Source organism: Podarcis bocagei (assembly GCF_964188305.1).
Source record: "Podarcis bocagei genome assembly, chromosome: 13".
Lineage (NCBI taxonomy): Eukaryota > Metazoa > Chordata > Lepidosauria > Squamata > Lacertidae > Podarcis > Podarcis bocagei.
Window position 1 is genome coordinate 13940607 of NC_138138.1, and position 69288 is coordinate 14009894.

The following is a 69288-nucleotide window of genomic DNA, read 5'->3' on the forward strand; positions in this document are numbered from 1 at the left end:
GAATCCCCGCGACGGGGTGAGCTCCCGCTGCTCAGTCCCTGCTCCTGCCAACCTAGCAGTTCGAAAGCACGTCAAAGTGCAAGTAGATAAATAGGTACCATTCTGGCGGGAAGGTAAACAGCGTTTCCGTGCGCTGCTCTGGTTTGCCAGAAGCAGCTTAGTCATGCTGGCCACATGACCCGGAAGCTGTACGCCGGCTCCCTTGGCCAATAAAGCGAGATGAGCACCGGAACCCCAGAGTCGGTCACGACTGGACCTAATGGTCAGGGGTCCCTTTACCTTTAAACATGTTGGGCAGTGTGTATGGAGGTCCTGGATTGCCCAGACGACAAGCGCTCTCAGCCTCGCTGATACTGTCCAAAGGAAAGCAGAGCAAGACTTTTGGTATCAACTTGGCTGCAGGAGTTGCCAGAAGGAGGCACACAAGGAGCCATCCAACTTTCTTAGGGACTTCAGGTTTGTACAGGCTTCACTCCTTAGCTTTTTCTTCTCCCAAGGATATCTCGCAAGGCAGTGGAGGTTTAGGATCACTTTTTCCCTTCTCTTATATGGGCTACCTTCCCAGGTTGACAAGCCACATCTGCTCCTCACTTCCCTGTACAGTACTTGCAGAAACTGCCTTGTGGACCGCTATCGATCTCGTCTGCTCAATCTGCTGGAGCCTGTCTTCGCATGCAAGGGAAGGGTGTGTGTATGTTTTGTTAGAACATACAGATAATTACAATAAAAAACATCATTGTGTCAGCCCTTTCCTCACAAACAGTCACTTCCCAACAGCACTGTTGGAATAAGAAAGTCTTCATTAGCCAGTGGAAGGACAAGAAGGAAAGAGGAAGTCTAAGTTCTGTATGGAGGGAGTTTCAAAGTCTAGGAGCAGTCATCAAAAAACAACAACCAGTTTCCAATATCCCTATTCCCTGTTCTGTCTTCTGACTGACCAAGAGCACCTTTGTCTTGTCCAGATTAAGTTTCCGTTTGTTCACCTTCCTCTGGTCCACTACTGTTGACAGATTCTGCTCCAGAACTGAGACAAGCTTCCTTGGATTTAGGTGGAAAGGAGAAACAGAGCTGGGTGTCTTCATCATACTGACGATACCAAGCCCCAAAACTCTCTCCCAGGAAGGAATGTAGACAACTGTAATATAGTCTGGCTGTTAGTGTTGGGCTTTCAGGGTCCTTGATGTAATTCAGTCGAATTTCCAGGATGTGTTCCAGGATGGGATCAACAGTTGGTCAATGTTGTTGGTTTTTGGAACTGCAACTGCAAAGAGAAAAGGTCAGATACTCTATGAGCTCCCCAAAAGATTTGGGGTTCATTTGACACCCAAAGAAATCAGCAATTGCAAATGTGCACTTTAAGATTTCAGTGAAATTTTATAAAGCCATTTGAAAGTAATGTATCTGCGGAATCTTTTTTAGAGCTGATTAATCACCTTTCCTGTAGCTAGTTAACTAAGACTGGGTTACTGTTTGCATGTAAACTCCACAATAGCATCACTCCTCTGATTTAAACAACAACAACAGCCTTAGTATGCACACGAAAGCTTATACCCAGAACCAACTTGGTCTCTAAGGTGCTACTGGACAATTTTTTAATTTTTTAATTGATTTCGAAAGCCTTAGTGGTGAGTGTTGTCCAGATAAAGATGTTGGGAACTGTAGTCCAATAGCATGTGGAGATATCTGTTGGCTACCTCTGGTTCATACAATGCTGGAGGAGGGCATGCCTGGCTGGCTGCAATTCTAAATAGGAACACTCTCGTTAGAGAGAGCACAACGTTCTGTTGCAAGACCTGTTTGCCTTTTTGCAAGTTATACAGTCGTACTTTGGATCTCAAACGCCTTGGTTCCCGAACAAATTGGCTCCCGAACGATTGAAACCCAGAAGTGAGTGTTCTGGTTTTCAGAAGATTTTCAGAAGCTGAACGTCTGACGTGGCTTCCAGTTGGCTGCAGGAACTTCCTGCAGCCAATGGGAAGCTGTGCTTTGGTTTCCGAATGTTTTGGAAGTCGAACGGACTTCTGGAACGGTTTCCGTTTGACTTCCAAGGTACGACTGTATTTTGGAGCTGTTTCAATTCCAGTTTTCACTGCTGTACTTGGTCTCTTTTGTTGTGGTTGTTAAGATCCTAATGACTGCAGCTCCCTCCAGTGGCTTCCGTAGATTACTGCCCTGTACTGATTCTGGGGCAATTTTCTAAAAGGGCCTTTGCGTGTGTGCTTCAGTGTTCTTCAGACATAGACAGATGGGGAAATGTGTGCAGGGAGACTGCAATAAAGTTTGCTGCTTTCACCTCTGAGTGCCCGAGGCTGCATTTGCACAACACTGGTCTCATCCAAAAAGTAATAGCTCTTTGCAGATTGATCGTGCATTACCCCGCAGTGTGGCCATTTGTAAACAGGTGAAAACAGATCTAGTTGGTCCCAGCAGTGGGCGTGTATCTACACTTGCCACATGGGCGTAGGCAGGGGGGCAGCTACCCCCTCTAAATCTAAATGGCCAATTGTGTCTGTTCTGTTCTGCCCCTAAAATAAATCCTGGCTATGCCCATGACCTGCCCAATGACATTTTGGGTGGGTGCATTGCAATAGCATAATCAATGCTTCCTGCTTCATTTACCTGAGGCACGTGCAAAGGGGAGAAAACATGGATTACCGAAGCAAGGGGAAGGTTTTCCAATGTATATCAAGTAAGCTCACCCACCCTTGTGGGCAGCAGGCTCTAGAATCAAGCTATACAGATTCTAAGTTGAGAATCAGCACTAACAATTCTGGACGGAGGAAAATGACATTTTTGGTGTGTGCTACAAATGGGCTGGGACGTGGGTGGCACTGTGGGTTAAACCACAGAGCCTAGGACTTGCTGATCAGAAGGTCGGCGGTTCGAATCCCCGCGACGGGGTGAGCTTCCGTTGTTCGGTCCCTGCTCCTGCCATCCTAGCAGTTCGAAAGCACGTCAGAGTGCAAGTAGATAAATAGGTGTTGCTCCGGTGGGAAGGTAAATGGTGTTTCCGTGCGCTGCTTTGGTTCTCCAGAAGCGGCTTCGTCATGCTGGCCACATGACCCAGAAGCTGTACGCCGGCTCCCTCGGCCAATAAAGTGAGATGAGCACCGCAACCCCAGAGTCGGCCACGACTGGACCTAACGGTCAGGGGTCCCTTTAATTTTACTTTACAAATGGGATTGTGTGTGTACAGCGCCTGGTAATGATGAAGCTGCAAAGCTCATTCTGGCAGCTCCCACATGTTCCCTTGCTGGTCTCCATCTGCCCCCCCCCCTCCTGATTTACCAGATCTGCATCAGTTGCCGGTCCCTGAGGATGAGAAGTGAGAAGCTTTGCATGAGAGCTGGCTGTACTCACCTGTGTCGTCGTATCAACCGAGTCCAGAGAGACCTGGAAACTCCTGTTTCTGTCTTGGCTTTCTGAGAAGGAAAGGGCCACAGAACAGCCAAAATGAATGATTGGCCTTAACAGAGAGCCTGTTTTCTCCATTGCAAAGCCTTCCTTGAGGGCATACCTTCCCGACCGCAGTTCTTTTCATTGCAGCCGAGTATTAAGACTCCTGTGCGCTTCAAAGAACAACAAAGGGAAGGGAGGGCTGTTGCTGAGAGCAGCAATGGGACGGGGGGGGGGGGAATCTACATACAAACCAAGAAAACACGTGTATTTTGTGTGTGTATATAAAACTAACTTTAAAAGCCTCTTGATTTTGTGTGTGTGTGTGTTTTGTGTATATCTTGATTGTGTGTCTGCGTGTACACACACACACACAGGTGTCCTGATTTGCTCCTGGTCTACACAGCCCTTGCAGCAGTGCCCTCCTCCTTGCTTTTTGCAAAGCAAGACCTTTGCTTTCCTGGAAGCCATCAAAACTCCTGGGCCGGCCCTGGTCAGCTCTGTGCACAGATTGGCCCTTGACCCTGCCACTCAGTTGCTCCGTAAAGTCACACACACAGAGAGAGAGAGTTTGTGGAATGGCTGTAGTCTGCCTGGATGCCAGGAACACTTCCATAATATGGCGGTGAGTGGGTGACAGACGTGTTCTGCACAGGTATAGATTCACGGCCTTGTTTTATCCCAGTGCAATATGTGGCACTGCTAAGAGGTCCCAAGCCTAAGTTTTGAAGAGCAATCCCTGGCCCACAACTACCTAATGTATGACATGAAGAGACCTTACCTTCATTGGCAGCTCCTTCATTCACAATGGTCAGACCTCCTGAGGGCTTCCACTCTTCCTCATCTTCCTCATACCAGGCCTCAGCATCATCGGAGAAGCTGCAGGAACAACAACCAAGACGTCATTACTAGGACCTGGAGGCAGACAGAAGGATGACAGCATTCAACATGTGCCAAGTACATTTTGCACCTAGCTATGGTTTTCCCAGTAGTGATGTATGGAAGTGAGAGCTGGACCATAAAGAAGGCTTATCGCCGAAGAATTGATGCTTTTGAATTATGGTGCTGGAGGAGACTCTTGAGAGTCCCATGGACTGCAAGAAGATCAAACCTCTCCATTCTTAAGGAAATCAGCCCTGAGTGCTCACTGGAAGGACAGATCCTGAAGCTGAGGCTCCAATACTTTGGCCACCTCATGAGAAGAGAAGACTCCCTGGAAAAGATCCTGATGTTGGGGAAGATGGAGGGCAGAAGGAGAAGGGGATGACAGAGGACGAGATGGTTGGACAGTGTTCTCAAAGTTACGAACATGAGTTTGACCGAACTGCGGGAGGCGGTGGAAGACAGGAGTGCCTGGCGTGCTCTGGTCCATGGGGTCACGAAGAATCGGACATAACTAAATGACTAAATAACAACAAAACCGGCCATTTGCAACCAGGTGAAGATGCCTGATGTCTCCACCACCTGGAGGTGCATGCCTGAGGATCCTCTCCACTGTTTTCACACACTAGCAACACATCCTGCGGAATTCTACCCATTATATTTTATCTGCACACTCAGAACGAATTTCGGCAACCAAAAGGCCATATTGAGAAATTGGACTTTCGAGCTATCTGGCCCCCAAATGGCAACTAGGCATTCTGTTTTGGTGACAGTAACTCTGGTTTAAGGAGCTATTTGGCACGTAACTTATATATCTGAGTTTCTAACAGTGCTCTTCCAGCGCAGGCTGCCCTCTCCCTTAGCTAGCTCTTTTGCTAGCTCTTATGGTTCATAAGGTGGGACGCAGGTGGCGCTGTGGGTTAAACCACAGAGCCTAGGACTTGCCGATCAGAAGGTTGGCAGTTCGAATCCCTGCAACAGGGTGAGCTCCCGTTGCTCGGTCCCTGCTCCTGCCCACCTAGCAGTTCGAAAGCACCCCTAAGTGCAAGTAGATAAATAGGTACAACTTTATAGCGGGAAGGTAAACGGCGTTTCCGTGCGCTGCGCTGGTGCCGGCTTGCCAGAGCAGCTTCGTCACACTGGCCACGTGACCCGGAAGTGTCTCCGAACAGCGCTGGCCCCCGGCCTCTTAAGTGAGATGGGCGCACAGCCCTAGAGTCGGACACGACTGGCCCGTACGGGCAGGAGTACCTTTACCTTTATGGTTCATAAGACTTATGCTTTCAGCTTGTGGGGAAGAATATGCACCATCTATTACTCAGTCATCTAAGGACCTTGCTGTATGGGCTACCTTTGAACAGGTTGCATACCAATATCTCAGGGTTGTGTGTTCAAGTTCAACATTGGGCAAAAAGACTCCTGTATATTGCAGGGGTTGGACTAGATGACCCTTGGGGTCCCTTCCAACTCTACAATTCTGTGATGGTGTTGTGTGGCTTGTTTGTTTTTGTCGGTGGTAGTATTATTTGTACGTCATTTATTTTCCTCTATTTCATTTTATACATCTATTCCTCTTCCTTTTGTTGTTTTGTTAAAAGTGCAAATAAAAATAAAATAATAATACGTAAAAAAAGGATTTTCACAAAAACCCCAGCTAAAATGCTCCTCTCACCCTTTGTCATCCGCTGCTAAGACATGGGGAAGAAAACATTCATTTTAGCAGGGGATTCCAATGCATAAAATCCCCTTCTAAAATGAAGGAAAGCACCTTTGTTTTAGCAGCACCTTGAGAGATGCTTTGAAGTCCACGGTTTCAAAGCATGTTGCAGCAGTTGGCACCGTGGCATCGGGCGACTGACCCTGCGAGTTCAAACTTGATCCAGCTCGTGGGACCAAACAGATCCCCTACTCATTGCTATAAAGGATCCCAGGAAATCAGGTTCGGCTCCCTGCCAAGAAGGTCCAGAAATTTAGGTTATTCTCCTCCAGGCTGCACCTTACCCATGCACTTCTTGCGCTTCTTACCTGGAACGAGACTTCCTCTGTCTGGCTCTGAGGAGGAATATCGCTAGGACGGTGCTGATCACTGCAAGGACAGCCAGCCCAACCCCAAAGCCAACATCGCTCTTCCGGATCGGTGTTTGGCAGCGATCGTCCATGTACCAAAAGGACTCCACATCATTGCACCTATGGGAGAGATGTGCAAGTGGTTTCAGGGGAGCGCATTCCCCCTTCCCAAGGCCTTGCCGGGTGTTAGAATTCCTGCTCCATGATTGCAGTCATGGGATTGTTGTCTTGCACATGACGGTATATGTTTTGACTCCACAGAGTGGAAAGTGACGGAGACAGGATGTTTGTGTTCCTGTGTTCCGTGAAGTGGGACTATTGTCCTTTGTTCTTTCTCTTTGCTGTCTGATGCTAGAGAGAGAGGGAGCCATGTTGCAGTGCTCCGTGTGTGTTAATATGTAAATAAAGTAATTAGCCAAAATGCTGAGTTGCTGAGGTCTGTCACGTGCATGATGTGCAAACTCTGCGGATCCCTAAGTGTGTCTGTTGGCATCGGTTGCTGTGATGTTTGGGCTGAAGAAAGCTTTTGAAGCTCCCAAACGAACGACCAGGAGGGAGAGAACATGCCAGTCAGACGTGTGTCTCTGCCAGGGTCCTACTCGAGTGTAGGACAAGTGTATAGGAGAGATGTGCAAGTGGTTTTAGGGGAGAGCATTCCCCCCTTCCCAGCCCACATCTGGATTTTCTTGCAGAGGGGAAGAAGAGGAACAGGGCTCTTTCAGACTGTCACAGTTTTCAGCTGGCACCAATTCAGGTTTGCAATGGGATGCCCGGATCCAGGGATATTTCTGCTATCTGCTCCTCTGTCCACTTACCTGCAGTAAGGGCCTCTTTCAGATATGCTACACAAGCCATTGTTGCAGTTCATGGTGCTTTTGGTGTCCTTGGTACAGTCGGAGATACAGCGCAGCGTGCCTGTGGAGTTATCGGGGTAATAGTAGTCTGCATATCTGGGATCGATGTTTTGTCTGCAAGCAGCTGGGAAGGAGAAAGAAGAAGAGACCACTGCCACAAAAACTGCCAAGACCTTCATGAAGCCCTTAAGGCTATCATGGCTTCTCGCTTTGTCAGGCAGAGCCCCAGATTCCCAGATGCAAGCCTTTCCCCTCTCCCCTTGAAGAAACCTAAAATCTTTCTCCACCTTTTCATTCATTGCAGCGGCCACCCATCCACCCACTAGAGCCCAGCAGGGCTGCACTGTGCCCCCCCCAATAAACCCAGCTCCACTTGCTCGCCCAGCTGCCTGCCCCTTCCCTCCCCTTGGCCAGGACTGTCTGGGACCAAAGTCACACTCAGGGAAGCGGAGGCAGCTCAGTGGGTACTGCCGATGGGGGGAAGGGGGTCCAGGGCAGCAGCGACTACGACAGTGGTTCCCCACCTTTCTTGGCCATGCCCCACCTAAGCACCTCTAAAAGCCCAATCGCCTTCTAAATCCGGCCCACGAATGGTCCAGGAATCAGTGTGTTTAAACATGAGTAGTAGTAGAATGTGTCCTTTTATTTAAAACGCATCTCTGGGTTATTTGTGGGGCCTGCCTGGTGTTTTCACATGAGTAGAATGTGTGCTTTTATTTAAAACGCATCTCTCGGTTGTTTGTGGGGCATAGGAATTCATTCATTATTTTTTTTCAAAATACAGTCCGGCCCCCCACAAGGTCTGAGGGACAGTGGACCAGCCCCCTGCTGGAAAAGTTTGCTGACCCCTGGTTTAACAGATCAGTGTGGATCTAGTGATGCTGATGCGGAATAGAATGTACCTGTTTTCATCTGAGGAACATTGGAGGGCATCTGCCAAACTATCCCACCATGAAAGAGAAGAATGGAGGCCTGGCAGTGCCAACTTGCTGACACCATGATGCAGCCGAAGAACAGGCAGGCAGGCAGCTCCCCTTGGGTTTAGAATGAGCAAGCATGCAGGACCAATTCCAGGCAGCTCACTGTTTTTGCTCTCGCTGGAGAGGCTGCGGGTGCATAAATAATCCCTTTGTCCCTCCCTAATTCTGGGACTCACCTTCAGCTGAAAAATTTGTGCTTGCGCTCAGAATAGGGTCAGGTGGAGCTGAAAAGCAAAATGCTGCGGAAAGAAAGAGATGGTTACATTGCATGATTTTACTTATTTCCTTTCTTATATATTTTTTCTGCACCTCTTCAAAATGCCCTGACAGTCTCTCTAAAGTCTCTCTAAAGAAGGTAATGTGGAGAGGTATATGCTGTAATGTAATCTTGAACATAGGTCAGGTGGGTGGGGAATAATAATAATAATAATAATAATAATAATAATAATAATAATAGTGGATTAGGTAGAGGTAAGGGGACCCCTGGCAGTTAAGTCCAGTCACAGACGACTCTGAGGGTTGCGGCGCTCATCTCGCTTTACTGGCCGAGGGAGCCAACTTCCGGGTCATGTGGCCAGCATGACTAAGCTGCTTCCGGCGAACCAAAGCAGCGCACAGAAATGCCGTTTACCTTCCCACCAGAGCAGTACCTATTTATCTACTTGCACTGGCCTGCTTTCAAACTGCTAGGTTGGCAGGAGCAGGGACCGAAAAACAGGAGCTCACCCCGTTACGAGGTTTCGAACTGCCGACCTTCTGATCAGCAAGCCCTAGGCTCTGTGGTTTAACCCACAGTGCCACCCGCGTCCCAATAATGGAATAGGACATCCCAGTTTCATCGGAGAAATGTTGGACGGTATGTGAAAGAAGCTCTTGTTAGAAATAGGTGGGTGGAGTTGGAGGAAATCAGGCAGACACATCTTGGCTCTCTGAAGCATTTGATGAAGTAGAAGTTAGTCCAGGCTTCTTCAACCTTGGCCCTCCAGATGTTTTTGGCCTACAACTCCCATGAGCCCTAGCTAGCAGGACCAGTGGTCAGGGATGGTGGGAATTGTAGTCTCAAAACATCTGGAGGGCCGAGGTTGAGGAAGCCTGAGTTAGTCCACTACAGCTTATAATGCCGTCATTAAATTATTCAAGGTGTCACAACCTTTTTTCTTGTTTTTGCTGCAAGAGATCAATCTGACTCCTTCTCTAGATATGGGCTTTTATTTAGTGCAGGGACTCCCAGCCATGGAACCTTCTGAGTACCCTTCTCTAGCCAGGAGGACACAATAATATTGAAATATCATCTCGAACTGGAAGACTGTTGCCCGGAGCTTACATGAGTTCCCCGTATTGCATTCCTCCTGAGTGGAGTTGACGGCAGTCAGCTGCTTCCGCACGACCTCGGTCAAATTCTGGACAGTTTTGTCAATGATGTTCACATCGTTGTTTATTACAGCTTTAATGATGACTTCGTGGTCCACGATAATGCTGCCTTTCCTAACACAGCGATGACAAAGGGCAATATCTCAACCACCATTTTGTTGTTAAAAAGAGCACGGCAGGGCATAGCTGTCAACTTACAGATTTGAAAATAAGGGAGCAGCAGCCTCGAAAATAAGGGATCAGCAGCCAAAATAAGGGATTTTGCTGTTGTAAAGAGTTACATACATTGGTAGGATTGACAGGTGCTGTCAATCTGGCATGAGGCGGTTACGGTTCCCGCCGTGGCCGCTGAAGCGCCGCCCTTCTGCGTCCCTCCCCATCCCCATCGCCTCCTCTTCCTCCTCCCTCAGGCCGCCTCCTCAGCTGCCACTACTGCTGCCGCCTCCGGGCTCGCGGGCGGCGTGGGCGAGAGTTTCTCCCCCCCCCTCTCGGGCAGGGAAGGGCCGATAGAACTCCTCGCACCAGGATGCCAGCGTGCACTCTCTCGCGCGGCGGAGGACCCCGGGCCGCTGCTTCCCTCCTGAGCCGGGCAAGCATGAAACCCGGGAAATTTAAGGGACATCATCAATAAGGGACAGCAGCGGGACACGGCGCTGGGATAAGGGAGTTTCCCACCAAATAAGGGACGGTTGACAGCTATGCGGCAGGGGCGCACGTTGACGAGGAGAAAGCCAATACGGGAAATTCACTTATGTCCTTATGAATGTGCAAGATCAGTGCTACGGGGGGGGGGGGGAGCCTAAATCTTGTTCTATCAGCATGGCTGTATGCACACCATATACATTTAAAGGACATGTTTTCCTCCAAAGAATTCTGAGAGCTGTAGTCTGTGAAGGGTGCTGGGAATTGCAGATCTCTGATAGATGCCCTCCAGTTCCCATGATTATTTGCAGAATGCAATGTGCTTTCAATGTATGGCGCACAAGCCGAATGCATAACAATGCACAGACAAGAACAATGGGATATCAGCTCCGCCCAATGCCTAATGGATAACAGCAACAACCGGGAAAAGATAAACATAACATTTTACAAGGACAGGAAGAAACACCACGGACAGAATAATTGCCACACACAGGAAGAACAAGGATATCGTTTGAGTGCCTCATTTGTAGTTTTATAAATCATTTAATGTGTCAGCATGAATGGAAGTTATTAATATTGCAGTTGTCGTATAAGGGATTGCTATTATGACCGGAATGTAATTGAAATTCATAAGATTTTGTAATGCAGAAATAAAGAAATAATCAAACCAGCAATTCTAGCACGCGGGGGGACGGGACCTTATCTAAATTATATAATTTGGTATTTGAACGATTGGTATTAGTAATTGTATTATAAATTGGTATTGTTATAATGAGGCTATTACAGTGGGACCTCGGGTTAAGTATTTAATTCGTTCCGGAGGTCCGTTCTTAACCTGAAACTGTTCTTAACCTGAAGCACCACTTTAGCTAACGGGGCCTCCCGCTGCTGCTGTGTCGCTGGAGCAAGATTTCTGTTCTCATCCTGAAGCAAAGTTCTTAACCCGAGGTACTATTTCTGGGTTAGCGGAGTCTGTAACCTGAAGTGTATGTAACCCAAGGTACCACTGTATTGGATTGTAATTGAAAACTAATAAAAAATATTAATGACAATGACAAGGACGACGACGACAACAACAACACACGAACTGTCTCTGTTTGTGGAAACATTCTTGATTTGGAATCTAGACTGGGCTACTCTTCAGTCAATAGATGAACGGTAGCCTTAGTCATCCAGATAACAGGAGTACAGACAGGAGCAGCCTAAGATCTCATAGGGAGAGATTTGGTGCCTGGGAATGATACGGAACAAGGGGGATTCTGGGAACAACAACCTCTTGGGTTTCCTTTGAGGAGAGAGGGACCTGGTAGGGTGGCAACAGGAAGCCAGGAGGACTCGTTCACTGGCTTCACCTTAGCCTAATCTGAAACATGAATAGGCCACTGGACAATATGGCATCTCAAAGTGGTCTCTGCTTCAGGTACCTACCGCAGTTTTAAGATCACCACACCTTGGTATCCAGAGACGCCCTGATAAACATTGTCCATCTAAATGGTGGAGAGGAAAAATACAGAATGTCTTAATAATCCAGGCTGGAGTCATTTAGACAGGGAAGGTAAACAGAATGAAAGAGAACTATATAACCAACAGAGCAAGGTGTTGAAGGACGAGCCAATGGTTCATTGTTACCTGCATCTTAAATTCCTCTTCCAAGTTCTTATACTCTTCTGACTCTTGGTTCTCGAGCTCTGGAACGAACTCCTTGTTGGTGATTTTCACTTGGACTTCAATTGTCACGGGCACACTTTCTAAAATGGAGGGAGATCAATCCTTAGGCGATTGGAACATGTCCCCTCTGAGGAACTGCTAAAATGCTGGAGGTGTTTTAGTTAAGGTGAAACCCCACCCCACTAAGAAGGACATGAATAAGAGAAAACCTCATAAAATGTATGATGTGGAGAAACAGAAGTTTTTCTTCCCATCTCCTAGCACTAGAACTTAACATGGGTTGCAATGGGGCAGGGCAAATGTCTAAATAGCAGATCTATGCTATTAGTAATACCGTATTTTTCGCCCTATAGGACGCACTTTTCCCCCTCCAAAAATGAAGGGGAAATCTGGGTGCGTCCTATGGGGTGAATGCAGGCTTTCGCTGAAGCCTGGAGAGCGAGAGGGGTCGGTGCGCACTGACCCCTCTCGCTCTCCAGGCTTCAGGAAGCTCTGCGCAACCCTCGGGAGACCGGCTCCGAGGGTTGCGCAGAGCTGCCTGCAGTCCCCGGCTCAGCACAGCTCTGCGCGGCCATCGGGAGCGGGGCGCTAAGTCCCGCCCCGCTCCGGATGGCAGCGCAGAGCTGCCTGCAGTCCCGGGATCAGCGCAGCTCTGCGCGGCCACTGGGAGCCGGGGGCGAAGCCCCGACCCGCTCCCGATGGCGGCGCAGAGCTGCCTGCAGTCCTGGGATCAGCGCAGCTCTGCGCGGCCACCGGGAGCGGGGCGCTAAGTCCCGCCCTGCTCCGGATGGCGGCGCAGAGCTGCCTGCAGTCCCGGGATCAGCGCACTTCTCCCCATCGCCAGCCCCACAAGCTCGGGGGACAGCGGGGAGGCAGAGAGTGCCTTCCCACTGTTCCCCGACCTGGTTCTTCCAGCCCCGCACCTGGGGGGGAAATAAAATTTTGTTTCTTTATTTCCCCCCCAAAAAAACTAGGTGCGTCCTATGGGCCGGAGCATCCTATGGGGCGCAAAATACGGAAGTTATGGCTATTAGTTATACTTTAATTGACCCTCCTCGTTCAGATTTGGCTGATCCTCAGTCTAGGACAGGCATAGGCAAACTCCAGCCCTCCAGATGTTTGGGACTACAATTCCCATCATCCCTAGCTAACAGGACCAATGGTCAGGGATGATGGGAATTGTAGTCTCAAAACATCTGGAGGCCAGAGTTTGCCTATGCCTGGTCTAGGAACATCTGCCTCTTCCAGCAAAAAGTCTGTACTTGCAGAAGCCTTGCTCGGTTTTATAGGCATTGGTTCTGATTATGCTGGAGGGATTGCCCCCACCCCACAGCTGATATTTACCCCCCCAAAGATGCCATAAGCATGACCTACAGGGGCAAAGAGCAGCTGGGGTGTGAATCTACTGTGGGGCTCCAATCCAGATTTAGAGTGGAATCCAGATCAAAGGTGTGGGAAATTCTGCTTTCCTTTGAAATAAAAATGGTCAGCATAAGCCTTTTTTAAAAAAGCGTGTTTAACACAACATGGCGTTTTGCCCAAAGTTCAAAGGCTCCCTTGAGATTCCTGATAGCTGTTGCTAATGGCTGTATTCCAAGAGCAAATTAGAAGAGGAGAAATCGCATCCTTGCCAAGACTGTATATGATTTTCTCTATTTATAACTTTGTCCATGGGATTTATTGTGCTCTGAGTGCTCTTTTAAGAGCTCAAAAGTGCCATATAAATGTCTAATCTCATTTATATCATACTGAGGTCCAGCGCCGAGGGCCTTCTGGTGGTTCCCTCGCTGCGAAAAGCCAAGTTGCAGGGAACCAGGCAGAGGGCCTTCTTGGTAGTGGCACCTGCCGTGTGGAACGCCCTCCCACCAGATGTCAAAGAGAACAACAACTACCAGACTTTTAGAAGACATCTGAAGGCAACCCTGTTTAGGGAAGCTTTTAATGTTTAATAGACTATTGTATTTTAATATTCTGTTGGAAGCTGCCCAGAGTGTCTGGGGAAACCCAGCCAGATGGGCGGGGTATAAATAAATTATTATTATTATTATTATTATTATTATTATTATTATTATTATTATTATTATTATTATCATTATCATCATCATAACCATCATCATCATTATCATTATCATTATCGTCATAATTATATATACAAAGGTGTTGAGAACTGTCAGAAAATCCCTCACAGAGCTACAATTTCCAGCACCCGGAACAAACTACAATTCCCTGGATTCTTTGCGGGGAAGCTATGGCCGCTGTGGTGGTTAAGAGTGCTTTAAACATACGACTTAAAGCCCCCAACTGTGGCCCCCACCCCAAATGTTTTTGCTTTACCCCTCCAATCCCCCTGGATGTCTTTTAAAGAGAAGATAGCTGCATAACTTAATTTAATAATTAATTTAATAATTTAATAATAAGTGGTAGTTCTTGTTAATACATCATTTTGTACGTTTTGCGGTATTTTATGCATTGTGCCTTGCCGTTACTTTTATGGCTTGTAGTTTAATCATTCTTCATTGCAGTGGATAAGTCTGAACGGTTTATTATTTGCCAGTATTTAATTTTACTGCTTACTGTTATAGATTCTAAAGGATTATTGAATATCACTTTATTTGATATAGGTTGTTTATTTTTAAGTTATTGTGACTTTTTTGTATTGGATCAGACTGTTATTATTATTGATGTTTGATAATACCCTAGTCTTTCCCATCTTATATTCGGCGAAAAAGGGATAGGAGTGTACTTGGTCTGCTCTGCAGGAATAGGAGTCAGGTTGCTCTCGTTTCTACTTACCCACTTCAAAAGGCATGTCTTCAACTGGGAACTCACATTTCGGTCCATAGAAATTGCTAAGGCACAAACATTTGATTCCATCATGTGTTCCCCCATTTTCACACGTTTCTGGAAGAGAGAAGGTTTCCCCCACAAAATGTGGTTAGCAGCAATCTAATGTACAGGTATATAGAGAAAAACACAGAGGGAAAGTGAAATTCTTCTTGACACTCAAGTAACGTTTCACAATTCCTCAGAGCTGAAAATTTTATCTCAGCCGAGGATGCCATGAAACACTTGCTACTCTTTTAAGGTGCCACAGGTTGAAGAAGAGTGGAGCGGGAAGGTAAGGTAAAGGTAAAGGGACCCCTGACCATTAGGTCCAGTCGCAGATGACTCTGGGGTTGCGGCGCTCATCTTGCTCTATAGGCCGAGGGAGCCGGCGTTTGTCCGCAGACAGCTTCCGGGTCATGTGGCCAGCATGATTAAGCCGCTTCTGGCGAACCAGAGCAGTGCACGGAAACGCCGTTTACCTTCCCACCGGAGCGGTACCTATTTATCTACTTGCACTTTGACGTGCTTTCGAACTGCTAGGTTGGCAGGAGCAGGGACTGAGGAACGGGAGCTCACCCCGTTGATGGGATTTGAACCGCCGACCTTCTGATCAGCAAGTCCTAGGCTCTGTGGTTTAACCCACAACGTATTAAGTTCATCTGAAAGGTTTTAGAAGTGCCCTGTCTAATCCAGCTTTGGGCCATGTTGGCAGGCATGGCACCAAGGCCCTCATTCCTGTTAATTTTGGAAGTTGGTGAGCGTTGTTGCAGGGAAATCAACACTGACCTTCCCTTGTCCGCATTGTCCACATTGAATGTCCCTTGTCCACATTGAATGCGTACAACCCCTTTGCAGCCAGTTGCCAAAAATCACTCTCTAAAATGTTCAAACCACTATGGCCAAACTCCAATTTGATGCCATTATCCGCTGAAGTGGCAAACTTCCTTTGCCTTCTGTGGTAAAAGGTAAAAAGGTAAAGGACCCCTGGACGGTTAAGTCCAGTCAAAGGTGACTATGGGGTTGCGGCGCTCATCTCGCTTTCAGGCCGAGGGAGCCACCGTTCGTCCACAGACAGCTTTCCGGGTCATGTGGCCAGCAGGACTAAACTGCTTCTGGCGCAACGGGACACCGTGATGGAAGCCAGAATGCATGGAAACGCCGTTTACCTTCCCACCACAGTGGTACCTATTTATCTACTTGCACTGGCGTGCTTTCGAACTGCTAGGTTGGCAGGAACTGGGACAGAGCAACGGGAGCTCATTCCGTTGTGGGGATTCGAACCGCTGACCTCCTGATCGGCAAGCCCAAGAGGCTCAGTGGCTTAGACCACAGAAAGGCAAGATAGAGAAGGAGATGCAATCCAATGAAAATGGACTGCCATGGGAAGGGGAACTGAGGTAACCAGTGTTTTTTTTTTTCCTTTAAAAAATGTTTAGGGGTACTCTCATTTTGACTCAAGGAAATCACGATTTTATAGTTCAAATTGGGGAAAAATAAATACAGTAAATGGACAAAAGTACAAAGATTCATAAAATGTTTAGGGGTATGCGTACCCCTGTGTATCCCCAGAAAAAAAAAGCACTGGAAGTAACTGGTTAGAAAGCTGGTCTTCATCGCATTCTTGTCAGGTTGCTCTCGGTTCTACTTACCCACTTCAAAAGGCATGTCTGGAACTGGGAGCTCACACTTCGGCCCATAGAAATTGCTAAGGCACAAACATTTGTTGCCATCATGTGTTCCCCCATTTTCACATGTTTCTGGAAGAGAGAAGGTTTCCCCCACAAAATGTGGTTAGCAGCAATCTAATGTACAGGTATATAGAGAAAAACACAGAGGGAAAGTGAAATTCTTCTTGACACTCAAGTAACGTTTCACAATTCCTCAGAGCTGAAAATTTTATCTCAGCCGAGGATGCCATGAAACACTTGCTACTCTTTTAAGGTGCCACAGGTTGAAGAAGAGTGGAGCGGGAAGGTAAGGTAAAGGTAAAGGGACCCCTGACCATTAGGTCCAGTCGCAGATGACTCTGGGGTTGCGGCGCTCATCTTGCTCTATAGGCCGAGGGAGCCGGCGTTTGTCCGCAGACAGCTTCCGGGTCATGTGGCCAGCATGATTAAGCCGCTTCTGGCGAACCAGAGCAGTGCACGGAAACGCCGTTTACCTTCCCACCGGAGCGGTACCTATTTATCTACTTGCACTTTGACGTGCTTTCGAACTGCTAGGTTGGCAGGAGCAGGGACTGAGGAACGGGAGCTCACCCCGTTGATGGGATTTGAACCGCCGACCTTCTGATCAGCAAGTCCTAGGCTCTGTGGTTTAACCCACAACGTATTAAGTTCATCTGAAAGGTTTTAGAAGTGCCCTGTCTAATCCAGCTTTGGGCCATGTTGGCAGGCATGGCACCAAGGCCCTCATTCCTGTTAATTTTGGAAGTTGGTGAGCGTTGTTGCAGGGAAATCAACACTGACCTTCCCTTGTCCGCATTGTCCACATTGAATGTCCCTTGTCCACATTGAATGCGTACAACCCCTTTGCAGCCAGTTGCCAAAAATCACTCTCTAAAATGTTCAAACCACTATGGCCAAACTCCAATTTGATGCCATTATCCGCTGAAGTGGCAAACTTCCTTTGCCTTCTGTGGTAAAAGGTAAAAAGGTAAAGGACCCCTGGACGGTTAAGTCCAGTCAAAGGTGACTATGGGGTTGCGGCGCTCATCTCGCTTTCAGGCCGAGGGAGCCACCGTTCGTCCACAGACAGCTTTCCGGGTCATGTGGCCAGCAGGACTAAACTGCTTCTGGCGCAACGGGACACCGTGATGGAAGCCAGAATGCATGGAAACGCCGTTTACCTTCCCACCACAGTGGTACCTATTTATCTACTTGCACTGGCGTGCTTTCGAACTGCTAGGTTGGCAGGAACTGGAACAGAGCAACGGGAGCTCATTCCGTTGTGGGGATTCGAACCGCTGACCTCCTGATCGGCAAGCCCAAGAGGCTCAGTGGCTTAGACCACAGAAAGGCAAGATAGAGAAGGAGATGCAATCCAATGAAAATGGACTGCCATGGGAAGGGGAACTGAGGTAACCAGTGTTTTTTTTTTTCCTTTAAAAAATGTTTAGGGGTACTCTCATTTTGACTCAAGGAAATCACGATTTTATAGTTCAAATTGGGGAAAAATAAATACAGTAAATGGACAAAAGTACAAAGATTCATAAAATGTTTAGGGGTATGAGTACCCCTGTGTATCCCCAGAAAAAAAAAGCACTGGAAGTAACTGGTTAGAAAGCTGGTCTTCATCGCATTCTTGTGCCACAAGGCATCTTCCTGAGCCAAGACGTACCTGTAGGAAGTATCAACACTTCACTGGAAACCTCGCAGAAGCTTCCCAGAGAAAAGGAAGGCTTCTCTGAAGAACCAGGAGAACCACAAATCTGATAATGACTAAAACTCAGGGAACTCGGAAACTCCAGAAACCACCAGGTTAAAGTCAAAGGTTCCCCGTGCAGATGAAATGGAAGGGCTACAGAACTCTGAAACCTGAATCTGGGGTTAGGCCTTACATGAAAAAAATGCCTCAAGGATAAGGAAGCAGCTAAATTTCATATTTGCTTCCAGTTTCCCACACAGCTATAAAGAAGCCATTGAAAACAGATTCAGCAAAATAAAACCAAATAATCACCTGTAATGGTCTGTCTAGTAGTGGTGGTGGATGAAGTTGTAACTGGTGGCGTGGTGGAGCTGGCAGTGGTAAGCGATGTGGTGGTGGTTGTGGGCGTGGTGGTAGTCGTGGCCGGCGAGGTGGTGGTGGTGGTAGTGGGCGTGCTGGTAGTTGTGACCTGTGAGGTGGTGGTTGTGGTGGTAGTTGTGGCTGGCGAGGCGGTGGTGGTGGTTGTGGGAGAGGTTGTAGTTGTGGCTGGAGAGGTGGTGGTGGTGGTTGTGGGTGTGGTGGTAGTTGTGGGCGGCGATGTTGTTGTTGTGGGAGTGGTGGTAGTCGCGGCTAGCGAGGTGGTGGTAGTGGGAGTGGTGGTAGTTGTGGCCGGCGAGGCAGTGGTGGTGGTTGTGGAAATGGTGGTAGTCGTGACCGATGAGGTGGTGGTTGTGGGAGTGGTGGTAGTTGTGGACTGCGAGGCGGTGGTGCTGGTTGTGGGTGTGGTGGTAGATGTGGCTGGTGAGGCGGTGGAGGTGGGTGTGGGTGTGGTGGTAGTAGTGGCAGGTGAGGTGGTTGTTGTGGGGGTGGTTGTAGTCGTGGCTGGCACGGTGGTGGTTGTGGGTGTGGTGGTAGTCGTGGCCGGTGAGGTGGTGGTTGTGAGAGTGGTGGTAGTCGTGGCCGGGGAGGCGGTGGTGGTTGTGGGTGTGGTGGTAGTTGTGGGCGGCGATGTTGTTGTTGTGGGAGTGGTGGTAGTCGTGGCCGGCGAGGTGGTGGTTGTGGGAGTGTTGGTAATTGTGGACTGCGAGGCGGTGGTGCTGGTTGTGGGTGTGGTGGTAGATGTGGCTGGTGAGGCGGTGGAGGTGGGTGTGGTGGTAGTAGTGGCAGGCGAGGAGGTTGTTGTGGGAGTGGTTGTAGTCGTGGCTGGCACGGCGGTGGTTGTGGGTGTGGTGGTAGTCGTGGCCAGTGAGGTGGTGGTTGTGAGAGTGGTGGTCGTTGTGGCCGGGGAGGTGGTGGTGGTTGTGGGAGTGGTGGTAGTTGTGGCTGGCGAGGTGGTGGTGATGCTTGAGGGTGTGGTGGTAGTTGTGGCCAGCGAGGTGGTTGTTGTGGGAGTGGCGGTAGTCGTGACAGGCGTGTCAGTGGTGGTGGTGGTTGTGGGAGTGGCGGTAGTCGTGACAGGAGAGTCAGTGCTGGTCGTTGTGGGACTGACGGTAGTCGTGACAGGCGAGTCAGTGCTGGTGGTTGTGGGAGTGGTGGTAGTCGTGACAGGTGAGTCGGTGCTGGTGGTTGTGGGAGTGGCAGTAGTCGTGACAGGCGAGTTGGGGCTGGTGGTTGTGGGAGTGGCGGTAGTCGTGACAGGCGAGTCAGTGCTGGTGGTTGTGGGAGTGGCGGTAGTAGTGACTGGAGAGTCAGTGGTGCCGGTTGTGGGAGTGGCAGTAGTCGTGACAGGCGAGTCAGTGCTGGTGGTTGTGGGAGTGGCGGTAGTCGTGACAGGCGAGTCAGTGCTGGTGGTTGTGGGAGTGGCGGTAGTAGTGACAGGCGAGTCAGTGCTGGTGGTTGTGGGAGTGGCGGTAGTCGTGATAGGCGAGTCAGTGCTGGTTGTTGTGGGAGTGGCGGTAGTCGTGACAGGCGAGTCAGTGCTGGTGGTTGTGGGAGTGGCGGTAGTCGTGATAGGCGAGTCAGTGCTGGTTGTGGGAGTGGCGGTAGTCGTGACAGGCGAGTCAGTGCTGGTGGTTGTGGGAGTGGCGGTAGTCGTGACAGGCGAGTCAGTGCTGGTTGTGGGAGTGGCGGTAGTCGTGACAGGCAAGTCAGTGCTGGTGGTTGTGGGAGTGGCGGTAGTCGTGACAGGCGAGTCAGTGCTGGTGGTTGTGGGAGCGGCTGTAGTCGTGACAGGCGAGTCAGTGCTGGTGGTTGTGGGAGTGGCGGTAGTCGTGACAGGCGAGTCAGTGCTGGTGGTTGTGGGAGTGGCGGTAGTCGTGACAGGCGAGTCAGTGCTGGTGGTTGTGGGAGTGGCGGTAGTCGTGACAGGCGAGTCCGTGCTGGTGGTTGTGGGAGTGGCGGTAGTCGTGACAGGCGAGTCAGTGCTGGTGGTTGTGGGAGTGGCGGTAGTCGTGACTGGCGAGTCAGTGGTGGTCGTTGTGGGGCTGACGGTAGTCGTGACAGGCGAGTCAGTGCTGGTGGTTGTGGGCGTGGCGGTAGTCGTGACAGGAGAGTCAGTGCTGGTCGTTGTGGGAGTGGCAGTAGTCGTAACAGGCGAGTCAGTGGTGGTGGTTGTGGGAGTGGCGGTAGTCGTGACAGGCGAGTCAGTGCTGGTGGTTGTGGGAGTGGCGGTAGTAGTGACTGGAGAGTCAGTGGTGCCGGTTGTGGGAGTGGCAGTAGTCGTGACAGGCGAGTCAGTGCTGGTGGTTGTGGGAGTGGCGGTAGTCGTGACAGGCGAGTCAGTGCTGGTGGTTGTGGGAGTGGCGGTAGTAGTGACAGGCGAGTCAGTGCTGGTGGTTGTGGGAGTGGCGGTAGTCGTGATAGGCGAGTCAGTGCTGGTTGTGGGAGTGGCGGTAGTCGTGACAGGCGAGTCAGTGCTGGTGGTTGTGGGAGTGGCGGTAGTCGTGACAGGCGAGTCAGTGCTGGTTGTGGGAGTGGCGGTAGTCGTGACAGGCAAGTCAGTGCTGGTGGTTGTGGGAGTGGCGGTAGTCGTGACAGGCGAGTCAGTGCTGGTGGTTGTGGGAGCGGCTGTAGTCGTGACAGGCGAGTCATTGCTGGTGGTTGTGGGAGTGGCGGTAGTCGTGACAGGCGAGTCAGTGCTGGTGGTTGTGGGAGTGGCGGTAGTCGTGACAGGCGAGCCAGTGCTGGTGGTTGTGGGAGTGGCGGTAGTCGTGACAGGCGAGTCCGTGCTGGTGGTTGTGGGCGTGGCGGTAGTCGTGACAGGCGAGTCAGTGCTGGTGGTTGTGGGAGTGGCGGTAGTCGTGACTGGCGAGTCAGTGGTGGTCGTTGTGGGGCTGACGGTAGTCGTGACAGGCGAGTCAGTGCTGGTGGTTGTGGGCGTGGCGGTAGTCGTGAAAGGGAAGTCAGTGCTGGTGGTTGTGGGAGTGGCGGTAGTCGTGACTGGCGAGTCAGTGCTGGTCGTTGTGGGACTGACGGTAGTCGTGACAGGCGAGTCAGTGCTGGTGGTTGTGGGAGTGGCGGTAGTTGTGACAGGCGAGTCAGTGTTGGTGGTGGGAGTGGCGGTAGTCGTGACAGGCGAGTCAGTGCTGGTGGTTGTGGGAGTGGCGGTAGTCGTGACAGGCGTGTCAGTGGTGGTTGTGGTTGTGGGAGTGGCGGTAGTCGTGACAGGCGAGTCAGTGGTGGTGGTTGTGGGAATGGCGGTAGTCGTGACAGGCGTGTCAGTGGTGGTGGTGGTTGTGGGAGTGGCGGTAGTCGTGACAGGCGAGTCAGTGCTGGTGGTTGTGGGAGTGGCGGTAGTCGTGACAGGAGAGTCAGTGATGGTGGTTGTGGGAGTGGCGGTAGTCGTGACAGGCGAGTCAGTGCTGGTGGTTGTGGGAGTGGCGGTAGTCGTGACAGGTGAGTCAGTGCTGGTGGTTGTGGGAGTGGCAGTAGTCGTGACAGGCGAGTTGGGGCTGGTGGTTGTGGGAGTGGCGGTAGTCGTGACAGGAGAGTCAGTGCTGGTGGTGGGAGTGGCGGTTGTCGTGACAGGTGAGTCAGTGCTGGTGGTTGTGGGAGTGGCAGTAGTCGTGACAGGCGAGTCAGTGATGGTGGTTGTGGGAGTGGCGGTAGTTGTGACAGGCGAGTCAGTGCTGGTGGTTGTGGGAGTGGCGGTAGTCGTGACCAGCGAGTCAGTGATGGTGGTTGTGGGAGTGGCGGTAGTTGTGACAGGCGAGTCAGTGCTGGTGGTTGTGGGAGTGGCGGTAGTCGTGACAGGCGAGTCAGTGATGGTGGTTGTGGGAGTGGCGGTAGTTGTGACAGGCGAGTCAGTGCTGGTGGTTGTGGGAGTGGCGGTAGTCGTGACAGGCGAGTCAGTGCTGGTGGTTGTGGGAGTGGCGGTAGTCGTGACAGGCGAGTCAGTGCTGGTGGTTGTGGGAGCGGCGGTAGTCGTGACAGGCGAGTCGGTGCTGGTGGTTGTGGGAGTGGCGGTAGTCGTGACAGGCGAGTCAGTGTTGGTGGTGGGAGTGGCGGTAGTCGTGACAGGCGAGTAAGTGCTGGTGGTAGTGGGGGTGGCGGTAGTCGTGACAGGCGAGCCAGTGCTGGTCGTTGTGGGAGTGGTGGTAGTCGTGACAGGCGTGTCAGTGGTGGTGGTGGTTGTGGGAGTGGCGGTAGTCGTGACAGGCGAGTCAGTGCTGGTGGTTGTGGGAGTGGCGGTAGTCGTGACAGGCGAGTCAGTGCTGGTGGTTGTGGGAGTGGCGGTAGTCGTGACAGGCGAGTCAGTGCTGGTGGTTGTGGGAGTGGCGGTAGTCGTGACAGGCGAGTCAGTGCTGGTGGTTGTGGGAGTGGCGGTAGTCGTGACAGGCGAGTCAGTGCTGGTGGTTGTGGGAGTGGCGGTAGTTGTGACAGGCGAGTCAGTGGTAGTGGTGGTGGGAGTTGCTGTAGTCGTGACAGGCGAGTCAGTGCTGGTGGTTGTGGGAGTGGCTGTAGTCGTGACAGGCGAGTCAGTACTGGTGGTTGTGGGAGTGGCAGTAGTCGTGAGAGGCGAGTCAGTGCTGGTGGTTGTGGGAGTGGCGGTAGTTGTGACAGGCGAGTCAGTGCTGGTGGTGGGAGTGGCGGTAGTCGTGACAGGCGAGTCATTGCTGGTGGTTGTGGGAGTGGCGGTAGTTGTGACAGGCGAGTCAGTGCTGGTGGTTGTGGGAGTGGCGGTAGTCGTGACAGGCGAGTCAGTGATGGTGGTTGTGGGAGTGGCGGTAGTTGTGACAGGCGAGTCAGTGCTGGTGGTTGTGGGAGTGGCGGTAGTCGTGACAGGCGAGTCAGTGCTGGTGGTTGTGGGAGCGGCGGTAGTCGTGACAGGCGAGTCGGTGCTGGTGGTTGTGGGAGTGGCGGTAGTCGTGACAGGCGAGTCAGTGTTGGTGGTGGGAGTGGCGGTAGTCGTGACAGGCGAGTCAGTGCTGGTGGTAGTGGGGGTGGCGGTAGTCGTGACAGGCGAGCCAGTGCTGGTCGTTGTGGGAGTGGTGGTAGTCGTGACAGGCGTGTCAGTGGTGGTGGTGGTTGTGGGAGTGGCGGTAGTCGTGACAGGCGAGTCAGTGCTGGTGGTTGTGGGAGTGGCGGTAGTCGTGACAGGCGAGTCAGTGCTGGTGGTTGTGGGAGTGGCGGTAGTCGTGACAGGCGAGTCAGTGCTGGTGGTTGTGGGAGTGGCGGTAGTCGTGACAGGCGAGTCAGTGCTGGTGGTTGTGGGAGTGGCGGTAGTCGTGACAGGCGAGTCAGTGCTGGTGGTTGTGGGAGTGGCGGTAGTTGTGACAGGCGAGTCAGTGGTAGTGGTGGTGGGAGTTGCTGTAGTCGTGACAGGCGAGTCAGTGCTGGTGGTTGTGGGAGTGGCTGTAGTCGTGACAGGCGAGTCAGTACTGGTGGTTGTGGGAGTGGCAGTAGTCGTGAGAGGCGAGTCAGTGCTGGTGGTTGTGGGAGTGGCGGTAGTTGTGACAGGCGAGTCAGTGCTGGTGGTGGGAGTGGCGGTAGTCGTGACAGGCGAGTCATTGCTGGTGGTTGTGGGAGTGGTGGTAGTTGTGACAGGCGAGTCAGTGGTGCTGGTTGTGGGAGTGGCAGTAGTCGTGACAGGCGAGTCAGTGGTGGTGGTGGGAGTTACGGTAGTCGTGACTGGAGAGTCAGTGCTGGTGGTTGTGGGAGTGGCGGTAGTCGTGACAGGCGAGTCAGTGCTGGTGGTTGTGGGAGTGGCGGTAATCGTGACAGGCGAGTCAGTGCTGGTGGTTGTGGGAGTGGCGGTAGTCGTGATAGGCGAGTCAGTGCTGGTTGTGGGAGTGGCGGTAGTCGTGACAGGCAAGTCAGTGCTGGTGGTTGTGGGAGTGGCGGTAGTCGTGACAGGCGAGTCAGTGCTGGTGGTTGTGGGAGTGGCTGTAGTCGTGACAGGCGAGTCAGTGCTGGTGGTTGTGGGAGGGGCGGTAGTCGTGACAGGCGAGTCAGTGCTGGTGGTTGTGGGAGTGGCGGTAGTCGTGACAGGCGAGTCAGTGCTGGTGGTTGTGGGAGTGGCGGTAGTTGTGACAGGCGAGTCCGTGCTGGTGGTTGTGGGAGTGGCGGTAGTCGTGACAGGCGAGTCAGTGCTGGTGGTTGTGGGAGTGGCGGTAGTCGTGACTGGCGAATCAGTGGTGGTCGTTGTGGGGCTGACGGTAGTCGTGACAGGCGAGTCAGTGCTGGTGGTTGTGGGCGTGGCGGTAGTCGTGAAAGGGGAGTCAGTGCTGGTGGTTGTGGGAGTGGCGGTAGTCGTGACTGGCGAGTCAGTGCTGGTCGTTGTGGGACTGACGGTAGTCGTGACAGGCGAGTCAGTGCTGGTGGTTGTGGGAGTGGCGGTAGTCGTGACAGGCGAGTCAGTGTTGGTGGTGGGAGTGGCGGTAGTCGTGACAGGCGAGTCAGTGCTGGTGGTTGTGGGAGTGGCGGTAGTCGTGACAGGCGTGTCAGTGGTGGTGGTGGTGGGAGTTGCTGTAGTCGTGACAGGCGAGTCAGTGCTGGTGGTTGTGGGAGTGGCAGTAGTCGTGAGAGGCGAGTCAGTGCTGGTGGTTGTGGGAGTGGCGGTAGTTGTGACAGGCGAGTCAGTGGTAGTGGTGGTGGGAGTGGCGGTAGTTGTGACAGGCGAGTCAGTGGTAGTGGTGGTGGGAGTTGCTGTAGTCGTGACAGGCGAGTCAGTGCTGGTGGTTGTGGGAGTGGCTGTAGTCGTGACAGGCGAGTCAGTACTGGTGGTTGTGGGAGTGGCAGTAGTCGTGAGAGGCGAGTCAGTGCTGGTGGTTGTGGGTGTGGCGGTAGTCGTGACAGGCGAGTCAGTGATGGTGGTGGGAGTGGCGGTAGTCGTGACAGGCGAGTCATTGCTGGTGGTTGTGGGAGTGGTGGTAGTCGTGACAGGCGAGTCAGTGGTGCTGGTTGTGGGAGTGGCAGTAGTCGTGACAGGCGAGTCAGTGGTGGTGGTGGGAGTTACGGTAGTCGTGACTGGAGAGTCAGTGCTGGTGGTTGTGGGAGTGGCGGGAGTCGTGACAGGCGAGTCAGTGCTGGTGGTTGTGGGAGTGGCGGTAATCGTGACAGGCGAGTCAGTGGTGGTGGTGGTGGGAGTGGCGGTTGTCGTGACAGGCGAGTCAGTGCTGGTGGTTGTGTGAGTGGCGGTAGTCGTGAGAGGCGAGTCAGTGGTGGTGGTGGTGGGAGTGGCGGTAGTCGTGACAGGCGAGTCATTGCTGGTGGTTGTGGGAGTGGCGGTAGTCGTGACAGGCGAGTCAGTGGTGCTGGTTGTGGGAGTGGCAGTAGTCGTGACAGGCGAGTCAGTGGTGGTGGTGGGAGTTACAGTAGTCGTGACTGGCGAGTCAGTGCTGGTGGTTGTGGGAGTGGCGGTAGTCGTGACAGGCGAGTCAGTGCTGGTGGTTGTGGGAGTGGCGGTAGCCGTGACAGGCGAGTCAGTGGTGGTGGTGGGAGTTACGGTAGTCGTGACTGGCGAGTCAGTGCTGGTGGTTGTGGGAGTGGCGGTAGTCGTGACAGGCGAGTCAGTGCTGGTTGTGGGAGTGGCGGTAGTCGTGACAGGCGAGTCAGTGATGGTGGTTGTGGGAGTGGTGGTAGTTGTGACAGGCGAGTCAGTGCTGGTGGTTGTGGGAGTGGCAGTAGTCGTGACAGGCGAGTCAGTGGTGGTGGTTGCGGGAGTGGCAGTAGTCGTGACAGGCGAGTCAGTGCTGGTGGTTGTGGGAGTGGCGGTAGTCGTGACAGGCGAGTCAGTGCTGGTGGTAGTGGGGGTGGCGGTAGTCGTGACAGGCGAGCCAGTGCTGGTCGTTGTGGGAGTGGTGGTAGTCGTGACAGGCGTGTCAGTGGTGGTGGTGGTTGTGGGAGTGGCGGTAGTCGTGACAGGCGAGTCAGTGCTGGTGGTTGTGGGAGTGGCGGTAGTCGTGACAGGCGAGTCAGTGCTGGTGGTTGTGGGAGTGGCGGTAGTCGTGACAGGCGAGTCAGTGCTGGTGGTTGTGGGAGTGGCGGTAGTCGTGACAGGCGAGTCAGTGCTGGTGGTTGTGGGAGTGGCGGTAGTCGTGACAGGCGAGTCAGTGCTGGTGGTTGTGGGAGTGGCGGTAGTTGTGACAGGCGAGTCAGTGGTAGTGGTGGTGGGAGTTGCTGTAGTCGTGACAGGCGAGTCAGTGCTGGTGGTTGTGGGAGTGGCTGTAGTCGTGACAGGCGAGTCAGTACTGGTGGTTGTGGGAGTGGCAGTAGTCGTGAGAGGCGAGTCAGTGCTGGTGGTTGTGGGAGTGGCGGTAGTTGTGACAGGCGAGTCAGTGCTGGTGGTGGGAGTGGCGGTAGTCGTGACAGGCGAGTCATTGCTGGTGGTTGTGGGAGTGGTGGTAGTTGTGACAGGCGAGTCAGTGGTGCTGGTTGTGGGAGTGGCAGTAGTCGTGACAGGCGAGTCAGTGGTGGTGGTGGGAGTTACGGTAGTCGTGACTGGAGAGTCAGTGCTGGTGGTTGTGGGAGTGGCGGTAGTCGTGACAGGCGAGTCAGTGCTGGTGGTTGTGGGAGTGGCGGTAATCGTGACAGGCGAGTCAGTGCTGGTGGTTGTGGGAGTGGCGGTAGTCGTGATAGGCGAGTCAGTGCTGGTTGTGGGAGTGGCGGTAGTCGTGACAGGCAAGTCAGTGCTGGTGGTTGTGGGAGTGGCGGTAGTCGTGACAGGCGAGTCAGTGCTGGTGGTTGTGGGAGTGGCTGTAGTCGTGACAGGCGAGTCAGTGCTGGTGGTTGTGGGAGGGGCGGTAGTCGTGACAGGCGAGTCAGTGCTGGTGGTTGTGGGAGTGGCGGTAGTCGTGACAGGCGAGTCAGTGCTGGTGGTTGTGGGAGTGGCGGTAGTTGTGACAGGCGAGTCCGTGCTGGTGGTTGTGGGAGTGGCGGTAGTCGTGACAGGCGAGTCAGTGCTGGTGGTTGTGGGAGTGGCGGTAGTCGTGACTGGCGAATCAGTGGTGGTCGTTGTGGGGCTGACGGTAGTCGTGACAGGCGAGTCAGTGCTGGTGGTTGTGGGCGTGGCGGTAGTCGTGAAAGGGGAGTCAGTGCTGGTGGTTGTGGGAGTGGCGGTAGTCGTGACTGGCGAGTCAGTGCTGGTCGTTGTGGGACTGACGGTAGTCGTGACAGGCGAGTCAGTGCTGGTGGTTGTGGGAGTGGCGGTAGTCGTGACAGGCGAGTCAGTGTTGGTGGTGGGAGTGGCGGTAGTCGTGACAGGCGAGTCAGTGCTGGTGGTTGTGGGAGTGGCGGTAGTCGTGACAGGCGTGTCAGTGGTGGTGGTGGTGGGAGTTGCTGTAGTCGTGACAGGCGAGTCAGTGCTGGTGGTTGTGGGAGTGGCAGTAGTCGTGAGAGGCGAGTCAGTGCTGGTGGTTGTGGGAGTGGCGGTAGTTGTGACAGGCGAGTCAGTGCTGGTGGTGGGAGTGGCGGTAGTCGTGAGAGGCGAGTCAGTGCTGGTGGTTGTGGGAGTGGCGGTAGTTGTGACAGGCGAGTCAGTGGTAGTGGTGGTGGGAGTGGCGGTAGTTGTGACAGGCGAGTCAGTGGTAGTGGTGGTGGGAGTTGCTGTAGTCGTGACAGGCGAGTCAGTGCTGGTGGTTGTGGGAGTGGCTGTAGTCGTGACAGGCGAGTCAGTACTGGTGGTTGTGGGAGTGGCAGTAGTCGTGAGAGGCGAGTCAGTGCTGCTGGTTGTGGGAGTGGCGGTAGTCGTGACAGGCGAGTCAGTGATGGTGGTGGGAGTGGCGGTAGTCGTGACAGGCGAGTCATTGCTGGTGGTTGTGGGAGTGGTGGTAGTCGTGACAGGCGAGTCAGTGGTGCTGGTTGTGGGAGTGGCAGTAGTCGTGACAGGCGAGTCAGTGGTGGTGGTGGGAGTTACGGTAGTCGTGACTGGAGAGTCAGTGCTGGTGGTTGTGGGAGTGGCGGGAGTCGTGACAGGCGAGTCAGTGCTGGTGGTTGTGGGAGTGGCGGTAATCGTGACAGGCGAGTCAGTGGTGGTGGTGGTGGGAGTGGCGGTTGTCGTGACAGGCGAGTCAGTGCTGGTGGTTGTGTGAGTGGCGGTAGTCGTGAGAGGCGAGTCAGTGGTGGTGGTGGTGGGAGTGGCGGTAGTCGTGACAGGCGAGTCATTGCTGGTGGTTGTGGGAGTGGCGGTAGTCGTGACAGGCGAGTCAGTGGTGCTGGTTGTGGGAGTGGCAGTAGTCGTGACAGGCGAGTCAGTGGTGGTGGTGGGAGTTACAGTAGTCGTGACTGGCGAGTCAGTGCTGGTGGTTGTGGGAGTGGCGGTAGTCGTGACAGGCGAGTCAGTGCTGGTGGTTGTGGGAGTGGCGGTAGCCGTGACAGGCGAGTCAGTGGTGGTGGTGGGAGTTACGGTAGTCGTGACTGGCGAGTCAGTGCTGGTGGTTGTGGGAGTGGCGGTAGTCGTGACAGGCGAGTCAGTGCTGGTTGTGGGAGTGGCGGTAGTCGTGACAGGCGAGTCAGTGATGGTGGTTGTGGGAGTGGTGGTAGTTGTGACAGGCGAGTCAGTGCTGGTGGTTGTGGGAGTGGCAGTAGTCGTGACAGGCGAGTCAGTGGTGGTGGTTGCGGGAGTGGCAGTAGTCGTGACAGGCGAGTCAGTGCTGGTGGTTGTGGGAGTGGCGGTAGTCGTGACTGGAGAGTCAGTGGTGCCGGTTGTGGGAGTGGCGGTAGTCGTGACAGGCGAGTCAGTGCTGGTGGTTGTGGGAGTGGTGGTAGTCGTGACAGGCGAGTCAGTGCTGGTGGTTGTGGGAGTGGCGGTAGTCGTGACAGGTGAGTCAGTGCTGGTGGTTGTGGGAGTGGCGGTAGTCGTGATAGGCGAGTCAGTGCTGGTTGTGGGAGTGGCGGTAGTCGTGACAGGCAAGTCAGTGCTGGTGGTTGTGGGAGTGGCGGTAGTCGTGACAGGCGAGTCAGTGCTGGTGGTTGTGGGAGTGGCTGTAGTCGTGACAGGCGAGTCAGTGCTGGTGGTTGTGGGAGGGGCGGTAGTCGTGACAGGCGAGTCCGTGCTGGTGGTTGTGGGAGTGGCGGTAGTCGTGACAGGTGAGTCAGTGCTGGTGGTTGTGGGAGTGGCGGTAGTCGTGACTGGCGAGTCAGTGGTGGTCATTGTGGGGCTGACGGTAGTCGTGACAGGCGAGTCAGTGCTGGTGGTTGTGGGCGTGGCGGTAGTCGTGAAAGGGGAGTCAGTGCTGGTGGTTGTGGGAGTGGCGGTAGTCGTGACTGGCGAGTCAGTGCTGGTCGTTGTGGGACTGACGGTAGTCGTGACAGGCGAGTCAGTGCTGGTGGTTGTGGGAGTGGCGGTAGTCGTGACAGGCGAGTCAGTGTTGGTGGTGGGAGTGGCGGTAGTCGTGACAGGCGAGTCAGTGCTGGTGGTTGTGGGAGTGGCGGTAGTCGTGACAGGCGTGTCAGTGGTGGTTGTGGTTGTGGGAGTGGCGGTAGTCGTGACAGGCGAGTCAGTGGTGGTCGCTGTGGGAATGGCGGTAGTCGTGACAGGCGTGTCAGTGGTGGTGGTGGTTGTGGGAGTGGCGGTAGTCGTGACTGGCGAGTCAGTGCTGGTGGTTGTGGGAGTGGCGGTAGTCGTGACAGGAGAGTCAGTGATGGTGGTTGTGGGAGTGGCGGTAGTCGTGACAGGCGAGTCAGTGCTGGTGGTTGTGGGAGTGGCGGTAGTCGTGACAGGCGAGTCAGTGCTGGTGGTTGTGGGAGTGGCGGTAGTCGTGACAGGCGAGTCAGTGCTGGTGGTTGTGGGAGTGGCGGTAGTCGTGATAGGCGAGTCAGTGCTGGTTGTGGGAGTGGCGGTAGTCGTGACAGGCAAGCCAGTGCTGGTGGTTGTGGGAGTGGCGGTAGTCGTGACAGGCGAGTCAGTGCTGGTGGTTGTGGGAGTGGCTGTAGTCGTGACAGGCGAGTCAGTGCTGGTGGTTGTGGGAGGGGCGGTAGTCGTGACAGGCGAGTCAGTGCTGGTGGTTGTGGGAGTGGCGGTAGTCGTGACAGGCGAGTCAGTGCTGGTGGTTGTGGGAGTGGCGGTAGTTGTGACAGGCGAGTCCGTGCTGGTGGTTGTGGGAGTGGCGGTAGTCGTGACAGGCGAGTCAGTGCTGGTGGTTGTGGGAGTGGCGGTAGTCGTGACTGGCGAATCAGTGGTGGTCGTTGTGGGGCTGACGGTAGTCGTGACAGGCGAGTCAGTGCTGGTGGTTGTGGGCGTGGCGGTAGTCGTGAAAGGGGAGTCAGTGCTGGTGGTTGTGGGAGTGGCGGTAGTCGTGACTGGCGAGTCAGTGCTGGTCGTTGTGGGACTGACGGTAGTCGTGACAGGCGAGTCAGTGCTGGTGGTTGTGGGAGTGGCGGTAGTCGTGACAGGCGAGTCAGTGTTGGTGGTGGGAGTGGCGGTAGTCGTGACAGGCGAGTCAGTGCTGGTGGTTGTGGGAGTGGCGGTAGTCGTGACAGGCGTGTCAGTGGTGGTGGTGGTGGGAGTTGCTGTAGTCGTGACAGGCGAGTCAGTGCTGGTGGTTGTGGGAGTGGCAGTAGTCGTGAGAGGCGAGTCAGTGCTGGTGGTTGTGGGAGTGGCGGTAGTTGTGACAGGCGAGTCAGTGCTGGTGGTGGGAGTGGCGGTAGTCGTGACAGGCGAGTCAGTGCTGGTGGTTGTGGGAGTGGCGGTAGTTGTGACAGGCGAGTCAGTGGTAGTGGTGGTGGGAGTGGCGGTAGTTGTGACAGGCGAGTCAGTGGTAGTGGTGGTGGGAGTTGCTGTAGTCGTGACAGGCGAGTCAGTGCTGGTGGTTGTGGGCGTGGCGGTAGTCGTGAAAGGGGAGTCAGTGCTGGTGGTTGTGGGAGTGGCGGTAGTCGTGACTGGCGAGTCAGTGCTGGTCGTTGTGGGACTGACGGTAGTCGTGACAGGCGAGTCAGTGCTGGTGGTTGTGGGAGTGGCGGTAGTCGTGACAGGCGAGTCAGTGTTGGTGGTGGGAGTGGCGGTAGTCGTGACAGGCGAGTCAGTGCTGGTGGTTGTGGGAGTGGCGGTAGTCGTGACAGGCGTGTCAGTGGTGGTGGTGGTGGGAGTTGCTGTAGTCGTGACAGGCGAGTCAGTGCTGGTGGTTGTGGGAGTGGCAGTAGTCGTGAGAGGCGAGTCAGTGCTGGTGGTTGTGGGAGTGGCGGTAGTTGTGACAGGCGAGTCAGTGCTGGTGGTGGGAGTGGCGGTAGTCGTGACAGGCGAGTCAGTGCTGGTGGTTGTGGGAGTGGCGGTAGTTGTGACAGGCGAGTCAGTGGTAGTGGTGGTGGGAGTGGCGGTAGTTGTGACAGGCGAGTCAGTGGTAGTGGTGGTGGGAGTTGCTGTAGTCGTGACAGGCGAGTCAGTGCTGGTGGTTGTGGGAGTGGCTGTAGTCGTGACAGGCGAGTCAGTACTGGTGGTTGTGGGAGTGGCAGTAGTCGTGAGAGGCGAGTCAGTGCTGGTGGTTGTGGGAGTGGCGGTAGTTGTGACAGGCGAGTCAGTGCTGGTGGTGGGAGTGGCGGTAGTCGTGACAGGCGAGTCATTGCTGGTGGTTGTGGGAGTGGTGGTAGTCGTGACAGGCGAGTCAGTGGTGCTGGTTGTGGGAGTGGCAGTAGTCGTGACAGGCGAGTCAGTGGTGGTGGTGGGAGTTACGGTAGTCGTGACTGGAGAGTCAGTGCTGGTGGTTGTGGGAGTGGCGGGAGTCGTGACAGGCGAGTCAGTGCTGGTGGTTGTGGGAGTGGCGGTAATCGTGACAGGCGAGTCAGTGGTGGTGGTGGTGGGAGTGGCGGTTGTCGTGACAGGCGAGTCAGTGCTGGTGGTTGTGTGAGTGGCGGTAGTCGTGAGAGGCGAGTCAGTGGTGGTGGTGGTGGGAGTAGCGGTAGTCGTGACAGGCGAGTCATTGCTGGTGGTTGTGGGAGTGGCGGTAGTCGTGACAGGCGAGTCAGTGGTGCTGGTTGTGGGAGTGGCAGTAGTCGTGACAGGCGAGTCAGTGGTGGTGGTGGGAGTTACAGTAGTCGTGACTGGCGAGTCAGTGCTGGTGGTTGTGGGAGTGGCGGTAGTCGTGACAGGCGAGTCAGTGCTGGTGGTTGTGGGAGTGGCGGTAGCCGTGACAGGCGAGTCAGTGGTGGTGGTGGGAGTTACGGTAGTCGTGACTGGCGAGTCAGTGCTGGTGGTTGTGGGAGTGGCGGTAGTCGTGACAGGCGAGTCAGTGCTGGTTGTGGGAGTGGCGGTAGTCGTGACAGGCGAGTCAGTGATGGTGGTTGTGGGAGTGGTGGTAGTTGTGACAGGCGAGTCAGTGCTGGTGGTTGTGGGAGTGGCAGTAGTCGTGACAGGCGAGTCAGTGGTGGTGGTTGCGGGAGTGGCAGTAGTCGTGACAGGCGAGTCAGTGCTGGTGGTTGTGGGAGTGGCGGTAGTCGTGACTGGAGAGTCAGTGGTGCCGGTTGTGGGAGTGGCGGTAGTCGTGACAGGCGAGTCAGTGCTGGTGGTTGTGGGAGTGGTGGTAGTCGTGACAGGCGAGTCAGTGCTGGTGGTTGTGGGAGTGGCGGTAGTCGTGACAGGTGAGTCAGTGCTGGTGGTTGTGGGAGTGGCGGTAGTCGTGATAGGCGAGTCAGTGCTGGTTGTGGGAGTGGCGGTAGTCGTGACAGGCAAGTCAGTGCTGGTGGTTGTGGGAGTGGCGGTAGTCGTGACAGGCGAGTCAGTGCTGGTGGTTGTGGGAGTGGCTGTAGTCGTGACAGGCGAGTCAGTGCTGGTGGTTGTGGGAGGGGCGGTAGTCGTGACAGGCGAGTCCGTGCTGGTGGTTGTGGGAGTGGCGGTAGTCGTGACAGGCGAGTCAGTGCTGGTGGTTGTGGGAGTGGCGGTAGTCGTGACTGGCGAGTCAGTGGTGGTCATTGTGGGGCTGACGGTAGTCGTGACAGGCGAGTCAGTGCTGGTGGTTGTGGGCGTGGCGGTAGTCGTGAAAGGGGAGTCAGTGCTGGTGGTTGTGGGAGTGGCGGTAGTCGTGACTGGCGAGTCAGTGCTGGTCGTTGTGGGACTGACGGTAGTCGTGACAGGCGAGTCAGTGCTGGTGGTTGTGGGAGTGGCGGTAGTCGTGACAGGCGAGTCAGTGTTGGTGGTGGGAGTGGCGGTAGTCGTGACAGGCGAGTCAGTGCTGGTGGTTGTGGGAGTGGCGGTAGTCGTGACAGGCGTGTCAGTGGTGGTTGTGGTTGTGGGAGTGGCGGTAGTCGTGACAGGCGAGTCAGTGGTGGTCGCTGTGGGAATGGCGGTAGTCGTGACAGGCGTGTCAGTGGTGGTGGTGGTTGTGGGAGTGGCGGTAGTCGTGACAGGCGAGTCAGTGCTGGTGGTTGTGGGAGTGGCGGTAGTCGTGACAGGAGAGTCAGTGATGGTGGTTGTGGGAGTGGCGGTAGTCGTGATAGGCGAGTCAGTGCTGGTGGTTGTGGGAGTGGCGGTAGTCGTGACAGGCGAGTCAGTACTGGTGGTTGTGGGAGTGGTGGTAGTCGTGACAGGTGAGTCAGTGCTGGTGGTTGTGGGAATGGCAGTAGTCGTGACAGGCGAGTTGGGGCTGGTGGTTGTGGGAGTGGCGGTAGTCGTGACAGGAGAGTCAGTGCTGGTGGTGGGAGTGGCGGTTGTCGTGACAGGTGAGTCAGTGCTGGTGGTTGTGGGAGTGGCAGTAGTCGTGACAGGCGAGTTGGGGCTGGTGGTTGTGGGAGTGGCGGTAGTCGTGACAGGCGAGTCAGTGATGGTGGTTGTGGGAGTGGCGGTAGTCGTGACAGGTGAGTCAGTGATGGTGGTTGTGGGAGTGGCAGTAGTTGTGACAGGCGAGTCAGTGCTGGTGGTTGTGGGAGTGGCGGTAGTCGTGACAGGCGAGTCAGTGATGGTGGTTGTGGGAGTGGCGGTAGTTGTGACAGGCGAGTCAGTGCTGGTGGTTGTGGGAGTGGCGGTAGTCGTGACAGGCGAGTCCGTGCTGGTGGTTGTGGGAGTGGCGGTAGTCGTGACAGGCGAGTCAGTGCTGGTGGTTGTGGGAGTGGCGGTAGTCGTGACTGGCGAATCAGTGGTGGTCGTTGTGGGGCTGACGGTAGTCGTGACAGGCGAGTCAGTGCTGGTGGTTGTGGGCGTGGCGGTAGTCGTGAAAGGGGAGTCAGTGCTGGTGGTTGTGGGAGTGGCGGTAGTCGTGACTGGCGAGTCAGTGCTGGTCGTTGTGGGACTGACGGTAGTCGTGACAGGCGAGTCAGTGCTGGTGGTTGTGGGAGTGGCGGTAGTCGTGACAGGCGAGTCAGTGTTGGTGGTGGGAGTGGCGGTAGTCGTGACAGGCGAGTCAGTGCTGGTGGTTGTGGGAGTGGCGGTAGTCGTGACAGGCGTGTCAGTGGTGGTGGTGGTGGGAGTTGCTGTAGTCGTGACAGGCGAGTCAGTGCTGGTGGTTGTGGGAGTGGCAGTAGTCGTGAGAGGCGAGTCAGTGCTGGTGGTTGTGGGAGTGGCGGTAGTTGTGACAGGCGAGTCAGTGCTGGTGGTGGGAGTGGCGGTAGTCGTGACAGGCGAGTCAGTGCTGGTGGTTGTGGGAGTGGCGGTAGTTGTGACAGGCGAGTCAGTGGTAGTGGTGGTGGGAGTGGCGGTAGTTGTGACAGGCGAGTCAGTGGTAGTGGTGGTGGGAGTTGCTGTAGTCGTGACAGGCGAGTCAGTGCTGGTGGTTGTGGGCGTGGCGGTAGTCGTGAAAGGGGAGTCAGTGCTGGTGGTTGTGGGAGTGGCGGTAGTCGTGACTGGCGAGTCAGTGCTGGTCGTTGTGGGACTGACGGTAGTCGTGACAGGCGAGTCAGTGCTGGTGGTTGTGGGAGTGGCGGTAGTCGTGACAGGCGAGTCAGTGTTGGTGGTGGGAGTGGCGGTAGTCGTGACAGGCGAGTCAGTGCTGGTGGTTGTGGGAGTGGCGGTAGTCGTGACAGGCGTGTCAGTGGTGGTGGTGGTGGGAGTTGCTGTAGTCGTGACAGGCGAGTCAGTGCTGGTGGTTGTGGGAGTGGCAGTAGTCGTGAGAGGCGAGTCAGTGCTGGTGGTTGTGGGAGTGGCGGTAGTTGTGACAGGCGAGTCAGTGCTGGTGGTGGGAGTGGCGGTAGTCGTGACAGGCGAGTCAGTGCTGGTGGTTGTGGGAGTGGTGGTAGTCGTGACAGGCGAGTCAGTGGTGCTGGTTGTGGGAGTGGCAGTAGTCGTGACAGGCGAGTCAGTGGTGGTGGTGGGAGTTACGGTAGTCGTGACTGGAGAGTCAGTGCTGGTGGTTGTGGGAGTGGCGGGAGTCGTGACAGGCGAGTCAGTGCTGGTGGTTGTGGGAGTGGCGGTAATCGTGACAGGCGAGTCAGTGGTGGTGGTGGTGGGAGTGGCGGTTGTCGTGACAGGCGAGTCAGTGCTGGTGGTTGTGTGAGTGGCGGTAGTCGTGAGAGGCGAGTCAGTGGTGGTGGTGGTGGGAGTAGCGGTAGTCGTGACAGGCGAGTCATTGCTGGTGGTTGTGGGAGTGGCGGTAGTCGTGACAGGCGAGTCAGTGGTGCTGGTTGTGGGAGTGGCAGTAGTCGTGACAGGCGAGTCAGTGGTGGTGGTGGGAGTTACAGTAGTCGTGACTGGCGAGTCAGTGCTGGTGGTTGTGGGAGTGGCGGTAGTCGTGACAGGCGAGTCAGTGCTGGTGGTTGTGGGAGTGGCGGTAGCCGTGACAGGCGAGTCAGTGGTGGTGGTGGGAGTTACGGTAGTCGTGACTGGCGAGTCAGTGCTGGTGGTTGTGGGAGTGGCGGTAGTCGTGACAGGCGAGTCAGTGCTGGTTGTGGGAGTGGCGGTAGTCGTGACAGGCGAGTCAGTGATGGTGGTTGTGGGAGTGGTGGTAGTTGTGACAGGCGAGTCAGTGCTGGTGGTTGTGGGAGTGGCAGTAGTCGTGACAGGCGAGTCAGTGGTGGTGGTTGCGGGAGTGGCAGTAGTCGTGACAGGCGAGTCAGTGCTGGTGGTTGTGGGAGTGGCGGTAGTCGTGACTGGAGAGTCAGTGGTGCCGGTTGTGGGAGTGGCGGTAGTCGTGACAGGCGAGTCAGTGCTGGTGGTTGTGGGAGTGGTGGTAGTCGTGACAGGCGAGTCAGTGCTGGTGGTTGTGGGAGTGGCGGTAGTCGTGACAGGTGAGTCAGTGCTGGTGGTTGTGGGAGTGGCGGTAGTCGTGATAGGCGAGTCAGTGCTGGTTGTGGGAGTGGCGGTAGTCGTGACAGGCAAGTCAGTGCTGGTGGTTGTGGGAGTGGCGGTAGTCGTGACAGGCGAGTCAGTGCTGGTGGTTGTGGGAGTGGCTGTAGTCGTGACAGGCGAGTCAGTGCTGGTGGTTGTGGGAGGGGCGGTAGTCGTGACAGGCGAGTCCGTGCTGGTGGTTGTGGGAGTGGCGGTAGTCGTGACAGGCGAGTCAGTGCTGGTGGTTGTGGGAGTGGCGGTAGTCGTGACTGGCGAGTCAGTGGTGGTCATTGTGGGGCTGACGGTAGTCGTGACAGGCGAGTCAGTGCTGGTGGTTGTGGGCGTGGCGGTAGTCGTGAAAGGGGAGTCAGTGCTGGTGGTTGTGGGAGTGGCGGTAGTCGTGACTGGCGAGTCAGTGCTGGTCGTTGTGGGACTGACGGTAGTCGTGACAGGCGAGTCAGTGCTGGTGGTTGTGGGAGTGGCGGTAGTCGTGACAGGCGAGTCAGTGTTGGTGGTGGGAGTGGCGGTAGTCGTGACAGGCGAGTCAGTGCTGGTGGTTGTGGGAGTGGCGGTAGTCGTGACAGGCGTGTCAGTGGTGGTTGTGGTTGTGGGAGTGGCGGTAGTCGTGACAGGCGAGTCAGTGGTGGTCGCTGTGGGAATGGCGGTAGTCGTGACAGGCGTGTCAGTGGTGGTGGTGGTTGTGGGAGTGGCGGTAGTCGTGACAGGCGAGTCAGTGCTGGTGGTTGTGGGAGTGGCGGTAGTCGTGACAGGAGAGTCAGTGATGGTGGTTGTGGGAGTGGCGGTAGTCGTGATAGGCGAGTCAGTGCTGGTGGTTGTGGGAGTGGCGGTAGTCGTGACAGGCGAGTCAGTACTGGTGGTTGTGGGAGTGGTGGTAGTCGTGACAGGTGAGTCAGTGCTGGTGGTTGTGGGAATGGCAGTAGTCGTGACAGGCGAGTTGGGGCTGGTGGTTGTGGGAGTGGCGGTAGTCGTGACAGGAGAGTCAGTGCTGGTGGTGGGAGTGGCGGTTGTCGTGACAGGTGAGTCAGTGCTGGTGGTTGTGGGAGTGGCAGTAGTCGTGACAGGCGAGTTGGGGCTGGTGGTTGTGGGAGTGGCGGTAGTCGTGACAGGCGAGTCAGTGATGGTGGTTGTGGGAGTGGCGGTAGTCGTGACAGGTGAGTCAGTGATGGTGGTTGTGGGAGTGGCAGTAGTTGTGACAGGCGAGTCAGTGCTGGTGGTTGTGGGAGTGGCGGTAGTCGTGACAGGCGAGTCAGTGATGGTGGTTGTGGGAGTGGCGGTAGTTGTGACAGGCGAGTCAGTGCTGGTGGTTGTGGGAGTGGCGGTAGTCGTGACAGGCGAGTCAGTGCTGGTGGTTGTGGGAGTGGCGGTAGTCGTGACAGGCGAGTCAGGGCTGGTGGTTGTGGGAGTGGCGGTAGTCGTGATAGGCGAGTCAGTGCTGGTGGTTGTGGGAGTGGCGGTAGTCGTGACAGGCGAGTCAGTGCTGGTCGTTGTGGGAGTGGCGGTAGTCGTGACAGGCGTGTCAGTGGTGGTGGTGGTTGTGGGAGTGGCGGGAGTCGTGAGAGGCGAGTCAGTGGTGGTGGTTGTGGGAATGGCGGTAGTCGTGACAGGCGAGTCAGTTGTAGTGGTGGTGGGAGTTGCTGTAGTCGTGACAGGCGAGTCAGTGCTGGTGGTTGTGGGAGTGGCAGTAGTCGTGAGAGGCGAGTCAGTGCTGGTGGTTGTGGGAGTGGCGGTAGTCGTGATAGGCGAGTCAGTGCTGGTGGTGGGAGTGGCGGTAGTCGTGACAGGCGAGTCATTGCTGGTGGTTGTGGGAGTGGTGGTAGTCGTGACAGGCGAGTCAGTGCTGCTGGTTGTGGGAGTGGCTGTAGTCGTGACAGGCGAGTCAGTGCTGGTGGTTGTGGGAGGGGCGGTAGTCGTGACAGGCGAGTCCGTGCTGGTGGTTGTGGGAGTGGTGGTAGTCGTGACAGGCGAGTCAGTGCTGGTGGTTGTGGGAGTGGCGGTAGTCGTGACTGGCGAGTCAGTGGTGGTCATTGTGGGGCTGACGGTAGTCGTGACAGGCGAGTCAGTGCTGGTGGTTGTGGGCGTGGCGGTAGTCGTGAAAGGGGAGTCTGTGCTGGTGGTTGTGGGAGTGGCGGTAGTCGTGACTGGCGAGTCAGTGCTGGTCGTTGTGGGACTGACGGTAGTCGTGACAGGCGAGTCAGTGCTGGTGGTTGTGGGAGTGGCGGTAGTCGTGAAAGGCGAGTCAGTGTTGGTGGTGGGAGTGGCGGTAGTCGTGACAGGCGAGTCAGTGCTGGTGGTTGTGGGAGTGGCGGTAGTCGTGACAGGCATGTCAGTGGTGGTTGTGGTTGTGGGAGTGGCGGTAGTCGTGACAGGCGAGTCAGTGGTGGTCGCTGTGGGAATGGCGGTAGTCGTGACAGGCGTTTCAGTGGTGGTGGTGGTTGTGGGAGTGGCGGTAGTCGTGACAGGCGAGTCAGTGCTGGTGGTTGTGGGAGTGGCGGTAGTCGTGACAGGAGAGTCAGTGATGGTGGTTGTGGGAGTGGCGGTAGTCGTGATAGGCGAGTCAGTGCTGGTGGTTGTGGGAGTGGCGGTAGTCGTGACAGGCGAGTCAGTACTGGTGGTTGTGGGAGTGGTGGTAGTCGTGACAGGTGAGTCAGTGCTGGTGGTTGTGGGAGTGGCAGTTGTCGTGACAGGCGAGTTGGGGCTGGTGGTTGTGGGAGTGGCGGTAGTCGTGACAGGAGAGTCAGTGCTGGTGGTGGGAGTGGCGGTTGTCGTGACAGGTGAGTCAGTGCTGGTGGTTGTGGGAGTGGCAGTAGTCGTGACAGGCGAGTTGGGGCTGGTGGTTGTGGGAGTGGCGGTAGTCGTGACAGGCGAGTCAGTGATGGTGGTTGTGGGAGTGGCGGTAGTCGTGACAGGTGAGTCAGTGATGGTGGTTGTGGGAGTGGCGGTAGTTGTGACAGGCGAGTCAGTGCTGGTGGTTGTGGGAGTGGCGGTAGTCGTGACAGGCGAGTCAATGATGGTGGTTGTGGGAGTGGCGGTAGTTGTGACAGGCGAGTCAGTGCTGGTGGTTGTGGGAGTGGCGGTAGTCGTGACAGGCGAGTCAGTGCTGGTGGTTGTGGGAGTGGCGGTAGTCGTGACAGGCGAGTCAGGGCTGGTGGTTGTGGGAGTGGCGGTAGTCGTGATAGGCGAGTCAGTGCTGGTGGTTGTGGGAGTGGCGGTAGTCGTGACAGGCGAGTCAGTGCTGGTCGTTGTGGGAGTGGCGGTAGTCGTGACAGGCGTGTCAGTGGTGGTGGTGGTTGTGGGAGTGGCGGGAGTCGTGAGAGGCGAGTCAGTGGTGGTGGTTGTGGGAATGGCGGTAGTCGTGACAGGCGAGTCAGTGGTAGTGGTGGTGGGAGTTGCTGTAGTCGTGACAGGCGAGTCAGTGCTGGTGGTTGTGGGAGTGGCAGTAGTCGTGAGAGGCGAGTCAGTGCTGGTGGTTGTGGGAGTGGCGGTAGTTGTGACAGGCGAGTCAGTGCTGGTGGTGGGAGTGGCGGTAGTCGTGACAGGCGAGTCATTGCTGGTGGTTGTGGGAGTGGTGGTAGTCGTGACAGGCGAGTCAGTGGTGCTGGTTGTGGGAGTGGCAGTAGTCGTGACAGGCGAGTCAGTGGTGGTGGTGGGAGTTACGGTGGTCGTGACTGGAGAGTCAGTGCTGGTGGTTGTGGGAGTGGCGGTAGTCGTGACAGGCAAGTCAGTGCTGGTGGTTGTGGGAGTGGCGGTAGTCGTGACAGGTGAGTCAGTGGTGCTGGTTGTGGGAGTGGCAGTAGTCGTGACAGGCGAGTCAGTGGTGGTGGTGGTGGGAGTGGCGGTAGTCGTGACAGGCGAGTCAGTGCTGGTGGTTGTGGGAGCGGCGGTAGTCGTGACAGGCGCGTCGGTGCTGGTGGTTGTGGGAGTGGCGGTAGTCGTGACAGGCGAGTCAGTGTTGGTGGTGGGAGTGGCGGTAGTCGTGACAGGCGAGTCAGTGCTGGTGGTAGTGGGAGTGGCGGTAGTCGTGACAGGCGAGCCAGTGCTGGTCGTTGTGGGAGTGGTGGTAGTCGTGACAGGCGTGTCAGTGGTGGTGGTGGTTGTGGGAGTGGCGGTAGTCGTGACAGGCGAGTCAGTGGTGGTGGTTGTGGGAATGGCGGTAGTCGTGACAGGCGTGTCAGTGGTGGTGGTGGTTGTGGGAGTGGCGGTAGTCGTGACAGGCGAGTCAGTGCTAGTGGTTGTGGGAGTGGCGGTAGTCGTGACAGGCGAGTCAGTGCTGGTGGTTGTGGGAGTGGCGGTAGTCGTGATAGGCGAGTCAGTGCTGGTGGTTGTGGGAGTGGCGGTAGTCGTGAGAGGCGAGTCAGTGCTGGTGGTTGTGGGAGTGGCGGTAGTTGTGACAGGCGAGTCAGTGGTAGTGGTGGTGGGAGTGGCGGTAGTTGTGACAGGCGAGTCAGTGGTAGTGGTGGTGGGAGTTGCTGTAGTCGTGACAGGCGAGTCAGTGCTGGTGGTTGTGGGAGTGGCTGTAGTCGTGACAGGCGAGTCAGTACTGGTGGTTGTGGGAGTGGCAGTAGTCGTGAGAGGCGAGTCAGTGCTGGTGGTTGTGGGAGTGGCGGTAGTTGTGACAGGCGAGTCAGTGCTGGTGGTGGGAGTGGCGGTAGTCGTGACAGGCGAGTCATTGCTGGTGGTTGTGGGAATGGTGGTAGTCGTGACAGGCGAGTCAGTGGTGCTGGTTGTGGGAGTGGCAGTAGTCGTGACAGGCGAGTCAGTGGTGGTGGTGGGAGTTACGGTAGGCGTGACTGGAGAGTCAGTGCTGGTGGTTGTGGGAGTGGCGGTAGTCGTGACAGGCGAGTCAGTGCTGGTGGTTGTGGGAGTGGCGGTAATCGTGACAGGCGAGTCAGTGGTGGTGGTGGTGGGAGTGGCGGTTGTCGTGACAGGCGAGTCAGTGCTGGTGGTTGTGTGAGTGGCGGTAGTCGTGAGAGGCGAGTCAGTGCTGGTGGTTGTGGGAGTGGCGGTAGTCGTGAGAGGCGAGTCAGTGGTGGTGGTTGTGGGAGTGGCGGTAGTCGTGACAGGCGAGTCAGTGGTGCTGGTTGTGGGAGTGGCAGTAGTCGTGACAGGCGAGTCAGTGGTGGTGGTGGGAGTCACGGTAGTCGTGACTGGCGAGTCAGTGCTGGTGGTTGTGGGAGTGGCGGTAGTCGTGACAGGCGAGTCAGTGCTGGTGGTTGTGGGAGTGGCGGTAGCCGTGACAGGCGAGTCAGTGCTGGTGGTGGGAGTTACGGTAGTCGTGACTGGCGAGTCAGTGCTGGTGGTGGTGGGAGTGGTGGTAGTCCTGACTGGCGAGTCAGTGGTGGTCGTTTTGGGGCTGACGGTAGTCGTGACAGGCGAGTCAGTGCTGGTGGTTGTGGGAGAGGCTGTAGTCGTGAGAGGCGAGTCAGTGCTGGTGGTTGTGGGAGTGGCGGTAGTCGTGACAGGCGAGTCATTGCTGGTGGTTGTTGGAGTGGCGGTAGTCGTGACAGGCAAGTCAGTGCTGGTGGTTGTGGGAGTGGCAGTAGTCGTGACAGGCGAGTCAGTGCTGGTGGTGGTGGGAGTTACGGTAGTTGTGACTGGCGAGTCAGTGCTGGTGGTTGTGGGAGTGGCGGTAGTCGTGACAGGCGAGTCAGTGCTGGTGGTTGTGGGAGTGGCGGTAGTCGTGACAGGCGAGTCAGTGCTGGTGGTTGTGGGAGTGGCGGTAGTCGTGACAGGCATGTCAGTGGTGGTTGTGGTTGTGGGAGTGGCGGTAGTCGTGACAGGCGAGTCAGTGGTGGTCGCTGTGGGAATGGCGGTAGTCGTGACAGGCGTGTCAGTGGTGGTGGTGGTTGTGGGAGTGGCGGTAGTCGTGACAGGCGAGTCAGTGCTGGTGGTTGTGGGAGTGGCGGTAGTCGTGACAGGAGAGTCAGTGATGGTGGTTGTGGGAGTGGCGGTAGTCGTGATAGGCGAGTCAGTGCTGGTGGTTGTGGGAGTGGCGGTAGTCGTGACAGGCGAGTCAGTACTGGTGGTTGTGGGAGTGGTGGTAGTCGTGACAGGTGAGTCAGTGCTGGTGGTTGTGGGAGTGGCAGTTGTCGTGACAGGCGAGTTGGGGCTGGTGGTTGTGGGAGTGGCGGTAGTCGTGACAGGAGAGTCAGTGCTGGTGGTGGGAGTGGCGGTTGTCGTGACAGGTGAGTCAGTGCTGGTGGTTGTGGGAGTGGCAGTAGTCGTGACAGGCGAGTTGGGGCTGGTGGTTGTGGGAGTGGCGGTAGTCGTGACAGGCGAGTCAGTGATGGTGGTTGTGGGAGTGGCGGTAGTCGTGACAGGTGAGTCAGTGATGGTGGTTGTGGGAGTGGCGGTAGTTGTGACAGGCGAGTCAGTGCTGGTGGTTGTGGGAGTGGCGGTAGTTGTGACAGGCGAGTCAATGATGGTGGTTGTGGGAGTGGCGGTAGTTGTGACAGGCGAGTCAGTGCTGGTGGTTGTGGGAGTGGCGGTAGTCGTGACAGGCGAGTCAGTGCTGGTGGTTGTGGGAGTGGCGGTAGTCGTGACAGGCGAGTCAGGGCTGGTGGTTGTGGGAGTGGCGGTAGTCGTGATAGGCGAGTCAGTGCTGGTGGTTGTGGGAGTGGCGGTAGTCGTGACAGGCGAGTCAGTGCTGGTCGTTGTGGGAGTGGCGGTAGTCGTGACAGGCGTGTCAGTGGTGGTGGTGGTTGTGGGAGTGGCGGGAGTCGTGAGAGGCGAGTCAGTGGTGGTGGTTGTGGGAATGGCGGTAGTCGTGACAGGCGAGTCAGTGGTAGTGGTGGTGGGAGTTGCTGTAGTCGTGACAGGCGAGTCAGTGCTGGTGGTTGTGGGAGTGGCAGTAGTCGTGAGAGGCGAGTCAGTGCTGGTGGTTGTGGGAGTGGCGGTAGTTGTGACAGGCGAGTCAGTGCTGGTGGTGGGAGTGGCGGTAGTCGTGACAGGCGAGTCATTGCTGGTGGTTGTGGGAGTGGTGGTAGTCGTGACAGGCGAGTCAGTGGTGCTGGTTGTGGGAGTGGCAGTAGTCGTGACAGGCGAGTCAGTGGTGGTGGTGGGAGTTACGGTGGTCGTGACTGGAGAGTCAGTGCTGGTGGTTGTGGGAGTGGCGGTAGTCGTGACAGGCAAGTCAGTGCTGGTGGTTGTGGGAGTGGCGGTAGTCGTGACAGGTGAGTCAGTGGTGCTGGTTGTGGGAGTGGCAGTAGTCGTGACAGGCGAGTCAGTGGTGGTGGTGGTGGGAGTGGCGGTAGTCGTGACAGGCGAGTCAGTGCTGGTGGTTGTGGGAGCGGCGGTAGTCGTGACAGGCGCGTCGGTGCTGGTGGTTGTGGGAGTGGCGGTAGTCGTGACAGGCGAGTCAGTGTTGGTGGTGGGAGTGGCGGTAGTCGTGACAGGCGAGTCAGTGCTGGTGGTAGTGGGAGTGGCGGTAGTCGTGACAGGCGAGCCAGTGCTGGTCGTTGTGGGAGTGGTGGTAGTCGTGACAGGCGTGTCAGTGGTGGTGGTGGTTGTGGGAGTGGCGGTAGTCGTGACAGGCGAGTCAGTGGTGGTGGTTGTGGGAATGGCGGTAGTCGTGACAGGCGTGTCAGTGGTGGTGGTGGTTGTGGGAGTGGCGGTAGTCGTGACAGGCGAGTCAGTGCTAGTGGTTGTGGGAGTGGCGGTAGTCGTGACAGGCGAGTCAGTGCTGGTGGTTGTGGGAGTGGCGGTAGTCGTGATAGGCGAGTCAGTGCTGGTGGTTGTGGGAGTGGCGGTAGTCGTGAGAGGCGAGTCAGTGCTGGTGGTTGTGGGAGTGGCGGTAGTTGTGACAGGCGAGTCAGTGGTAGTGGTGGTGGGAGTGGCGGTAGTTGTGACAGGCGAGTCAGTGGTAGTGGTGGTGGGAGTTGCTGTAGTCGTGACAGGCGAGTCAGTGCTGGTGGTTGTGGGAGTGGCTGTAGTCGTGACAGGCGAGTCAGTACTGGTGGTTGTGGGAGTGGCAGTAGTCGTGAGAGGCGAGTCAGTGCTGGTGGTTGTGGGAGTGGCGGTAGTTGTGACAGGCGAGTCAGTGCTGGTGGTGGGAGTGGCGGTAGTCGTGACAGGCGAGTCATTGCTGGTGGTTGTGGGAATGGTGGTAGTCGTGACAGGCGAGTCAGTGGTGCTGGTTGTGGGAGTGGCAGTAGTCGTGACAGGCGAGTCAGTGGTGGTGGTGGGAGTTACGGTAGGCGTGACTGGAGAGTCAGTGCTGGTGGTTGTGGGAGTGGCGGGAGTCGTGACAGGCGAGTCAGTGCTGGTGGTTGTGGGAGTGGCGGTAATCGTGACAGGCGAGTCAGTGGTGGTGGTGGTGGGAGTGGCGGTTGTCGTGACAGGCGAGTCAGTGCTGGTGGTTGTGTGAGTGGCGGTAGTCGTGAGAGGCGAGTCAGTGCTGGTGGTTGTGGGAGTGGCGGTAGTCGTGAGAGGCGAGTCAGTGGTGGTGGTTGTGGGAGTGGCGGTAGTCGTGACAGGCGAGTCAGTGGTGCTGGTTGTGGGAGTGGCAGTAGTCGTGACAGGCGAGTCAGTGGTGGTGGTGGGAGTCACGGTAGTCGTGACTGGCGAGTCAGTGCTGGTGGTTGTGGGAGTGGCGGTAGTCGTGACAGGCGAGTCAGTGCTGGTGGTTGTGGGAGTGGCGGTAGCCGTGACAGGCGAGTCAGTGCTGGTGGTGGGAGTTACGGTAGTCGTGACTGGCGAGTCAGTGCTGGTGGTGGTGGGAGTGGTGGTAGTCCTGACTGGCGAGTCAGTGGTGGTCGTTTTGGGGCTGACGGTAGTCGTGACAGGCGAGTCAGTGCTGGTGGTTGTGGGAGAGGCTGTAGTCGTGAGAGGCGAGTCAGTGCTGGTGGTTGTGGGAGTGGCGGTAGTCGTGACAGGCGAGTCATTGCTGGTGGTTGTTGGAGTGGCGGTAGTCGTGACAGGCAAGTCAGTGCTGGTGGTTGTGGGAGTGGCAGTAGTCGTGACAGGCGAGTCAGTGCTGGTGGTGGTGGGAGTTACGGTAGTTGTGACTGGCGAGTCAGTGCTGGTGGTTGTGGGAGTGGCGGTAGTCGTGACAGGCGAGTCAGTGCTGGTGGTTGTGGGAGTGGCGGTAGTCGTGACAGGCGAGTCAGTGCTGGTGGTTGTGGGAGTGGCTGTAGTCGTGGCCGGCGTGTCAGTGGTGGTTGTGGAGGGAGTGGCGGTAGGCATTATTGGCGATTCAGTTGTGACGGTTGTAGGAGTGACTGTAGTTTTGGTCATTGAGGTGGTTGTGGGAGTGTTGGTAATCGTAGTCGGAGAGCAGGTGGTTGTTGGTGTGGTTGTTGGTGTGGTGGCAGTTGTGACCGGCGATGCGGTGGTGGTGGTTGTGGTAGCTGTGGTAGTCGTGAGAGGCGAGGCCTTATTTGTTGTTGTGGGACCGTTGGTAGTCGTCAACGGCAAGGTGGCGGCGGTGTTCTCCTTTGTGGTTGCTGCGATCGTCTCCTTTGTGGTGGCAGCAATTTCATTTGTGGTGGCGGTTGCTTCAGTGGCGAGAGCAGTGGCTAGCGAGGTCATATTATTGTTGTCTTCTCTGGTTTTGGTTGTTGTGGGAATGGAGGCAGGCCCGGCTGGCAAGATGTTAGTCGTGTTCTCTTCTGTGGTGGAGTTGGGAGAGCCGCTTGTTTGTTTTGGAGCACCCCTTTCCTCTAGATTTCCCATCCTTTTTTTGATGTTGAGAAAGTTATTCCCACTTTTGCTGGTTTCTTGAGTTGTGAGCTGAATCCTGCCTGGTCTTTCTGTTGTATCCATTTCACCTCTTTCTTCTTCATTCCCTTTTACTCTCCAGCTAACATCTACAAGATAGAAGATGGGTGTAGGGTTAATTCATCATTTCTGTGTGTCAATCTCAGTTATGATTGAGCAGCATTCAAAATGCTATTGCCCCATAGATTTCTACAAAGCCGATATGATACCAGCGATTTTGTTTTCAATTACTTTCCTAATGACCCCTCCTGTGGAATTTGCATTTTTTTCAAAGCTTCACTGAGTTGTTTAGTATGACCTCAAGGCCTGGACCCAGTTCATACCCTCTGAGTGTATACAAGCACTGACCCACTTGTTAGCAATCGGCAACTCTATATCATTCTATGGCTCACTCTATCTTCCTTTAAATTGAATTACATTTTGCCATTTAACACCCATTAACTCAGTTTGCAGATGGCTATGGGAATCATGCAACATATTTTTCTTTTTCTTCTTTGTTTGCTACTGCTAGAATTAGTGGGGATTTCTCAGGATAGAAGAATTTGCTAGGGAGTGTTTCAATTTGATGCTATTTGTCATAGGAGCCAACTCCTAGGGACTGTCAGGGCCTTGGTCCCCACAATAAAATATTTGAGGGGACTGGACTCCCCCCAAGTTGATGGGTAAAGTAAAGGCAAAGGGACCCCTGACCATTAGGTCCAGCCGTGGCCGACTCTGGGGTTGTGGCGCTCATCTCCCTTTATTGGCCGAGGGAGCCGGCGTACAGCTTCCAGGTCATGTGGCCAGCATGACTAAGCCGCTTCTGGCGAACCAGAGCAGTGCACGGAAACGCCGTTTACCTTCCCGCCGGAGTGGTACCTAATTATCTACTTGCACTTTGACGTGCTTTCGAACTGCTAGGTTGGCAGGAGCAGGGACCGAGCAACGGGAGCTCACCCCGTCATGAGGATTCAAACTGCCAACCTTCTGATCAGCAAGTCCTAGGCTCTGTGGTTTAACTCACAGCGCCACCCGCGTCCCTGAGTTGATGGGTATTGCCATTCAAATGTTGTGTGTGTACCACATCATGTGATCAGTTATGTGTGGCGAGCCTTCTCTGCCCTCCCAACACCTTGGGATCTTGAACGTACCTTGGATCCTAAACGCCTTGATAGTAAGATGTTTGGGCTCCCAAACGCCACAAACCTGGAAGTGATAGTTCCAGTTTGCAAACTATTTTTGGAAGTCGAAAGTCTGACGGGGCTTCTGTGGCTTCTGATTGGCTGCAGGAACTTCCTGCAGCCAATCAGAAGCTGCACATTGGTTTCCTAATATTTTGTCATCTAATAAATTTTATTGGAAATTTTATTTACAACATAACACAACCTCCCCCAACACAGAAATCCACCCCCCATCAGACACAAACATAACAAACAACAAGCATAGTATACAACAATACAAACAACCAAATAAAAGTCTTCCTTTATCCTGTTTCTGGCATCCTTAGTTACTTCTTATAAGCTGTTTCCTTTATGAATAATTATTAATATTTTTCTAATTATAACTTAAATACCCACAAAGTCTCCTGCAGACATTAATCAAAACAAGTCCAGGTATGAATTTTAGGGCACTGTTTTGTGAAGTATTCTGTGCATTTCCCCCATGCTTTTTGAAATTCTTGTCTAGTGTGATCTCTAATTGCCTCTGTTAATCGAGCCAGTTCAATATACTCTAACAGTTTGTCTTGCCATTCCATTTTTGTTGGCACAATCTCTTTTTCCCAGTATTTAGCAATTAGGATCCTTGCCGCTCCTGTAGCATAGAGGAATATTTTCTGATCTTCTCTTGCTATACCTGCGTCTGTTATCCCTAGTAGAAAAGCTTCTGTACTTTTTATAAAGTTATACTTAAACATTTTTTAAGCTCGTCATATACTATATTCCAGAAGTCAAACGGTCTTTTGGAATTGATTCCGTTCGACTTCCAAGGTACGACTGTATTTTATTCAAGTTGGTAACCCTGCATTGTGTTGGATATAAAAATAATCAGAACACATTGAAGGAATGGTACCCTGCACTAAAACTAGTACAGTTGTACCTTGGTTGTTGAACTTAATCCGTTCCAGAAGTCCGTCCGACTCCCGAAACCATTTGAAAACCAAGGTGCAGTTTCTAATTGGCGGGAGGAGCTTCCTGCACTCAGGGGGAAGCCGCGTCAGACATTCAGCTTCTGGAAAATGTTCGCAAACAGGAACACTTGCTTCCGGATTTGTGGCGTTCGGCAGCCAATTTGTTTGGGAGCTAAACCGCTCAGGAACCAAGGTACCACTGTACTGTTCAGGGTTGCCGACTTGAATAAAATATTGGCAGGACCCAGGTAAGACCTGCCCCACATGATGTCTTGCAGGCACACCATTTGAATGGCAATGCCCATCAACTTTGGGAGCCCCCGGCCCCCTCAAATATTTTATGGGTGGGGGCTGAAGGGACCTTGGTCTCTAGGAGTTCTGGTACTGTTACACAGCACCCAAGTCTCTGAGCGGAATGAGGCACAGCGGAGATCGTAGTGTCATTATGGTATATGGGTTTTTTGAAACACATATCTCCAGCCTGATGGAAGGCTTCACAGCATCAAGACCCTAAAAGGGTCTTGTTTCTCCCATAACCTCAGCCCTGGTTTCCAGCAGAAATCGGCTTCTGGCTTACATAACTCAACTCATCTGTGGCGTTATCTGTTGAGGGAGTGGCCCCCCTCATCTGCTGACTCACACAGAGCTTATTTCGTCCTCCTCAAGGAGCCAGTTTGGCTTGATTAACCTTTAACACTTCCTGGATCCAGGGATTAGAAGGATCTGGAACCCAGATCTAGGGGAAAGTGGGGTCTGGCATGCAGCTTGACACCCCCAACTCATAACAGTTCTGCCACTGCTGCTGCTCCCACCTGGACCAAGGAAAGCCAGCTATGTGCCGCTGGTCCTGAATGTGGAGATGCGGTTTTTAAAGGCACAATAACCCTGTTCTGCCCAGTTCCAGCCCTAATGCTGAAGCTGAGTCTGCCATCTTGTACCAGCTTGCCTGGGAGCAAGCCCCATGAAACCCAAATAAACATACCGTATTTTTCGCTCTATAAGACACACTTTCTCCCTCCTAGCTGTATGAGGAACGGCTAAGGGAGCTGGGCATGTTTAGCCTGGAGAAGAGGAGGTTAAGGGGTGATATGATAGCCATGTTCAAATATATAAAAGGATGTCACATAGAGGAGGGAGAAAGGTGGTTTTCTGCTGCTCCAGAGAAGCGGACACGGAGCAATGGATCCAAACTACAAGAAAGAAGATTCCACCTAAACATTAGGAAGAACTTCCTGACAGTAAGAGCTGTTCGACAGTGGAATTTGCTGCCAAGGAGTGTGATGGAGTCTCCTTCTTTGGAGGTCTTTAAGCAGAGGCTTGACAACCATATGTCAGGAGTGCTCTGATGGTGTTTCCTGCTTGGCAAGGGGTTGGACTCGATGGCCCTTGTGGTCTCTTCCAACTCTACGATTCTATGATTCTATTCTATGATTCTAAAAAGTAAGGGGAAATGTGTGTGCGTCTTATGGGGCGAATGCAGGCGGGAGGCTCTGCTCAGCGCTCCCTTTAAAGAGCCGTGTGGAGCGTGTGTGCGGCTCTTGGGGGCTTTTCCCCATGGAGGGAGAAGGGCTGCCCATCAGTCCCTCCTCCCTCCTCGGGGAAAAGCCCCCAAGAGTCGCAAACACGCTCCGCGTGCTCTTTAAAGGGAGCGTGGCTCTTGGGGGAGACTTCCTCCCGCTGCCAGGCGATCCCACTTGCTGTCCTGACTTCTGGCTTAGCCATGCGAAGCCTCTTGAGGGCAGGGGGTGTCTTCCTCCCACTGCCCTGAAGAGGCTGCACACGGCTATCCCAGAAGCCAGAACAGCAAGAGGCTATCCCAGAAGCCAGATTCCTCTTGATGTTTTGGCTTCTGGGATTCAGAATATTTTTTTTCCTTGTTTTCCTCCTCCAAAAACTAGGCGCGTCTTATGGTCTTATAGAGCAAAAAATACGGTAATTCTGAATTAACCAAGTATACCAGTGTACAGTAAGTTCAGTGATTCTTAAGGAGTGGGAGCCCTGCAAGTTGTTGTGTTGCAGTGGGGCAACTTCCCTTGGGTGCCCCTCTTTCATCACAGGCCAAACTATGGAAATTGCAAGGACTGCTTGGAAATAAGGCAGAAATGGGAAAGTGTACTAAAGGGGAGGGAGAAAAGCAGCTCTTTGGGTCACCACAGATTCCTAATGCCCAGTGTCCAAGCAACTCAACTATCAATAATACATCCGACTTCACTCATTTGCTAAAAACAGCGAAAAACAGCCATCACACACAGAAGCATAAATACAATCATATTGTATTGGTCCAGCACTGAGGGCCTTCTGGTGGTTCCCTCACTGCGAGAAGCCAAGTTACAGGGAACCAGGCAGAGGGCCTTCTCAGTAGTGGCGCCCGCCCTGTGGAACGCCCTCCCATCTGATGTCAAAGAGAAAAACAACTGCAGTGGTACCTCAGGTTACAGACACTTCAGGTTACAGACTCCGCTAACCCAGAAATAGTACCTTGGGTTAAGAACTTTGCTTCAGGATGAGAACACAAATCGTGCAGTGGTGGCGCGGTGGCAGCGGGAGGCCCCATTATCTAAAGTGGTACCTCAGGTTAAGAACAATTTCAGGTTAAGAATGGACCTCCAGAAGAAATTAAGTTCTTAACCCGAGGTACCACTGTACCAGATTTTTAGAAGACATCTGAAAGCAGCCCTGTTTAGGGAAGCTCTTAATGTTTAATGGACTATTGTATTTTAATATTCTGGAAGCCACCCAGAGTGGCTGGGGAAACCCAGCCAGATGGACGGGGTATAAATATATTATTATTATTATTATTATTATTATTATTATTATTATTATTATTATTATTATTATTATTATTATTATTATTATTATTATCATCATCATTAGGCTATGGTTTCTTGCTAAGAAAAACCAGGTCAAATAGAGGGGAAGTTCAAGTACGAACAAATGAAAGTGACTTTATCTGTTAGGTGTTTAGCAAAGGCACAGGTGTGGCTCCTCACCACCATCTTTTTAATATTCTGACTATGGTTTAAAAATAAATTTTAAAAAATATTAGGATATCAACATATAGAGCAAAATGCCATGAAACAACCAAGCACAAAATCACCCAGCACATCTTCCTTCCATCAAGGGCATTTTGAACCAATCTTCGGGCTCATACAGAAAACCTGTTTGCCGTTTGCTCTGATTCAACAGTAAAATGCTGGTTTTATCGGGGAAAGTGCCGGGACAAATAAAATAAACAAACCACTACAACATGGTTTTTAAAGCACAGATCTGTGCCTAGTAACATGTCTCAAAAGGAAGTCCTGATGAGCCCTCACTGTCCAATCCATATTATTACAACAAGTCTCTCCAAAGCCCCCCATGAGTTTGTTTAAAACCTGAAACAACTTAAAAGTTAAATGTAATTAAATAGAAATTTGGTGCTTCTGGGCAGGATAAATAAAACAGCTGTATATAAATCACTGTTTATGACTGATGTATATTGCAACGACTTGGATGATGGACTCAAGGGCATCCTGATCAAATCTGCAGATGACACCAAACTGGGAGGGGTGGCTAACACCCCAGAGGACAGGATCACACTTCAAAACGACCTTGACAGATTAGAGAACTGGGCCAAAACAAACAAGATGAATTTTACAGGGAGAAATGTAAAGTATTGCACTTGGGCAAAAAAAAAAAATGAGAGGCACAAATACAAGATGGGTGACACCTGGCTTGAGAGCAGTACATGTGAAAAGGATCTAGGAGTCTTGGTTGACCACAAACTTGACATGAGCCAACAGTGTGACGCGGCAGCTAAAAAAGCCAATGCAATTCTGGGCCTCAACAATAGGAGTATAGCATCTAGATCAAGGGAAGTAATAGTGCCACTGTATTCTGCTCTGGTCAGACCTCACCTGGAGTACTGTGTCCAGTTCTGGGCACCACAGTTCAAGAAGGACACTGACAAATTGGAACGTGTCCAGAGGAGGGCAACCAAAATGGTCAAAGGCCTGGAAACGATGCCTTATGAGGAACGGCTAAGGGAGATGGGCATGTTTAGCCTGGAGAAGAGGAGGTTAAGGGGTGATATGATAACCATGTTCAAATATATAAAAGGATGTCACATAGAGGAGGGAGAAAGGTTGTTTTCTGCTGCTCCAGAGAAGCGGACACGGAGCAATGGATCCAAACTACAAGAAAGAAGATTCCACCTAAACATTAGGAAGAACTTCCTGACAGTAAGAGCTGTTTGACAGTGGAATTTGCTGCCAAGGAGTGTGATGGAGTCTCCTTCTTTGGAGGTCTTTAAGCAGAGGCTTGACAACCATATGTCAGGAGTGCTCTGATGGTGTTTCCTGCTTGGCAGGGGGTTGGACTCGATGGCCCTTGTGGTCTCTTCCAACTCTATGATTCTATGATTCTATGAAATAAACACACAGAGAAAATAGCCTCCATTTGATTATTATTTAACAATGAGTGCCTGGCTGACTCTTCAGCTTCCAAAGTCACAAAAAGCAACAGAAGACTCACTACATGCCTTGAGCCTCCAGCCTTTATTTTAGCAGACCCAGAAGCCTTGAACGTGGCTCAGTAAGAACAGAGGCGCCTGTCTAGCCAGAAGCATTGTTCTCTGAGATAAGGGCTGTAGCTGAGCTTATTCTATCAAACAATGGCCCTCCAGATGAAACAATTGGCTCTCCAGATGTTAATGGACTCCCCTTTGCCCCAGCTAGGATGGTGAATGCTCAGAGATGGAGCCCCACAAGATATGAAGGACCACAGGTTCTCCAGATCTGCTAGCAAACATGAGATATTGGAAGCCTTTCCCAGCAAACCCTTGTTAATGACCTGGGATGGTTGTGATGATATACAGTCGTACCTTGTCTCTCGAACAAATTGGCTCTCAAACAAATTGGCTCCCGAACGATCGAAATCCAGATGTGAGGGTTCTGGTTTTCGAACGTTCTTTTGGAAGCTGCGCTTCAGTTTCTGGACATTTTGGAGGTCCAAAGGACTTTCGGAACGGATTCTGTTCAACTTCCAAGGTACGACTTGGCAAAGGAAAGTCATTGTGCACATACTCAAAGGCACATCCTTCTTCATTATTGCTTCGTAGCTGTCTCAAAATCCTGGGGCTGCCCCCCGTTTCCCACAACACAACCTTCTCCTCACCCTAGGCCGCCACTCACCTGCCTCCGCAACGGAGCTGGCAAAACAGGTTGCCAGGAGCAACACCCAAACTCCCTTCATCTTCTGCTGCACCTTGCTATGTGAGAGAGGTCCTCTGTTGTAGGCCTCAAGATTTTGAAGAGGCTGCCAATCACAGGAGCAAGACTGTGGCTCCGGGGCTCCAGCAGACCAAGTGGCGCTGTCAACTTTTGTGTAAAGGATATGTACTCAGCCCAGTAGATCTCTGACCTCCCAGGCACAGGGCATCATTCCTACTCACTTAAACGAAGAAAACAGAACCAGCATTCCATTGGAACAGAATTAGTACTAGCAAATAAAAAATTATTGGGTTATATAATTTGCTCGGAGTTAGCAGAGAACAAGGACGGTGGACTCTCTGGCATAATAAAAAATAATGATGGTTCAACAACCCTACCCTCTCCAGGTAGAGTTGATTCTTCTTGCGTAATACAACACTTGATTACCACCAAGTAAAAGCCGTACCGGGGGTGGCTCATCCCATTTCGCAGTTAGAGCTAAAACTAGGAGGTGCCTTGCCAACTCTTGGCAAAGCTAACAGACAAACTGCGAGGGAAAAGACAATAGTGACTTTGAAAAAGAATGGGAACCTTTTACATCATATCTGCAGAAACAACAAAAAAAACACCAGAGTCATTGGCAGGATTTAAATAAATGTTTGCAATTTTATTTACACAAAACAGGAAACTTAATAGTATGACAATATGGAAGTATATATAAACAGCAGAATATAATATGAGATGTAATAAACCAGGGACATAAGTTGAGGGAAGTCAGCAGGGAAGGGGGAAATTGAAATCTGAATGTAATGTAATTATAATGGTATGGGGTTGCTCGTGCGTAAGTTGCCGCCTCTCCTGGCTATGTTGCCTTGTTATACCTTTCTGCCTGGACAGATTTGTGGCTGCCTCAGTCGCTAGCAGAATCCGTCAGTGGGCGTTTCTTAAACCTTTTCCAACATAAAAGTTGTTTGACACCCAGTCTCCTCCTACTCTCTCTGCACGGAAGTCTTCTGCGCAGGGTGGGCGTGGGTAGCGGAGGACCCGTGCTCTCCCCGCTGGTGAAGAGTCCTGGAGCCCTTTCGCTGATTCCCCCATCTGCCCCTCCTTATTCCTGGTGTTGCACTGAATTGCTTCCCCATCTGCTGAGCTGCCTTTCTCCCTGCTGGGCCCTTCTCCAGCATCATTAGAGAGCCTTCCCTCCACCTCTAGCTCCGATGTCAGTTCCCTGACATCCACCTCCCCCCCAGGACCCCCTCCACCCCCGGCCCAACCTGTTGATCCAACTTCATCCCTTTCTTTGGCCGACGATGCGGGGAACCCCCGGAAGGAGCTATCGTCATCCTCAGAGGATTCGAAGCCCGCTTCCCACCCGTTCTGATCCCTTCCCGCGGGGTGGGCCTCCCAGTCTGATTCTTCTTCCTCCGAAACCTCTCCTCCCTCCTCCTCGGAGGCAGGAAAACCCACAAAATCCTCTTCATCGTCTGTGGTTCCAAATTGCTCCTCCCAGAATCTCGCCAGTGGTTTGGGTTTGCCCGGGAACAGGCGGTGGAATTCCTCCACCAGATACCTGTCATCAATTGCCTCCACGGGAACCCACGTGTTTTCCGACCCGGGTTCTCCCTCCCAAGCTACCAAGTACTCCATCTGGCGTCCTCGCTACCTTGAATCAAGTATTTCTGTGGCCAAGTGGTGGTTCTCCCTCTCTTCTACCTGCGGGTGTGTGGTGACTTCTCCCTCTCGCCCCGGGAATTCCTGCCCCTCCCTGTATGGTGAGAGTAGGGACCTATGGAACACTGGGTGTATTTTCATGCTGTCAGGCAACTTGAGCTTGAATGCCACGGGCTTCACCTGCTGTGTTACTTCAAACGGTCCCAGCCGCCTGGGCTGCAACTTCTTGCACCCCCCTTAAAGGGTAACCCTTGGGTTGACAACCACACTCTGTCCCCCACCCGCATGGTCTCCCCTTCCCTACGGTGCTTGTCTGCCTGCCTCTTGTAAATTTCCTTGGCCCGCTCCAAGTTCATCTTAAGTTGCTGGTGCAGGGCCTCCATTTCTTCCACAAACTGCTCTGCCGCAGGTACGCTCCAACTTTCCTCCCCACTCCCCGGGAAGGCCCTGGGGTGACACCCATAATTGGCCATGAATGGGCTCATTCCCGTGGATACACGTTCAGTGTTATTGTACGCAAATTCAGCCAGCGCTAGTTTCTCCACCCAATTGTTCTGCCTCTCGCTGACGTAACAGCGTAGGTATTGCTGGAGTATACTGTTCGCTCTTTCTGCTTGCCCGTTGGTTTCCGGGTGTCTCGCCGTCGAGAAGCCCACTTCGACCTGCAACAAGCTCATTAGCTTCCTCCAGAACCGGGAAGTAAATTGTTTTCCGCGGTCGGAGATAACCCTCAAGGGAGCCCCATGCAACCTGAAGATGTGATCTACAAACAACCTGGCTGTTTCCTCTGCTGTAACCGCATGTGAGCAGGCTATAAAATGGCACATTTTTGTCAGTAAATCGACCACTACCATGACTGCTGTCTTTCCCCGGGACTTGGGCAGATCGGTCATAGAATCAGTGGACACCACCTCCCAGGGTTTTCCCGGCGTGGGTAAGGGTTCCAGTAATCCTGTGGGGGCAGCCCGCTCCCCCTTTGGCAGCGGTCGCAACCCCGTACATATTCCTGTACATCCTCCCTCGCCCTGGGCCACCAGAACTGCCTGGTCACCAGCATCATGGTTTTGTGCTGTCCAAAGTGTCCAGCCGTGGGGTTGTTGTGCAGTTGTTTGAGTACCTTCCCCTGTAGGGTCTCCCCCGGTACATACAGCGCCCCCTTATAGAAGAAGAAGAAGAAGAAGAAGAGTTTGGATTTGATATCCCGCCGTTCACTCCCCTTCAGGAGTCTCAAAGCGGCTAACAATCTCCTTTCCCTTCCTCCCCCACAACAAACACTCTGTGAGGTGAGTGGGGCTGAGAGACTTCAAAGAAGTGTGACTGGCCCAAGGTCACCCAGCAGCTGCATGTGGAGGAGCGGAGACGCGAACCCGGTTACCCAGATTACGTGACTACTGCTCTTAACCACTACACCACACTGGCTCTCAGCACCCCTTCCTTCTCCTCAAACCCTCCCTGGGTTTCTCTTCCGTCTTGGATTTCCCGGATTTTAGTTTGTGTGAACACGTCGTTTCTAGTGAGTCCGGCCAGTTCTCGTTTACCCACCAAGATTCCCCCACCCACCCACCGGTCCTCGGGGATCACGTGTCGTATCTCCAGCGGCCCCTCTCCTTCCCAGTACTCTGGCTTCCTGGAGAGAGCATCTGCTCTCACATTTTCCTCCCCTGGTACGTATCGGATTTCAAAGGAAAACTTGGAGAACTCCTGTGCCCATTGAATCTGTCTCTGGTTGAGTACTCGTGCGGTCCTCCAGTATTCCAAGTTCTTGTGATCTGTACAAACCTGGATCTTGTGCTGCGCCCCTATTAGTAGATGGCGCCATCGCCGAAACGCCGCATAGATCGCAAGCAGTTCGCGGTCATACACCGTATAGTTTTGCTCCGACTTGTTCAGCTTTCTTCAGAAGAAGGCACATGGTCTCCATTCCTGCTTGCTCCTCCCTGGCTGCAAAAGAACCGCCCCAATGGCTCTGTCGGACGCGTCGCTCTCTAGCCTCATGGGTTTCTCCAGATCCATGTGCAGGAGCTGCTCTTCCGATGCGAACGCCTTCTTCAGTTTTTCAAAGGATTGTTGGGCCTCCTCTGTCCAGGCGAACTTCCTTTTGCTACTGAGACAGTCTGTGATAGGTGCTGTCAAGTGGGCGAAGTTCTTGATGAACTTCCTGTAGAAGTTGCTGAACCCTAGGAACCTCTGCACGTCCTTCCGGGTTTTGGGAGCCTTCCACTCCAGCACTGTCTGCACCTTGCTTGGGTCCATCACTAAGCCTTTGTCTGACAACTTGTACCCCAAAAACTCGACTTCTCTGGCATGAAACTGACATTTCTCCAGCTTGACCCACAACTGGTGCTTCTGCAGTCTCTTCAGCACTTCCCTGACGTCTCTGACATGTTGCTTCTCATTGTCCGAATAGATTAAGACGTCGTCCAAGAAGGCTACGCAGTTCTTGTACAGCAGGGACCCCAACACGTGGTGCATGAAAGCTTGAAAACAGGCGGAGCCTGACTGTAATCCAAATGGCATAACTAAGTACTCAAAGGCCCCCAGGGGGTGAACATTGTGGTCTTCCATTCGTCCCCCTCCCTCATCCTAATCAAATTGTAGGCTCCCCTGAGGTCCAGCTTGGTAAAAATCTTCCCCTGCCTCACCCGCGTTAAAATGTCGTCAATCCTGGGCATTGGGAAGGTCACGGGTTCTGATACCAAATTTAACGCCCTAAAATCTACGACCAATCTGGGCTGGTTAGTCCCTTTTTTGTCCACAAAAAACACCAGACTGCCCCCCACTGCCTTTGATTCCCTTATGAACCCCCTCTTCAGGTTCTTGTCAATAAACTCCCGCAACTCCTTCATCTCCCTGTCCGACATGGCATACAGTTTACCCACCGGCAGCTGCGCCCCTGGGAGCAAGTTGATTTGGCAGTCAAAGGGCCTATATGGGGGTAGTCTATTTGCCTCCTTCTCGCTGAAGACCTTCTGCAGGTCAGCATATTGTGGTGGCACCTCCCCTTTCGGCTCCACAGCTATCCCAGCCACCCTGGCCACGGTCATCCTTGGAGTTTCTCCCCCTAGACAGTGTTCCAAGCAGTAAGCGGACCCAAAGGTGACCGTTTTCTCTGATGCCATGCCACCACTGGATCATGTTGTGCTAGCCAGCTCATCCCTAATATTATTGGGGGCCCTGCCAGTGAGGCTACGTGAAAGGCGATAGTTTCCGTGTGCCTGGAAACCCTCATTCTCATTGGTGGGGTCTGGTGTGTCACTTCCCCTCCCAGAAGCTCCCTGCCATCAATGGTGGTTACTTGCAAGGGGAAATCCGGGGGCAGCAGGTGGAGCTGGTACTCTAGTGCAAAGTCCTTGCTGAAGAAATTGCAGGAACTGCCTGAATCCAACAGTCCTTTCACCTTGACTGGGTGCCCATTTGGGAGTTCTAGCACCACTTCTATGGCTATAGCCGCCCTGGGGGGTCTGGTTTGGGCACTCCTATTGGTTGCTGGCCTGGCTGCTGTGCCCGCTGAGTGGCAGCCAAGCTTTGGCGTTTCCCTGCTCCTTTACCATCTCCTCCTCACCCCCTGCAGCTCCCACCATCCCTTGCCAGGCCTTTCTTTGCGGGCAGACCCTGGCAAAATGTCCTGGCCGCTGGCAGAGAAAACACTTCTTGGTGGTTTTCCCATCCTTTCCCTCTCTCTTGCGACCTTCACTGGAGTTTGAAATCTCCTGCGCACGCCCCCCATCTATTTCCATGGGCTCCGCCGGCGGGGAAGGCTGCCTTGGTATTTCAGGAATGCGGTAGTCATGGTAACATTGCTGTCTCCCTTCCCGCTTCTCCTGGGCCCGGCTTCCTGCCTTACACCAATCGCAAGCACAGCCTTGGTCAGCTGATCCATCGACTGCAGGCGGGGTGCGCGGGAAAGCTCGTCCTTCACTGTTGGGGACAACCCCTCCTCGAACAGCATTTGGATAGGTTCTGAGTCCAAATCCCACCCGAGCCGGTGGACTAACATGGCAAAGCGTGACCAGTAGTCTCTAACTGACTGGTTCCCCTGTTTGCAACCCATCAGTTCCCGCCGAGTCACACTTTGCTGTACATCACTGGAATACATCGCATCCATCGCCTGGAATAATTTCCTCAGGTCTTTCAAGGCGGCATTCTGCGTTGCCATTAGGGGCCTGATCCAATCTCTGGCCCCATCCTGCAGATATCCAACAATATAGGCAACCCTCTCCCCATCGTCTGCAAAATCATTCTGTTGCAGTTCCAAAGCGTACTCTATTTCCGTTCGGAACGCACTGTAGTCCTGGGGTTTCCCTCCAAACTTGTATACCAGTCCCGGTACCTTCCTTGCTACGGGGGTGGGTCTGACCTGAGCATCCTGAGACCGCCTTTCGTCCAGCCGCGCCGTCAGCAGAGCCACATGCTGTTCCAAATCTCGGTTCCTCTCCACCAGATTTTGCCCTCCAGCTGCTCCCTCCGTGGCGCCAGCTTCTCCGGTTTTGCTCATGATGCTGCCTGCCTGTCGCTTTGCACGAGCGACGTCAGGGACTGACGGATTGATGTAATGTGTGTGGGTTGCTCGTGCGTAAGTTGCCGCCTCTCCAGGCTTTGTTGCCTTGCTAAACCTTTCAGTCTGGGCAGCCCTTCACTTCGTGGCTGCCTCAGTCGCTAGCAGAATCCATCAGTGGGTGTTTCTTAAATCTTTTCCAACATAAAAGTTGTTTGACACCCAGTCTCCTCCTACTCTCTCTGCACGGAAGTCTTCTGCGCAGGGTGGGCGTGGGTAGCGGAGGACCCGTGCTCTCCCTGCTGGTGTCCAGTGAAGAGTCCTGGAGCCCTCTCACCGATTCCCCCATCAGCCCCTCTATATCCCTGGTGTTGCGCTGATTTGCTTCCCCATCTGCAGAGCTGCCTCTCTCCCTGCTGGGCCCTTCTCCAGCATCATTTGAGAGCCTTCCCTCCACCTCTAGCTCCGATGTCAGTTCCCTGACACTATTATTATATATTTATCTATATCCTGCCTTTGGAACAATGAGGTCTTCACTTGCCAGCAGAAGGACAAGAAGGCGAGACCCAGTCTAGCTTCTCTAGGGAGTGCCAAAATCTGGGAGCAGCCACTGAGAAGACCCTATTCTGCTTTCCTAACAAACATGCCGGCAAAGGTGGTGGGACCGAGAGAAGGGCCTGCCCCAAAGATCTCAAAACCAGGGCAGGTTCGTAGGAGCGAATAGGGTCTTTCAGATAGCCTGAACCTGAGCCATATTTAGCACAGTGTTTAAAGGGTAAAGGGACCCCTGACCATTAGGTCCAGTTGTGGCCGACTCTGGGGTTGCAGCGCTCATCTCGCTTTATTGGCCGAGGGAGCCGGCGTTCAGCTTCCGGGTCATGTGGCCAGCATGACTAAGCCGCTTCTGGCAAACCAGAGCAGCGCACGGAAACGCTGTTTACCTTCCCGCCGGAGTGATACCTATTTATTTACTTGCATTTTGACGTGCTTTCAAACTGCTAGGTTGGCAGGAGCAGGGACCGAGCAATGGGAGCTCACCCCATAGCGGGGATTCGAACCACCAACCTTCTGATCGGCAAGTCCTAGGCTCTGTGGTTTAACCCACAGCGCCACCCGCGTCCCTAGCACAGTGTTTACTTGAGCCTAATGCACCATCGAATCTAATGCACACCTCAGTTTTCAGAACCTTGAAACCAAAAGAGTATTTGCTGGGGAATGCAAATGTACCATCGAATCTAATGAGCACCTTAATTTTCGTAGCATAATTTGACAAAAAAAGGTGTGTTTTAGATTCAAGTAAAATGGTAATTCTCTGGGTGTCGAGAACTCTCCTCGAGATCCTATCTCCCAGTTCTCAGGACTTTATCTATTTATTCTCTGCCTTTCAAATTCATGGTCAGGATGGCTTCCCATAAAAGATTATATAACGCCCTATGTGCATTAAAAGATACTAAAAACAGCAACTTTTATCAAAGTAGCATCCATTTTAACATCACTTCTAAAGAAAAGTTAAAAGCCTTTTAAAAATCCAGGGTGGGTGCATGGGTAATTGGGACAGCTAAAAGATATAAGACTTAATTGCATTGTAAGATTATGCCACCTGCAAGTACATTGAGAATGTTTGCAGATTCTGGATTACTACACTGATGCAACTGAAACCAGCTGGATGTACGAAGTGCTTATTTAGGGCAGGCTCCCCCGCCCCCCATGGTGCCCTCTAGATGCTTTGGTCTCCAACTCCCATCAGCCCCAGTTAGCACAACCAAGAACCAGGGATGAAGGGAGTTAATCCAATTGGTTGGGAGAGCTGACCTGGAGAGCATCCCTCCTCTTGCAGTGAAGACTGAAATTTGGTAATAAGTCAGTCTGTGACTCCACCTTGTGGAAAAGAGTTGTGTATGCACAGAGTGGGTTTTTTTTTCTATGATCATAGGATCAAAGAACAGATGCGGGTGGCGCTGTGGGTTAAACCACAGAGCCTATCCCCCTCAGAGGTGATGGGAGTTAAGAAACTGAATATGAGAAGTAACTGGATCACGTATGGAGATTTGGTGATGAAAGAAGGGGATAAATGGAAAGTAAAACCATATGAGCAAGTGAAAGAACATGTATTTGACTGGTTGCACTACCTGCAGATAAGTGATATGTTTAAAAAGGATGTGAAAGAAAAAGGGTATGATGAAAAGGACTCGAGGTTCCAAATAGAAATTGTCACTAACGATTGTAAAATTATATCTAAAATGTACAAAATCTTATTGGAATGGCACACGATGGACGAGGAGGTTAAAGAGGTAATGATTCATTGGGCCAGAGATTTAGGGTACAGTATAGAGCTGGAAGAATGGCAAAAAATATGGAATCAAAATCTGAAATTCACAGCATGTATAACATTAAAAGAAAATGCCATGAAGATGGTATATAGATGGTATATGACACCGGCTAAGTTGGCAAAAATGTACAAGATCTGTAATAAATGCTGGAGATGTAGAGAGAAAGAGGGCACATTTATGCATATGTGGTGGGAATGTGAAAAAGTGAAGGGGTTCTGGGAAATAATATATAACGAGTTAAGGAAAATGCTGAAATATAGCTTTGTAAAGAAACCAGAGACTTTCTTACTAGGGATAACCAGAAAGGAAATAAATAAGAGGGATTTTAAACTCTTCCAGTATGCAACAACTGCCACGAGAACGCTGATAGCTCAAAGGTGGAAACAAGAACAAGTACCGACTTTGGACGAATGGAGAAGTAAATTAATCGATTATGCGGAATTGGACAAACTAACGGGGAAAATTAGACTTCAAAGAGATTATAAGTTTTTGGAGGACTGGGGGAAATTTAGAGAGTATTTGAAAACTGTATGTGAGGAGAATACAACGCTAGTGTGCTTTAAAGAAGCTTTGTGAAAATTAAGGAATATCGCAAGAATTTAAATAAGGATACATTTTTTTTTATTTAAAGGTGATATTATAATTAAGAAATGTGTAAATAGGAGAATTACTTTGGATGACTGTCAGAGGAGTTGAGGGAGGTTCAACAAACTAAAATATGTGATGTGGAAAATGGAATGACGGAAGTTCTTACAGAAAATTTAATAAAAATATTTTTTTTAAAAAAATAAACCACAGAGCCTAGGGCTTGCCGATCAGAAGGTTGGCGGTTCGAATCCCCGTAATGGGGTGAGCTCCCGTTGTTCAGTCCCAGCTCCTGCCCACCTAGCAGTTCAAAAGGACGTCAAAGTGCAAGTAGATAAATAGGTACCACTGTGGCGGGGAGGTAAACAGCATTTCCATGCGCTGCTCTGGTTTGCCAGAAGCAGCTTAGTCATGCTGGCCACATGACCCGGAAGCTGTACGCCGCCTCCCCTGGGCAGTAAAGCGAGATGAGCACCGCAACCCCAGTCGGCCACGACTGGACCTAATGGTCAGGGGTCCCTTTACCTTTACCTTTTACCCCCCAAATGGTGCCCTCAAGATGCTTTGGTCTCCAACACCCATCAGCCCCAGTTAGCACAACCAAGGACCAGGGATGAAGGGAGTTAATCCAATTGGCTGGGAGAGCATCCCTCCTTTTTGCAGTGAAGACTGAACCTTGGTAATAAGTCAGTCTGCGACTCCACCTTGTGGAAAAGAGTTGTGTATGCACAGATTTTTTATTATTATTATTATTATTTTGGTACCATCATAGGATCATAGAGTTGTAGAATCGGAAGAGTCCCCAAGGGTAGTCTATCCCCCTGCGATGCAGAAATCTCATCTCAAGTATCCATGACAGATGGCTAGCCAACCTCTGCTTAGAAACTTCCAAGGAAGGAGAGTCCACAACGTCTTGTGGGAATCTGCTCCACTGTCAAACAGCTCTTACTGTCAGAAAGCACTTCCCGATGTTTAGTCGGAATCTTCTTTTTTATAATTTGAATCCACTGGTTTGGGTCCTGCCCCTCCAAGGAGGAGAAAACAAGTTTCCACGTGACAGCCTTTTAGATACTGGAAGGTTGTTATCATAGCTCCTCTCAGTCTCCTCCTATCCAAGCTAAACATACCCAACTCCTTCAACTGTTCCTCATAAGGCTTAGTTTCCAGACCTTTGATCATCTTGGTTGCTTTCCTCATAAAACCTGGCTTTCTCCTGTCAACCACCATTGACTTGTGATGTAGCCGGAAACCTGGAACAGTATTTTATACACCCTATTTGCTGAAATCATCCTGTTAAAAGCACTTCAGCTTCCCATTCCTGGTTCCTAGGAAATCAGGGAAAGCAAACTGCAGGTTCCTCATCCCTATTCGAAAAAGCAGGTGGCTTCTCCCAAATGATCCTGGGAATTGTAGTTTGTTAGGGGTTCTGGGAACTGTAGTTCTGTGAGAGGGAAGCTGTCATGCTCCAGATCATTGGGGGGACGTCATGTGCTTTAAAGGGCCATTGGATACACTTTTGATCATAGGATCATAGAATTGCAGAGTTGGGAGGGACCCTGAGGGTCATCTAGTCCAACGCCCTGCAATGCAGGAATCTCAGCTAAAGCATCCATGGCTGATGGTCATCCGACCTCTGTGGGAAAAACCTCCAAGGAAGGGGAATCTACCGCCTTCTGAGGGATTCCGTCTACTGTCAAGCAACTCTTCCTGAAAGTTCTACCTGAGATTGAATCAGAATCTTCTTTCCTGTAGCTTGAAGTCACAGTTTCAGGTCTTGAGGGCCTCTGGAGCAGGAGAAAACAAGCTTTCCCCCCTTCTCCCTGTGACGGCCCTTGAGATATTGAAAGGGCTGCATTTTGTGGCTCTCATATTAATGTCCTGAGAGAGCAAAACGTTTCTCTCTCCCCTTTCTCCACCTCAGGCAGAATTGCAAGGGAGCAGTGCATCTGGCTGGGAAAAAGATGGTCAGAGTTTGGAGGCCAGACAGAGCTGGCTGTGGGCAGGATCCTGGCATTGCTGGGGGTTGGACTAGAAGACCCTTGGGATCCCTTCCAACTCTGCCATGCTATGGTTCTATCCAGCAGCTAAAGGAAGGGGCAGGGAAGCAAGATGCAGAACCAGGGGAGGCACAAAAACACATCCCAACCGCACCCTCTGGACTGACCCATGGTGGCCTCATCCCAGCACACTTTGATCCCCCTGGTTTTATTCTTCTTAATTCAGCTGCCTGGCAACCCAGCAGCCTGGCCCCTGTTTGCCAGCTGATGTCACAAGCAAGCCTTATTTTACCCTGCAAGAGGGATGCCTGTCAGATGATGGTGAGAGACTTGGCAAGATCCTTGCCCATCACTGATCATGAAAAGGAACTGTGAAGGTAGGAGGAGCCTGAGGCCCAGAGGAGAGGAGAGACTTAGTAATAAAGTAACAATGATTATTGTTGTTGTTATTATTAATATTAGTGTCACCCGTCACTGGTACATGTGGCTGGGCTCCCTGGCTTGACTTGTCCACAGCTGTTGATAGCTTGGCAGGTCTTCAGCTGTGGTCCCCAGATGATATTTTCTGTTGTGAATATTTGGCTGGTTACCAGGTTGAACCATATGGCCTTTCCATGCCTCTATTCTCTTATCTCTAAGGCTGGTACACATCACACCTTGAAGTCACGGGATCATTCCATTAAATGTCAACCTACAGACCCATCTTTCCTAAACTTGTTCTAGATCATTTTCAAGAGAATTCCCAAAGTTTCACGATCTTGCCACTGTGCCATCCGGGTTTTAATAGGTAGGACAGTATACGTTAATTGAAATTTATCCCTCCAGATACCCACAAATGTGAGACAAACAGAGTTTTAAAATCCCCTCCTTGACAGTAAACTGAAACCTTAGGAATTAGGCTGTGAAACCTTGTTTTGAGCAAGCCCAGCTATGAAGGAAAATGCCCACTTCAGAAATAATCAGGCAACAAGCTGAGAAGTTTAAAAATACTTTATTCTCATACATTGGTTTGTAGCAACAGTAGCAGTAAAAACTATGCAGGCAAAATACTGTTATTGATTTGCAGAGGACACCCCTAAACCCTAGAGATTAATACAGTGGTACCTCAGGTTACATACGCTTCAGGTTACAGACTCCGCTAATCCAGAAATAGTACTTCAGGTTAAGAACTTTGCTTCAGGATGAGAACAGAAATCAGGCTCCGGTGGCAGCAGGAGGCTCCATTAGCTAAAGTGGTGCTTCAGGTTAAGAACAGTTTCAGGTTAAGAACGGACCTCCGGAACGAATTAAGTACAGTGGTGCCTCGCAAGACGAAATTAATCCGTTCCGTGAGCCTCTTCGTCTAGCGGTTTTTTCGTCTTGCGAAGCAACCCTATTAGCGGCTTAGCGGCTATTAAAGGCTTAGCAGCTATTAAAGGCTTAGCGGATTAGCAGCTAAAAGGCTATTAGCGGCTTAGAAAAAGGGGGGAAAGCGGGGAAAAAATCGGAACACTTGCAAGACGTTTTCGTCTTGCAAAGCAAGCCCATAGGGAAAATCGTCTTGCGAAGCAGCTCAAAAATGGAAAACCCTTTCGTCTAGCGGGTTTTCCGTCTCGCGAGGCATTCGTCTTGCGGGGCACCACTGTACTTAACCCGAGGTACCACTGTAAATGGTAGGATTTTGATGATTTGGAGTATTGAAAGGAAGATTGGGAGTCAGTGGAAAAGTATAGGCTCAGATTTCTTTCCAAGCCAGGGCTTCACCTGGGATAGAGACAGGAACATGCCCAAAGGGGTTGGTGGTCCATCGGGGAGCCAGGGAGAGATGCCTTCTGTTAAGTTGTGGGTGAACATATCAGACGACACAGCGATTCTTCAGACAGCTCTTGTTTATTCACAGGCCCAGAACAGAACTGGATTGAAGGGTTCAGCCAACCTGCTTATATAGAGCTCAACTACAAAGCAACTGTAACAACTTTCTGTAACTATCCAATCACTGAACGTCACTTTCAATTCCTTATTTGCATATGTGGACCTGAGTGAAAACTATCTACAGTGTCCCCCTGCTGGCCCAGGGTGAGAACTTCAGTACATAACACCTTCGACTGCCCTGCTGTGGGGGACAAGCCCTTCTTGACAGGACCCTGCTCCATCCACGCAGACGGAAAGTGCAAATGGGTGAACGCGAAGTGCAATATGCTCCTTTCTCTCCAGGAGAGCAGGGAAAAGGGCCTCACACATAGCCCTCTCTGCCAGTTGTATTTCTAAGGTCCGAGCCCCTGCCTCTCAGCAATGCAGTTGTGTGGACTAAGCCCCCTTTTATGCTGCAAGAGCCCACAATGGATCATGTGTACACATCCTTTGGTTTTAAGGGGAATGCGTCTGGCGGGCTTCATCTTGCACGGGGCAGCAGGCTAGTGAGATTTCTTTTGTATTCTTTCTTTGCACCATGTCAACCTACAGACTCATTGTTCCTAAACATGTTCTAGATCATTTTCAAGAGAATTTCCCAAAGTTTCACAATCTTGCCACTGTGTGGGATGGGTTTTAACAGGGAGTATACGTTAATTGAAATTGATCCCTCCAGATACCCACAGATGTGAGATGAACAGAGTTTTTAAAAACCCTTCTTGGCAGCCAAACTAAAAATTTGGGAATTAACCTGCGAAACCTTCTTTTGAGCAATCCCAGCTATGAAGTAAACTGCCTTCCCTCAGAAAGAATCAGGAAGCAAACCGAGAAGTTTAAAAATAAGCCTGCGTGTGACCCATGAGAAAGAGGTCCCTGCCCCGAAGGGCTTACAATCTTTAATTTGACCCAGGGAGGGAACAGGGAAAGCTTGAGGTTCAGGGTGGATCCTGAGTCCTGCTGTGAGAAATAAGGCAGGGTCTCTGAGTTTAGACTTTGGGATTCCCAGACATTTCCCATCTGTAACCTCTTTCTCTATTTTTATTTTCCTTTCTGTCTCCTAGGTCATAAGAAGCTGCTGAGGCGCCAAGAATACATGAAAGAAGGAGAGGAGAGGCTGCCATCCATAAAAATGACATCTTGGAACTTGTGTATGTTAATTCCATGGGGAATCCATTCCCCACATATGCCAGGAGGTAGCCTCTTTTTCACGCTGCAGGAGCCCCCAATAGATTGTGTTTTTAAGGGAAAGGCCTCTAGCGGGCTTCAGCTTGCATGGGGTAGGAGCGTAGTGAGATTTTTTTGTATTCTTTCTTTGCACCATCACTCCGTGTGACCCTTGAGAAAGAGGTTCCTGTCCCGAGGGGCTTACAATCTTTAATCTGACCCAGAGAGAGAACAGTGAAAGCTTGAGGTCCAGGGTGGATCATGTCCAGCTGTGAGACATAAGCCAGGGTCTCTGAGTTTAGACTTTGGGATTCCCATCTGTAACCTCTTTCTCTGTTTTTATTTTCCTTTCTGTCTCCCAGGTCCAAAGCCTGGTCGCACACAGAGGCTGCTGTGGCTCCGGAAGGAATGTGATGCAGACCTTGAAAATATGGGACATTCATCACGTTGGGAATCCATTCCCCACATGTGCCAGGTCTTGGCGCGAACGTGAGCGTAACAGGGCTGGGGTGGGGGGCAACAGCCCTTCTTTCCCCAGCCCCTTCCCCCACTCCTTCCAAGCCAGGGGTTGGGCCAACATGTGCCCAGGCAGGATCAGTGAGTGTGGCATTTGCCTCCTAGGATGGGTCAAGGAAAGGGTTAAAATGGGTGTGATGTGATTGGCCAGTGAGAATGCAAGAGGGGAGTGAAAGATAGAGTGGGAGGTTTTGAAAGTCAGTTGAGGTTTGGGAGTTGGGAGTTGAGGCTTGGGTGTTGGAGAAGGAAGAGGGTGGATTAGGAGTGGGTTGGAAGAGTTGTTGTCAGGGCTGCCTCAGGTCTCAGCTCACAAAAGACCAACGCCAGGTTCTTCTTATATACAAGGCTGTTTATTGGAGTTCATTATTGGTTCCACAACCGAGGCGCGCAGCCCCGCGTCTCTTAGCCTAGACGTTTTAAGTCCCCTCTGAATCGGTCCCGCCCCTACACCAGCTTAAGAGGCTTGTGCTAGTCCACCTCTTCCTGTCTTTCCTTTTCCGCAGGGTCTTTCTGCCCCCCTGGGTTCCTTCCCTCCTGCTCTCTCCTGAAGCGGATTCCTCAGATGCCTGTTCCCCCCTCCTTCGTGCTTTGGGGCCAGGCTCCTCCTCCGGGCTCTCTGCATTTCCGCGCGCCTCCACATTTGAACTTGGCGCGCGTTCGCTACCCCTGACCTTCCTCTTGACACTTACACTACTCCCTGTACTACTCTCCGCCTCTTCCGGCAGGACGTCCTGCCCCGATCTCCTTCCCCTGTCTCCTGCCTGCTCCGCTCCGTGTGTCACACTGGGAACTCCACTCTCTTCACTTCGTTCCTGCTGGGAAGCCGGCCCCGATCTCCCACTCCCACTCGGGGTTTCCCTGCTGCTTCCCTGCTCCTGGCAGGTCCCCCCTGTGACCCCCCTTGGCCTGACTAGGGGTGCCCCCTTCTGGGAATCCTCCGATTCACTTGAGAGACTCATGGAAGACCTCAAGTCATTGTCATCCTCTTCCTCACA

General features: G+C 53.1%; 1 protein-coding gene across 1 annotated transcript; it reads right to left on the bottom strand.

Annotated features, from left to right (window-relative positions):
* Positions 1-278: 278 nt before the first annotated feature.
* LOC308570620 (uncharacterized protein) lies at positions 279-46160 on the bottom strand (the record flags this gene model as incomplete). Its single annotated transcript, XM_081165536.1, has 12 exons — positions 279-1261; positions 3361-3422; positions 4178-4275; positions 6304-6465; positions 7161-7323; positions 8356-8418; positions 9504-9664; positions 11621-11679; positions 11822-11940; positions 14654-14761; positions 18365-19536; positions 46042-46160. 12 exons carry the CDS (start codon positions 46158-46160, stop codon positions 1223-1225), a joined length of 2325 nt encoding a protein of 774 aa, XP_081021662.1. The 3' UTR covers positions 279-1222.
* Between the last annotated feature and the right edge of the window lie 23128 nt (positions 46161-69288).